At 38.3% G+C, this 72,089-nt stretch overlaps 3 protein-coding genes across 3 annotated transcripts; 2 read left to right on the top strand and 1 right to left on the bottom strand.

Annotated features, from left to right (window-relative positions):
- The first annotated feature begins 21,639 nt into the window (after positions 1-21,639).
- On the top strand, positions 21,640-23,638 carry LOC110691578. Its single transcript, XM_021868560.1, has 2 exons — positions 21,640-22,243; positions 22,591-23,638. The coding sequence occupies exons 1-2, from the start codon at positions 22,165-22,167 to the stop codon at positions 23,415-23,417; spliced, it is 906 nt and encodes a 301-aa protein (XP_021724252.1). The 5' UTR covers positions 21,640-22,164; the 3' UTR covers positions 23,418-23,638.
- A 138-nt stretch (positions 23,639-23,776) lies between these two features.
- Positions 23,777-32,734, bottom strand: LOC110699843 (protein BREAST CANCER SUSCEPTIBILITY 1 homolog). The gene is made up of 14 exons (XM_021877382.1): positions 31,471-32,734; positions 31,300-31,353; positions 31,136-31,206; positions 30,359-30,472; positions 27,861-28,336; positions 27,508-27,615; positions 26,561-27,427; positions 26,373-26,470; positions 25,920-26,106; positions 25,733-25,824; positions 25,508-25,631; positions 25,261-25,426; positions 25,044-25,162; positions 23,777-24,338 (listed from the first exon to the last, which is right to left on the bottom strand). Exons 1-14 carry the CDS (start codon positions 31,524-31,526, stop codon positions 23,994-23,996), a joined length of 2,877 nt encoding a protein of 958 aa, XP_021733074.1. The 5' UTR covers positions 31,527-32,734; the 3' UTR covers positions 23,777-23,993.
- Positions 32,735-70,373: 37,639 nt separating this feature from the next.
- LOC110725206 lies at positions 70,374-70,763 on the top strand. Its single transcript, XM_021904693.1, has one exon. The coding sequence runs from the start codon at positions 70,374-70,376 to the stop codon at positions 70,761-70,763; it is 390 nt and encodes a 129-aa protein (XP_021760385.1).
- Positions 70,764-72,089: the final 1,326 nt, after the last annotated feature.

Raw genomic sequence — 72,089 nt, 5'->3', positions numbered from 1 at the left:
TTGTGTTCGTTGTTGTTGTTGTTGCTATTATTGTTGTTGGGTGGATGTGGTTGAGATGGTGGTGCGCTGTGGGTTAAGGAGATGGGGCAGGGGAGGTGAAGAGGAGTGTGTGGTGTAGGTTTAGGTGATGGTGGAGTGTAGGATAAGGGGATAGCAGCTAGGACAGCTTGGAGCATGTTGCTTGACTCAATTCTCGGACCTTGAACTCGATCGACCAAGGACCCGAAAATAACTACAACCAAAAACAACACGAAGGGATTATCAAAAGATAAAATAAAATAAAATAAAATAAGATAAATAAAGTAAAAAAAGTAAGATAAATAAAGTAAAATAAAATGCTAAAACTAAAGAAATAATGAAATTAAATGAAATAAAAAAATAATAAAACAAACTAGAAACTAAAAGAAAATAAATAAAACGAGAGAAGTGGGAAATTATTAACTAAAACTACAAAAATAAACTAAAAAATATTAAAAACTACAAAAATACTCAAAATAAAGATAAAAGACAAGAATAAGAAAATAAAAGAAATAAAGGACAAAATGAGCAAAATTGTTGGAAAATAAGCTGGAAAACGACTCAATAAACACCCTAAAAGTTACATAAAAGTCACTTATCAAACTCCCCCAAGCTAACCTTTTGCTCGTCCTCGAGCAAATTAACATGAAACACGGGAGAAGGAGAGTGAATTATTCACGCAAAGCTAAGACACTAAAGGAGATAAGAATGTACACTAAATCACTTTCGTAGGAATCACGGTCAATTTTAGCAACTAAAGACAAGCCCTTTATACCCCTAGATCGCCCTAGAGGACGAGTATGCTCTCGTGAGGGTTTCCTAAGAGCTTAACCCACAACTCTAGACAAAAATCAAGGCAAAACAAAAAGGAAAAGAAAAGCAAACACAAAAAACATACACAACCATGACCAACATAACATAGCAAGGTTTAGGAAAACCAATCAAGCTCAAAGGCGGAAAATACTCCATTTGGACTAAAAAAGAAGAGACATGCACCAAAGAATACTCACCTTTCTCAATACAATGAGGGAAAACACGTTCTAAGATGCTCATGGTTGAAAGATACAAAACTAATCTAAGCATAGAGAACTAGAGAATTCATTCTCTGCCCTAGCCCCATCTAAGACGGTCCACGTTCTCTCCACTAGCTTCAAATCACCCCCTAGTTAGCTCCTCGTGATTCCACGAAGGAACCGGAAAAAGATTCAATTTGTGGAATTAGTGGGTCATCCCAACATCTCAACTATGCATACTCTCTCCATAGGGTTGAAATCTATCTCCCTCCATTGGAATTTGACCTCACCCCTCTAAAGTCTAAGGGTCTTAACTAGGGTTGTAACGTAAGTCAAAGGGTTAAGGCGGGGTAAAAATTTGAAAATTTTGGTGATATTTCCTAAGTGAAGCAAAAGGGTGATCAAACCTATAAAACAAACTCAAGAAATCACCAAAAAAAATACCAATAAAGCCATCTCCCCCAAGCTTACTCAACACCAACATTTCATAAAAAAGAAAACGAAGTATTGCACCCCCCAAGCTTGAACGAAGCATTGTCCTCAATGCTTAACTTAGGGAAGAAAACAAAACCTAACCCTTTTTTTTGAAACTTTTATTTGATGTCCTTGCCTTTTTTAACTAAGGACGTCTTTTCTGGGATGCATTTGCTTTATTACACACAATATATACAATTTACTTTCTTGCTTGGTACAAAGAGCATGATACTTTCTCATTTTCATTACAACACAAAACAAAGTCTCAAACCGAAATGCTTCACAAACTAAGGGTTAGGGAAACAAAAGGTCATAAGGCTTGTAATGTGGATCATAATTAAGAAATGGAATAGGCTCAAAGGGTTGGCAAGAGGAGCAAATGCAAAATAAAAACAAAATATGTAACAAAACAAAAAGAAGATAAAGAAAAATGAAAAAAGGGTGCCCTTTTCCTCCCCTAGAGCTGCTTGGTCACGATCTTGGGAATTAGAGGACAACACAAGGATTAAGATATGCATAGTCAAGGATCCTAAACGCCGCTCAACAAAATTGATGGAGGCTTGAACAATTTAAACCTCACAAGGGATGGAAAGTAAGCAAATACTAACTAAAGAGCTTCATATCCACTATAGAGAGCAACACCATCTTACCACTATCCCGTGAACTAAGGGTTCAAATGTCCTCAATAGTTCTTAACCTTGCTACCTTAGCTTAAAATTTGTTTATCTCAACCACAAGCACTCTCAAACCATGTAGGCCATCAACAATTAGGAAGAAAAACATTCTTTGTCACATTATCAAAGCAATCAATTTCAAATGCATGAGCGAATTCCAAAATAAATTCATTTCATCTTGCCATAGCCATGTTTGCCACAAAAAAATGGAAAACAAAACAAAAGAAAGAGGAAGAAATCAAAAAGTTTTGCAAACGAGGCATATAATCCAAATAAGTCCCAAGCGTCAAACAATTGATTGTTCGATAACAACATCAACGATCCCAGTTTCCATAGAACTAATGCAAACAACCTCGAACCATTCAAATTCTTCCTAAACTAATCCTAATCTAAGCACTCAAATAAAAATTAAAAGAGTAAAAATAAGAAAGGTATCACCGGGAGGTAGGCTTAAGAGAATTAAGGAGCATAAAATAGAGTTCACCAAATGTCACTCCACTCCAAACTTCCAAAAATCAACCTACATGGCAAGACAAGACACAAAAGAAAACATTAAAAGAGATAAAAGAAATAAAAAAAAGAAAAAGAAAGGAGAGGGAGAAAAAGGGTTAGAAAACCTCCGGGTTGCCTCCCGGGAAGCGCTTGTTTATGGTCTCTAGCTTGACCCTTCACCTCATTCAAGGTGGATTAAAGAACATCACCCTCATCAAATTGAGGATTGAATCATAGATGCCCCCAAGATTGAGAACTAGAACTCCTTGAGGTCTCACATCACCACAAGGAAAAGGAGGGAATGAATCAAGAGCCAATGGTGGCTCATCTTTTCTCTTTCTCTTCTTCTTGTTGATTCTTCTTCTTTTTTCACTCTTCTTTATTTTCCTTTTAGAAGGGGGATCGAGCTTGGAATCCTCAATATTAGCAAGGGAAACCTCACCTTCCTTAAGAGAGCCTTCAAACAAAGCGGGAACTTCAAGGAAGTCATCATACCTCATTGTCACCTTATCATCACGTGGAGGTAAGCTCTCATTAGCCATCACATCATCGACCACATCAACTCTACATACGCTCACTTCCATAGGGCTCTTCAAAATGACATTCTCAACTAGCCTACAAGGAAAGGGAACCGGGCCTTCAAACTTGTTTGGTTCACTAAAATCAAACGGCTCCTCATTTTGTTCTTGAACCTTCTTCTCAACCACATCATCTACAACCTTGTCCTCCTTGCAAGTTTTGGGTTGATAAGTATGTGAAGGTTTAGTAGATGATTGTAAGGGGAGTTTTGTGGTTAAATGGAGAGAAGAATTTTTGGCTAGTTGGGAATCAACAACTTCATTGTAAGATTAGATTTCTCGGAATTGTTGAGTGATAATTTGACGTTGTTGAAGAATTTGGGTTTGTGTGTGGTTGGGTGGGGATTTTTCTTAATACGCTTGAGGATATAGGTCATGATTTTGATCTTGAGAGTTCTCTACTTGGTTAGAAAAGTAGGAAAAGTTTTGGGTTGGTGGATTGAAGAGAGGTCCATCTTGGTGGTAGGAGTTTTATTGCCTTGGAGGTTGTTGAAGTTGTTGGGATTGAACTTGGGTTACAGACTCTTCTTCCCTCAAAGCCAAAGCCTCACCTTGATTGGGATTGAACTCTCTACAATACGATGCATCATGATCCATCCCACCACAACAAGCACATGAGAAATCAATGATTTGTGAAGGTTTTGAACACAAACCAACACTTGAGTTCAACTTGGAAAGACCTTCATTCAAGAGCTCAACTATGTGCTTAAGTTGGCCGACTTTCTACAACTCATAAAGATCTCCTTGCTTCCCTTGGGACCTTCTTTGGCCTCCCCAAGAATAGCTAGTAGCTACTTCTTCAATTGTAGCTTCAACTTGGCTTTAAGGGATCTTAATCAATTGGCCACCGGCACCCGCATCTAGATTGGTCCTTGACATTAGCTCCAAGCCATCATAAAAGAATCTCATGAGCAAATTACAGTTGAATTCATGAAGAGGACATGCTCTAATCAAATTCTTAAACCTTTCCCATGCTTCCCCAAGAGTTTCATCCAGTTCTTGCTCAAAGGAAGCTATCTTCCTCCTCATTTTTGCGATTTGCTCATCGGAAATGAACCTCTTGGAAAGGCCTTCGCAACTTCCTTCCATGTGGTGAGATAGTTGGGCTTCAAAAATTTGAGCCATTTCTTTGCTCTTCCGGTGTGAGATTGCCGAAAGAGATGCATACGAATGTAATCTTGCCTCACTTCATTTGTTTGCATCATTGCACACAACTCAAGGAATCGTTCCAAATGCTCAATGGGGTCTTCACTTACGCCTCCGGAAAATTGCTCAATTTTCACCATCCTAGCATATTGTGGATGGATTATGAAATTAGTCTCGGTGGTCAGGAGAAGTATACCACTCGTGAGCTCATAGATTTCCGGATTTCAAAACTCCCTAAAAAGAAGGACATCATCTTGTCTTGCCATATCTCTCTTTGAATACAACAAAGCTAAGCACACGATTAGCAATGACAAGTAGAATTAAGCAAGCAAAATAAAAGAAAGGAAAGCAAATAAAATTAATCTAACAATAGAAAAAATAAATGTTAAACAAGCCGCTTCCCCGGCAACGGCGCCAAAATTTGATAGGGATAAGATATGTTGTTAAGCTACTACCCTAATCAAATTAATCATTTATAATACCTAAACTTACACCAAACTAGTTAGTGGCAAGTAAAGGGTCGAACCACTAAGGAATCACACTAATTCAACATCAATAATCACTAATGCGAGAGTAAAAAGAGGATTTTTTTTTTTTGGTTTTGTTGAGTAAGTACACTAAAACTACAAATAAGCAAGAAAATGATGATTTAAATCATCGGAAAAAGACGCTAGGGATACGGGGGTGTCAAATATGATTAGAAAGGGGGGAATAATAATGGTTATCATGAAACACATGCCAAAGAACACGAGATTCTACCTAAACAATTCATTCTCATGCAATAGTCTAGGCAAATCAATGAAAGAGGTCTACACTAATAAGGATCATTTTCATGCATCCTATTAGTTACAATCAAATCAAGACAATAAAGAAACACAATCCATAAAAACTCCACTTTAATAACTCATTTTCATGCAATCATTAAAATGGATATGATCTTAATCTAGTTCAAATCACTTTCATGCATTTAAACTAGAAAACATCAAATAGAGTGCAACAATAATCTCAAGCTATTAAAAATCATGTCTTTCATCAATTTATGGCATAAGTTCAATCCAACCATCATCATTCATCCAATATCAACTCATATCTTCCACCCCCTTCCCCTAGATAAAAGATTAGCCTAGAGAAGACAGATTAAACATAATATCAAAACTAGAAACAAACTCAAGAAACTCAAAACAAAACATGATTAAAAACAATGAAATCAATAACAACTAGATGAACTAATAAGATTAACAAAAATAAGCAATAATAAATGCAAATAAATATATCTAAAGGAAATGATTAGAGATTACTAAAGAAGGGATTAATGAAAGATGAAAACTTGGATTCTTGCTTGATTGAAGATTACACTTGAGCAAAGTTGAATACTTGGAAGAAAATTGAGAAAAAAACTACTTTCTCTCTCTAAAAATTATCTAATCTAACCCTAAGAGAGAGAATCTCTCCTAAACTAATCTAAAAATGGTTGTTAAAAGTTAAGAGAGTATTAACCCCAAAAGGGGTATTTATAATACAAGGAAAATAAAAGAAAAATAAAAAGAAAACTAACTAAACTAATTAAATGACAAAACTAAGAATAAAAAGGAAGGAAAGGAAAAAGAAATTAAAAAGGGGAAAAACAAACAAATCCCACCAAAAACAATCAGACCCCCAATTCCCATTTCTCGTGGTTGCTCTGATTCGCATCATCCATTCCATCGCACGCATCTTCACCCTTCATTGACATCAATCAGCAAAATCCTTATCAAGCATAACTAAATCGCGGCCGTCCGATTTTCAATAAAATCACGTGAGAAGCTCGTGATTGAACCCACATTTGCGCGCCCGCAAAGACGTCGCGCAGAGGCTACTGCCTCGAATCTGAATTTGGACTCCATTTGTGCGCTTTCTGACAGGGATGCGAGGCCGCGAATAGCTTCAATTAAATTGGACCTTAATTGAGGTTCGATTGTTTGCAAATGGTGAAGAGTGCTGGCCGGAAATCGCTGCTGTGCGGGCAACTTTAATTGGTGGCTGGCGGTGGCTGTTAATTTGGTGGCTGCTCTGTTACAGGTTGTTGGTGAGTGTGTGACGGTGGATGGGACTCAAATTAGTGGCAAAATAGTGGTTGTAGAGCTACGGGGTGAAGCAGGGGGTTGTTGTGGAGTGTGTGGCGACGCTTCCGTTATTTGATCGGTGTTAATTATTGTTGTTTATTGGGGAATTGGGAGCAATTTGGCTGGTGTGCGTGGTGAATTCGGGGGCTAATGGTGGTTATTGGTGGTTTTGGCGGTGGCCTCAGGGGGAAGAAGGTGATAATTGGTGGTTGTAGATGTTGGGGTTTGGTTTTCGTGGGCAACGTTGCTGCTGGGAACGGCTTTAATTGGTGGCTGACGGTGGTTCTGGGTGTGGGGTTGCGTGAGAAGGAGAGTTGGAGCAGGGGAGTTGGCTGCGGTTGCTGTTGGTGTTGGTGTTGTTGGGCTGATGCGGTTGTGATTGCTGGTGGTTGTTGTGGGGTTGCGCGAGGTGGATGAAATGGGTGAGCTGATGGCGTTGTGTTTGTTGTTGTTGTTGTTAATTCTGTTGGGTGGATGTGGTTGAGATGGTGGTGCGCTGTGGGTTAAGGAGATGGAGCAGGGGAGGTGAAGAGGAGTATGTGGTGTAGGTTTAGGTGATGGTGGAGTGTAGGATAAGGGGATAGCAGCTAGGAAAGCTTAGAGCATGTTATTTGACTCAATTCTCAGACCTTGAACTCGATCGACCAAGGACCCGAAAATATCTACAACCAAAAACAACACGAGGGGATTATCAAAAGATAAAATAAAATAAAATAAGATCATTAAAGTAAAATAAAATAAGATAAATAAAGTAAAATAAAATGCTAAAACTAAAGAAATAATAAAATAAAATAAATAAAATAAAATAAAACAAACTAGAAACTAAAAGAAAATAAATAAAACGAGAGAAGTGGGAAATTATTAACTAAAACTACAAAAATAAACTAAAAACTTTTAAAAACTACAAAAATACTCAAAATAAAGATAAAAGACGAGAATAAGCAAATAAAAGAAATAAAGGACAAAATGAGCAAAATTATTGGAAAATAAGCCAAAAAAACGACTCAATAAACACCCTAAAAGTTACATAAAAGTCACTTATCATTGTCGCACCTTTGCACTAGCTTGGTTGCATCTTCCCTTAGGGTAGGCCAATAAAACCCTGACCTTAGTGCTTTGCCTGCTTGGTGTATTTTTTGTAGCACGTAATCTCTATCTTCTAGGGTTATGCACTTGAGGAGGGGATGAGTGTACGACTTCTTAATTGTTTCCGCCTCCTTAGGATCTTCTGGAAGTTTGTTGTCTTGTAGGTACTGCACTATTGGGTCCATCCAAGTATTAGACCCTGTCCAAGTAGTTAACTGCTAGTGCGTTGATGCTTGGCTGCTTGAGAACTTCCCATATTATAGAGCGGGGGCCGAGCCTCTGGGCGGAACTAGCCATTCGTGCAAGAGCGTCATCCTGTTGGTTATATGCCCTTGGAAGATGCTTGATCTGAAATTTTGACAAGGATGAAGCAGTTTTTTTACCTTTTTGAGATACATGCGCATGCTATCTTCCTTAGCTTCAAATTCCCCTTGGACCTAACTGACGATCAATTGGGAGTCCGAGAAGGCATGAACTGCCATGGCTCCAGCCACTTGGCACAACTCTAGTCCCAAGATGAAGGCTTCAAATTCCTCCTCATTGTTTGAGGCATTGAAGTCGAACTTGACTGCGTACTCAAACTTTTCGCTATTGGGTGACATGATCAAAATTCCGGCCCTGCTCCCTTCCTTGGAGAAGAAGCCGTCAACATAAAATTTCCATGGTTTGGATCCATCATCATCAGGGCGATGAGTGCATTCAGCGATGAAGTCTGCTAGGGCTTGTGTTTTAATTTCCCTTCTAGGCTCATATTTCAGACCAAAATCAGCAAGTTGGTCTACCAATCCGTGAATCTGCTCGAGTGGTTTCTCCCTTCGATGGCTTTCTTGATAGGATGGTTAGTCAAAACTTTAATGGGGTGATACTGAAAGTATGGCTTTAACTTCCGGCTTGCCATTACTAGGCGAACACCAACTTCACAATTTGGGAATACTTTGATTCTGCTCCTCTGTAGGCATGGCTGACGAAATATAACGGGTGTTGCATCCTATCTCTTTCAGCAACCAACACGGCATTGGAAGAGTATTCTGATATAGCCAAATATAAGAACAACGTCTCCCTTGGCCAAGGAGAAACCAACTTGGGAAGAGAGACCAAGTGCTCTTTTAACTGTTGGAAAGCGATCTCAGCTGGTGCATCCCATTGGAATACTTTTCTCTTGAGGGTGTTGAAAAAAGATAAACTCTTGTCTGCCGGCTTCGAAAGAAATCTGCCTAAGGCGGCTATGCACCCGCCGACTTCGAAAGAAATCTGCCTAAGGCGGCTATGCACCCGGTTAGCCTCTGTACCTCTTTTACACTTCTCGGGGACTGCATGTCTAGGATGGCTCAAATTTTGTCGGGGTTAGCTTCAATGCCCCTTTCATCGATAAGGAAGCCAAGGCATTTGCCGCCTTTGACTCCAAACACACACTTCTTGGGATTTAGCTTCATCCCATATTTTCTCAATGTCGCAAGCATTTCGACCAAGTCTGTGACATGGTTTATCTCGGACTCTTTACTATCATGTCATCAACCTAAGCTTCGACGTTTCTCCCTAATTGCCCTTCGAAGATTTTGTTGATGAAACTCTGATATGTGGCTCCTGTATTTTTTAGGTCGAAAGGCATAGCTTTGTAGCAGTATACTCTATTGGGGTTTGGTAAGTCCAACTTACCGCGGAAACAACCTCGACCCAAAGAACCACTCGCAATTAATAAAACCATAAAGCATAACAAATAAACATAAAAGGATAAAATCGGAATTAAACTTTGACACGTGCTTCGCCCTCAAAGTCGAGCTATTACTTGAAAGCTTTAGCCCCGCTCACACGAGAGCCTCCAACGAAAGTCCACCCGCAAAAACTACTAGCGACTTTAAGGTCCGTTACCTCGAGGTTAGCGAGGTCCGACCAAAACCCGAGTATTATGTGAGTTTAAGATTTTTTGCTAATGCAATGCTCTATTGAACTCCTACTCAAGCACTCTTCCCAAAAACCCAAGATGGGTATTTATAGGCAAGAGGGAGAGTGGGAATTTCTATCCCATCAATGTGGAAGTCATGAAATTCCACAATTTATTTTAAAGCTAAATTAAAATAAATAAGCAAACTAAAAATAAATCTACAAGTGGCACTATCATATGTAAAGGGTTGTGAGGACCACATGGAGAGTAGGGGACCATACTTACTCCCCACTCAATGCTCTCCTTGTGCCACATGTCCCTCACCCCACTTGCTTCCACTTGCTTTCTATATACTCCCACTTGCTCCCCTAGTACACGACCCTGTGGCCCAGCCACAGCCCGCCTACTGCCCAGCCCGTGCGTGCGCTGCTAGTTGCTGCTAACACGCACAACTTGCGGCTGCTAGCTGCTGCTAGCACGCGTGCTTGAGGCTGCTAGCTGCTGCTAGCACGCGATGCTTGCGGCTGTTAGCACGCTGCTAGCTGTGGTGCGCTAGCACGCACTAGCCAGCCATGCATGGCTCGTCTTGGTGAGCTTGCTAGCCACCTATGCTAGGACATTCTTTCCCCTAGCACTCGGATGCTCGGGGCACTCCGATGCTAGGGGTATTTTGGAAAATATTGGCGATTTATTATTATTTGCGCGTCTCGTCATTTATTATTTTTGACTCGACTTCCAACGCTCAGTTTCGATGCTCTAAGCTCGAATTTCCGACGTCTAAATATTTAATACTCGGGCGATGAATTAATTCGGTTAATTCGTCGAGTCGGTTCATTTACTGCTAAGGGTGTGACCCGAAGGGTTCAGTCAAGATTAAGCTGTAATATTAATTATGCATTAATATTACTGATCGAAAGTGGCCTCCACCTAGGAATTCCGATCACTTGACCTTACTGAATATATTAGCTTTCTAATAATTCTGAACCCCCTAACGGAATAGTACACTTGTTCGAAGGACACCATTCCTTTCATACTCCTTGATTAGTGATGAAGGCATTATGTGGCTGGGCCTCTTCCACCATGGGGATTTGATGGTATCCCGCATTTGCATCCATGAAGCTGAATAAAGCATGTCCAGCCGTTGAATCCACAAGCTTGTCAATTTTTGGGAGAGGGTGGTCATCTTTGGGGCACGCTTTGTTTAAGTCAGTGAATTCGATGCACATCCTCCATGCCCCAGAGGGTTTCTTGACCAACACCATATTTGCAAGCCAATCTGTATACTGGCACTCTTTAATGAACCCTGCTTCAAGTAGCCTTTTCACCTCCGCCGCGGCTCCGGTAGTGCGCTCCGGGACTTGATGCCTTAACTTTTGCTTAACAGGCTTGTGACCTGGCTTAATGTTCAAGCGATGAGTCATAATGGCGAGATCTATGCCCAACATTTCGTCTACTGTGTAGGCGAAGACGTCCCGATGTGCCTTTAGCACTTTGATTATCTGACTGCGTAATGCCGCGTCAATGTTCGTACCAACCCGCACCATTTCTTCTGCGGTACCAATGACTTCTTCCTTATTTCCTGCTATGGGTTAGGGTTTGTCCATTCCCCTTGATTATTCAGTGAATAAGACGGAAGGGTCGGTTATTTTGCTCTTCTTTAATGGTTCAGAAAGCGCTTCTGATGCTCGCTTCAAACTATTGACGTAGCATTCTCTAGCGGATCTTTGATCCCCATATACCATCCCAAATGTTCCATCTTCAAGCTTGAATTGCATGAGCAGCTGATAGACTGATATGGTCATCTTTACCTCGTTCAACAGCGGCCGCCCTGGTATGACATTGTAGGGCAAGGGTGTGTCCACCACTAAAAAGTGGGTGACCACCGATCTTCCTTTCCCTTTGGGACCAAGTCGAACCGGTAAACGGTTTGTCCTTTTGGGAAAGACAGATTGTCCCCCAAAGCCAATGAAGGGTTTGTCCACGGGTGCTAAATCTTCTTCGTTGTACTTCAAACACTTCAAGCAATCAAGGGTAATGATATCTGACGATGACCCACTATCAACGAGCACTCAACTTACTCTAAATTGGAAATCTTCATCTCAATGACCAAGGGGTCATCGTGAGGGACTTGCAATGGGCGCTCTGACTTCCCTCCAAATGTCATGATAGGCGAGGCAGGCGCCGAAGTTGGTGTGATTTTGAGTACTTGATGTTGTAAGGCGTGTAGGCTGTCTTTTTCTTTGCTTACCGATCCTCCAAGTGCTAATCCACCGGCAATGACAGCAACGTGTCCTCCGGTGTCGTCGCTGCGAGCCTCTCTTGCATTTCTGTTTAAACGGTCAGACCCCTTGAGGTACTTATTAAGTTTTCCTTCGTCAGCAAGTTGATCAAGGGCTTTCTTTAACTCCTTACAATTTTTTGTGGTATGCCCGCATTCGCGATGGTACTCGCACCAGAGTCTCTTATCCCTCTTTTCCTCAGGAGTCCGAACTACAGGAGGCCTTGACAACATGATTTTCTCCTTGATATCCAAGTAGATCTCACGATGATTACGGTGTACCGAGGGTTGTTACCATGATCTGTGATCAGGTTGGATCGTTTGGATGGTTGGCTTTTTGAAGGTTCATCCTCATGCTTTCATTTTTTCTCTGGTTGAGAATTCTCTTGGCTCGTGCCACAAACTTTTGAGGCTTGTATATTCTTGTGCGTTGCTCCATGGCTTCAGTAAGGGTTGAAACCCCTAACTCGATAAGCTTAAATTTGAAATCCGTGGAACTCAGCCCGGCCAAGAACGTTGTTAGTGCAGTCTCATCCGGTAAATTTTGGATTTTCAAAGATTCTTGGTTGAACCTTCATATATAGTTCTGAAAGGTCTCCGTCTTCCCTTGCTTCACAGTCATCAGATTGACACTTTTTTCTTCTATCTTGCTGCGTGCTTGAATCAGCTAACAAACACACGTTCCAGATCTTGGTATCTATGTATACATCCCTTTGGTACAAACTTTTGGAACCTCAACAAGGCTGGTCCCTTTAGTGTGGTAGGGAAATACTTGCACCAGGTGGCCTCGCAACTCGTTTTTACACTCATTTGTGCGGCGTAAGCGGCTAAGTGCTCATCTGGATTGGTGGTTCTAACGAAAGGTTCTATAGTTGGCATCTTAACCTTGTCCGCTTTTGGGGTATTCATCAACTCCTGACTCAATGGAGTTAATGGTGTAGATATATGTGATGGCAACCGTGGTGGCTGCTCATCTTGGTTTTGATTTCCTTCTTCACCCCGAGTTCTATGGCGTGATATGGGACCTTGATCAGACCTATCCTGCCTTGGTGGATCTTCCGAGTCCCCTACATCTTCCCTACGAGAAGGTGATCGATGATTAGGCAACCTAGGGCTTCGGCTTTGCCGACGATTCGCGCCCCATTCAGGTCGTTTTCACGGGCCTGGTGCTGCTCTATTACCCTACGCATGTTAATGAGCTCACGGGCATCCATCTCTCGCCGGTGTAGGCGCATCTCGTCAATGAGTTTCCTAGCATCCGGGTTTCTAGCATGATTAGCCGGATCATCGTCCCTTTGGTGTCGACTTGCAGTAGAGTGTTAACTAGACTCTATGCGAACAGGTGATATGACGGGCCGATCTTGGGGTGATCGACGACGATTTCCAAACCTACTATGGACGGATCTAGTTGTGCCCTACGACCATGTCCTCCACTTCGTCGTGGAACGTCGTGGGGTTGTGCCCTTTGATTGTTCCGTGACGCTTGGCGTCCTTGGTCTTGGAGCGGCCGACGAGAGGGACCTGCCTGGTTATTTTTCATAGCCTCGGTCCATTTTTTGACGGTGTCTTGGAGAGTGGTGTTGAACTGTTCGGTCAGCTTTTCCAGATTTTGTTTTGTCACATGCTGCTGACCTTCCTGATTAACGGGTTGTTCAACCTCCATGTTGTCATATTGATCTTCACAATTGGATAATTGGTTATTCCGCGGCTGACGAGGTGGGCGCAATTGCCCTTGGGTTTGATTTTGCCCACCAGCGTTTTGAAAAGGATCGGTTCGACGGGTGGTAACCATGACTTTTTGTTTGACGAGTCCCCACAAACGGCGCCAATTGTTTCCGCAAAAGAATTTCGGATATGAGTTGTATGGGACTGCTCATCAAGTCAAACCGAGTCCTGTAAAACAACGAAAATCAACTGCCTCGGGGTGTGTTCCCGAGAAAGCCCCTCCGACGGTCAAGTCAATAAACTATGTTTAGAGAGAGTATTTTTAGAGAGAGAGTGTGTGGAGAAAATTAATTACCTCCCTAATCTCTGAAGATTAGTATTTATAGGAGAGGATTAACTAACTTGATTAGGGTTAGGATTAGGGTTTCTAGTCGTTCTAGGCCATATTAGGCCTTGTAGAGCCACATTAGGGTTTCTAAGGTTGTGTGCTGTGTATGATGATTGAATTTTCCTGTTTAGGGTATACATAGGAGCATTTTGGTAATTTTCGTATTTAATGAACGTGGGCCCATAGGGGGTCCAAACAAATAGTTTTTTAGAGGAAGTGGAAATGGAGGAATGTTATGGTAGACACCTAAAAATGTCTCCCCAAAACCAAACCTAATGATGAACAAAGTTTCACCGCCATTATTGGTCGAGTTGAGTATTTAATCTTTGGAGTGATTAAATCCATGTTTCTATTCAATACATTTCATAAACCAATCCATTTACTAGCTCATTTCCCTAAACCATAACTTGTTTTTCACTTTTCGTGTCCACGTCGCAAAATCAAGAGAAACTTATTTTTTGGTCTTATAATTTTGATCCAATAATTATTTGGTTGGATAGGCCTTCAAATAAGCTTTGCAACAATATATCATAAGCCCAATTCCGATTTAAAACAAAGAAGATATGAGTTAAACAATAAACTCAGCCCAAAACCAACACCCTTTTACTAAAATGGCGATATCTTAAAATCTACAAATTTATTTTGACCTGATTCTAATTGAGTTGGAAAGAAGACTTGATAAGATTTCCAATGATATATTACATATCTTATTCCAAGTTACAGATCAAAATTCATCGTAGTTATAAAAACGCGTAAAAAAACTGAAATTACCGCAAATTAACTAAAACTGTCGCGTCACGGGAGATGATGACGTGGGACTGGGCATGGTACCGTGACACGGGATTTTTCACCGTGTCACGGTGCTTTCTAGTGTCTTTTCCGTGTTTCTTTCCGACACGCTTAAGAATTTAGACGCAAAAACTCCACCGTGACACGGGAAAAAGTGTCGCGCCACGAGAAGTATTGCCGCGTCACGGCATATTTTCCCGTGTCACGATGCACATCCCGTGACACAGGATTGCTCCGTGTTTTATCCACGTAATCCCTAAACGTGTTTTATCCTCTGTAGGTTTGTTTCTGTCCCGCGTCACACCAAATTACCCCGCGTCATACTAAAGTGTACCGTGTCCCGACAACCTTTTTAGGATTTTTTATCTTTTTAGGGTTCCGTGTGTTCCCCTTTCTCATTTTCCCTATAAATATCCCCCTCCTTTCTACAGTTCGGGGCATCAAATCATTCTCTCTTCCTCTCTTTTACACCAAAAATCATTCTATTTTCTCTCTCCCCCATATTCTAAGCCTTAAACCTATATTCCTATTTCCTATTTACACCCTTTTTCCCTTAAGTACTCCAAGGAGTCCATACTTGACCCGAGGTTCCGTCCTTAAACCAAGGTGTGAAAGGTATAAGTAAATAAGGGTTTGAAACAAATCAAATCTACATTTATTTAATTTAATTTTCATTTGATTTATATTGTTTATTGAAGTTACTAACAATTTATTCATGATGTAGCAATTTTAAGGAACGCGCGGAATGTGAATAATTAATTATTTTAATTACTCCTATTTTATTTTAATATTCACTAGGCGAAAATAAGAATTCGCGACCGGTTCAAAACCCCCAATGCCAACGGTTTTGAACCGGTGGTCATTTGGGGGGTGGCAATAATCTTCTAAAAAGCCACCAGTTCAAAACCGGTGCCAAAAACAAGTATTGCCACCGGTTAACCGGTGGCAATAATGTTTCCTGCTTTTTTTTTTGGATATTACATATAAATGCCACCGGTTAACCGGTGGCAATAACATACATGATTGAACTTTTTTTTTTTTTGCTACAATTATAATGATAATAGTAATATAAAAAATTGTAGTTAAAATATCAGGCAAATACAATAGGAGAGCAATGAAATATAATTTCATTATATTCAACAATAACAGTAATTGTACAATACAAAAAAAAAAAATTACAATGAATTATAATAACAATGAAATTCAACTCCAAATTATTATTGTACAATACAAAATAAAAAAAAATATATAATAATAATTACAACATCAAAAACATTATTCCAAAATCAAAGTCTTGAATCTTGTTGCATCAATTAACACCTGCATCAATTAAAACCCAAAAATTAATAAACTCACAAAAAAATGCCTAATCAAAGCCAGAAAATTCGCCTAACAAAACATAGAATATCAGTTAACAAAATAAAACCCAGAAAATTCGCCTAATAATAATCGCATAAAAAATTAATACGAAAAGGATGAAAATCCTTAAAAAAAAAATTGTTTGTAGATCCGAAAAAAAAAAGAACTCTAGATCCGAAAAAAGTAATATGAAAATTAAAGGATGAAAACTCCAATAAATCAACTAAAATTAGTTTTAAAAAAACCCAGAAAAAATCCACAAAAATAAAAACAAAAACCCCAAAATTGATTTTCATGAACTCAGAAAAAAAAAACCCAGAATTAAAATCGAATTAAACCTAAGATATCGAATTAAAATTGAATAAAAAACTCAGAAAATTCGATTAAAAAAACCCATAAAAAATCGATTTAAAAACCCAGATAAATTGGATTTAAAAACCCAGAAAAACAAAGAAGAAATCGAATAAAATAGATTAAAATTAAATCAAATAAAGTTCGAATTAAAATCGACTAAAACAGAATTAAAATCGAATTAAATTTTTTTAAAAAAATCGATTAAAATCAAACCCTAACCTCGATTAAAGTCGGTGTTGCTCATGCATGTGTTCGTGGTGTTATTGTAGCGGCGGTGGTGTTATTATTGCGGGGGTGGAAAAATTGGTGGTGGTGGTGGAGATCGAAGGAGAAGAGGTGGTGGTGAGATCGAGGGAGAAGAAATGGTGGTGGAGATCGAGGGAGAAGAGATAATGGTGGAGATAGAAGGAGAAGAGGTGGTGGTGGTGGTGCAGATCGAAGGAGAAGACCGATTGAAGGAGATGAGAAAGAGAGGGAAGAGGGGTTTATATGAAGAAGAAGGGCCGGGTTTTTTTTTTAATCAAATATTGCCACCGGTTCAAAACCGGTGGCCTTAAACATTTTTGCCACTGGTTCGGTTTGAACCAGTGGTAATAATATTTGCCTTATACCCGCCCATTTTTTAAAACACCGGTTTATAAAACCGGTGGCCTTTAAGCGGTGGCATTTTCAATTTTTCTACTAGTGATTGCTAGTATCATGATTAGGTTAATTTATATTTAATTTGACTAACGCTATTATTGTTAAATTGCTTTAAATATTAATGCTTATTCTATTGTTATTATGATCATCATATTGCATGTTTAAAGTGAATATGTAATTGAAAATTACGCCTAATAAGATAATTTGAACAACCGGTTTAGGATCTTTTTTAATCTTGTCATTAATTCAAAAGATCACTAATATTATAGAATTATATGTTGCATTAATATTCAACCAATTTATCATAATAATTGTTTGGAGCAAATTGAATATTTTGTTTGTATGCCTTTGAGATCGCAGGAATCACTTTTCACTATAAGAACCGAGTAGACGCCAATACGGGCGAATGTGACTCTATGACTCACTTCGTACCATCATCCCCGATCCTCCCTTCGAACCATATGGAGTTAGTAATCTCATGGATTATGAATAGGGTGTAACCTTCACGGGTCAATCGTTGTTACCTATCGTTGTCCCTTAATCGTGGTTGCCTTTTATGATCCGTGAACGGTTTACAAGTTCCTTAAAAACTTGTTGGCGGCTCCTTACTTATTTATCCCTAATCATATTATGTCAATTCCCACTTCCTATGAGTGCCAAGCATATTCACACATGCTTTAACGTAGGCACACTTTGAACTACGCCTACAGTTATGCATTTGTAAATAAATAACATAGATTAAAATATTTTAAAAACACATGGTAGAGAGAGAAAAGAGGAGAGAAATAGGAAGAGAGAGGTCTGTAGGTGGACCCCACCTATTTTTTGGTCGGATTGTATCACGTGATAGGGGACCACATGTTGATTGTTCCATTGAAAATTTATATGGTACCATTGAATCCTCAGTGGTACTATTTATGCATAAATTTTGTACAACTGAATGCATCACTATTTATTCAGTGGTACTATTTGATCATCCAATGATACCAGAATATGCATTCGTTTGTACATATGTATAATTTCATGAATATCCCTTGTTATGCATTTTTACACGCCTAAGGCCCTGTTCTTTTGAGCTTCTGAGCAGAGCAGAGCAGATTTCAGCAGAGCAAAGCAAAGCAGAGCAGAGTAGAGCAGATTTCAGCAGAGCAGAGCAGATTTCAGCAGAGCAGAGCAGATTTCAGCCGAGCCGAGCAGAGCATATTTTATTATCATCATCATCATCATCATCATCATCATCATCATCATCATCATCATCATCATCATCACTACTACTACTACTACTACTACTACTACTATTATTATTATTATTATTATTATTATTAAATATTAATTATTATTATTATTAAATATTAATTATTATTATTACTACTACTACTACTACTACTACTACTACTACTACTACTACTACTACTACTACTACTACTACTACTACTACTACTACTACTACTACTACTACTACTACTAATATTATCGCATTATTATTATAATCATTAAATTTTTAAAGTTAAATATTAATTATTATTATATTAATTATAATTATTATTAAATATTATTTAATTATTATTATTATTAAAAATTATTAATTAATATTATCTTTAAATATTATTTATTATCTTAATATTAATTGCTATTATAAAAATCAATTATTGTTATTATAATTAATATTATTAGTTATAAGTATTATTATTACTATTAGTATAATTACTATTATTATTACTATTATTATTATTATTAAATATTAATTATTATTGTTATTATTATTATTGTTATTAATAATTATTAATAATTTATTATTATTATTATTATTATTATTATTATTATTATTATTAAATATTAATAATTATTTATTATTATTTTTTTATTTTTTTATTAAATATCAATAATTAATTATTTTTATTATTATTATTAAGTATTAATTATTATTATAATTAAATATTAATTTTTTATTATTATTAAATATTAATTATATATTATTATTAAATATTAATTATATATTATTATTATTATTATAAAATATTAAATATTATTATTAAATATTAATTATTTATTATTATTATTAAATATTAATTATTATAATAATAATTTAATATTAAGTATTAATTTTAAGTAGAGTAGAGCAGGGCAGAGCAGAGCAGATTGAAGCAGAGCAGAGCAGATTTCAGCAAAGCAGAGCAGAGCAGAGCAGAGCAAAACAGATTTCAGCAGAGCGGAGAAGAGCAAAGCAGCTCTAAAGAATGGGGCCTAACATTCCTCCCTTTAAAATCCCTCAGTTTTTTCAGCATCAAATTTTATCATCTATTTGCATAAGCCTCTTACATGCAACACTTTGGACCCACCCTTTACTTTTCCCTCTTCATTTTCCTTAGCTTCTTTTCTCAATTTCCCCTTCTTTATTAATTTATCACACATTTGAGCAAAAACCTATAATCGAGAAGTGAATAATTAAATTAGGGTTTCAAAAATTATTCCTCTTTCTTCAATACTAAAATGAAATCCAAGAAAAAAGTATATATTGCTCTTTAATGCTAAAGGCAACTTATTTGGAAATGATACTCGAGTTTTGAATTCAAATTTGGGATTTGATTGTGTTGAAATATTCGTGGAATTAACTCAAAAAATTTGTCAATTTTACGTTGTGATGAGCACTATTATGGTTGTAATTGATGTTTGAATTAGCATAACCCATAATTTACCTTTTTTATTTGTTTAATTCGCGCTAAGTTTGAGAGCCACATGTCCCCAAAGTGTGGTCACCCTCTGCATTGAAATTAAAGTACATGTTCAAACAATGATTTGAAAAGGGGAGAGAGAGAGAGAGAGAGAGAGAGAGAGAGAATCAAATTTTTGGAGAAAAAATATGATGGGTGAGTAACAATAAAGGGAATTAAGGAAGAAAGACAATGGAAGTTAAAGACCGGAGAATGAAAAAAGAAGGCAATTAAAAGGATAAGTCTTAGAATAATGTCATGTCAGGGAATTTGGGAAAAGAGATGGTAATATTTGGTGTGAGCCCCAATAATATTATAGGTAGTAATAATTAAAAGAAAAAAATTAGAAAAATAATCCCAACTTTCATCAATTTTTGGATTATTTTGGAATAATCTCAACTTTTGAGGGGTCTTTTTTTCTTCAATCCCAAACCGGTCAACAAAAGTCAATGACATGTTGTAACAGGTTATGTGCCATGTGTCAAGCTGCAATTTGTCCAAAAAAAAGAAAATTAAAAAAAAATTAATCTAAAAAAAACCCAAAACCCTTAATCTCCTACTTAACAACCGTAACCCCCACCACCACCACCACCTGCCACCGCCGACCGTGCTAACCCCTCCCTTCCCCGTCCCAACAGTGCGCTGCTTTCCCCACAAACCCGCTCTGTCGGTGTTGCGACCCACCTATACCCCCAATCCCCTCCTTTTCCATTCAAAACACCCTCGAAACCCCTCCCCCACTCTCGAAAATCCCCAACAGCCAATTCCTCACCGTTGAAAACCCAAACCCTAGCGGATTGGGTTTTCGATGGTGGGGGAATGGTGTTTGATGGTTTTCGAGAGTTGGGGAAAGTTTCAAAGGGAGTTTTGAGTGGTGGTGGTGGCTGGAAAAGAGTTTCGAGTGGTGGTGGCCTGGCGGCTAGAAAAGGAGTTTAGAGTAATGGTGTTGGCGAAAAAGAAGGAGAGGAAGGTGAGTCGCATCACCGGCGTTGAGGGAGGGGGAAACCAACGTAGGGGGAGGGGGAGTAGCAGTAGCCGCCGAAGATAAGGTTGTGGGTGGACAGATTTGGGGTTTGGCTGATGTTTATTTTTTAATTTTGTTTGTTTCTTTTTGTGTTTATATTTTTAACCAATTAACGTGTGACATGTGTCACTTTTTAAAAAAATAAATAAATAAAAAGAAACTCATTCAACCAGTAACCGGTATTTGAGATTGAAGAAAAAGAAGACCCCCCAAAGTTCGGATTATTCTACCAAAATTGATGAATGTTGGGATTAATTTTTTTCTTATTTTATCTAATTAAAATGAGAAGAGCAGTATGTGCAAATTATTAAATTAATTATCCAATAAATTACAAATAACTATTTAAGAGTAAATCAATCTAGTTAAAAAAAAAAAGTGAAAGACTTGATTCATTTTCACCAAGCTAAGGATCTGTTCACATTTACTTAATTTCAGTTCAGTTCAGCTCCAATCAGTTCAGTAAATGTGAACAAACCCTAAGAGCATCAACACTCGTGGCATAATTTTATACCACGGTGTAAAAACTCATCAAAAACATGCAATTTTTTACTACATTGGTGGTATAAAATTATACCATTTGATGGTATGCACCATCCTATGGTAAACAATTGCTTTGGTCCTCGTGAAACATGAATCAACCAGGTCACGCCATGTGGCCTAGTTATCATGTATCTTTTTTTTTCAATTGCATTTTAAGAAAAAATTATAAAGTAAAAATTTATGTAAAAATTACCATACATTGTTCATAATTTTTCAAGACCTACACATAGACACCCATATTGATATAGTTTTATATATTTTTCGAATTCACTTTTTACTACATAAATTGCTTATTTATTTAATTAACTTTACAAATATTAATTAGTTATCTCCAATAATAAAATGAAATATAATTATAATTAAATTAAGTGTATTATTAATACAAATAGGAGAGAGAGAGTGTGGTGGTAAACTTTTTTTATACCATGGGTGGGATGATTTTTGGAGATGATGTATTGTGGTATATTGTATTGTGGTATAGATGATGTGGATGAGTGCGAAAGTGGTAGAAAGAGAGGGATGGTATAAATTTTTATAACATAAGTGATGATGGTCTAAGGAGGTGGATTATTTGGATTTGATTCTAATGCTCATTAATAATTTGCATCATATAAGACTACAAGAGTGATTGAATGATAGCAAAATCTATTCTTAGACATGTTAGGTAACCAAATAACTAATATTATCATTTATACATGTACACCTAAAAAGTTGCAAACAACTCTTATTTAACTCATTTTATCACCAACTTGACAAGAAATAGTCATAAATCCATCCTATTTTCACGGAACATTAACAAAACCAACCCAAACACAAACCCGTTTACAGAAAAACTCAGACATAATATTGCATATGACAACTTTTTTCATGCATTATTTTACCAGACATCAACCCATTTTTGTGCCTATATTTAATACTCATCAACTTTCTTAATGATCATCAAAAAATTATGAGTGGAGCTAGGGTATGTTCATCTCCTGATCTTTTCCCAATGTCAACTAGCAATAATGAAGATTTAAGCTTAGAAGGTAAACTTTCATTGCTAATTTCCCTATATTTTTTTCAATGAAGGGGTGTAATAAGAGCACGTCCATGTTTATCTTGGAGATTAATTTTAAAGGAACGTCTTTTGTGCCCTATTATAAAAATAACTTTTATTATTACTAGAAAAATAATAGAATGATTAAATTGTATCTTGTGATACATTTGCATCTTATCCTAGAGATAAATTTGTAATTCCGTGTTTAATAATTTGATTTAATTTATTTTGATTATGCAAAGGTAATCAAATAAATGATTTTGGACTTAAAAATATAAAAATAAATAAATAAAAAATAAGAAAAACATTATCTTAATTATTTGTGTTGTGAAATAGGTATTTCAGCAAATGTAAAGCTGCTGTTGAAGCTGATTCAAGATCATCAAGAAGCATCTATTAAAGGGAATTTGGATGAACGAAAAGAACAAAGATTTGCTGGAATAATGACCATCTTAGACGACGTGAAAACAAGGCTGCAAAAATCTCAAACAAGTTCCAAGAAAAGTAAGGCAGAACTTAGACGTTGTTACACCGATTTACGAGTGAATCCTCCTAAGGATGTACAAAAAAAGGATGAAACGTTGATCTTAGACGAAAAGGAAAGGCTGCGAAGGGATCTAAACACGAGTTGTGCAGCACAAAAGAGGCTAGGAGTTATGTGTGCAAGTTTAGGGAGGGAAAAAGAGATCATTTCAAGGGAGTTGACTCGAAAAGTACAAGAATTGAATGAAATGGAAGAGCATATTAATGATCTCAGGGCGCAAAATGAGAAGTTATCAGCTAAAATACAGGCATGTGTAGCAGAGCAGAATGACATCAAAAGAAGCGCGAAAGGGTCAGAAAATAACATCAGTTATGCAGTATCTCAACAAAGGAATAAGGAGCTTTCAGAGCAACTTCTGAAGTCGTTGGAAGGCTATAAAGCGATGAAAAGGAAGCACATAGAGGTGAAAGAAGAGAGGGATGGAATGCAATCTGCAATGGAAGAACTTGGAGATGAGGTTAAACATAGTATTGATATAGTCCATAGCCTCAGGCAACATGTCGCTGCTTGTGGTTTGGGTGAGCAGGGTTGGGAGATTGAAGAGAACATCACTTCGTTAGAGCATGTTTTTACAAGACTTAATGTGAAGACTTCGAGGATTAGGCAGGAAAGGAAGTGAAGTATTTGAGACTTAGGAAAGGAATATCCAGACTTCAATTTGCATAGTCTGGATTTTACAAGTTCTGTTTTTGTGAATGAAAAATTGTCCTGTTCTGTTTCTTTTTTGAGAAAAAGTTTTCCACAAACTTATATGTTCGATATTTTGTACCAAATAATATGAATATGTATATATATGTCATAAAGCTTTGTATGAAACTGATTTTATAACATCAATGAAGAAAGAAAAACACTTCTTGTTTTAGAATCAATTAGTATAAGCAACTCTATTCTCCTGGCTAACAACTAAATTTTCAGATATTACAAACACTTTAGTTAGAAAAATAACACATCAAATAATTTATGATTAAATATGGGCATAATCACACACAGAATTAATGATTTTGAGCAATAACTTTCAAACATGTTTATACAGAAGGAAATTTAAAGATGCTGCAACATTATAATTTGACAGATAAACTAGTGTTCCTGATAGACGATTAGATATCCTCAAAGTTAACTTAATACAGTGCCAATGATTTAACTTATTGACTACCTAAACTTCAAAATGCTCCAGAATACTAAGCAACTGTGCCATTCACAGATCTTGCAGTTTGTGTCCAGCTATGCAATTCAAAACCCATGAATTGCTCGCCAATTTCGCTCCACTTGAATTGGCAAGAGCTTCTGCATCTGATCTCCTGCTTTCAAGAATTATATTCTTCTTGCGAAGATCACAGTTGGCAGGCAGTTCAATGCTGTAGGCTATGATAGTTGATGATGCTGGAGAAGGGGATGCACCAATTTGATAAGTTTCTGCAATAGGCCTCCTGTGTAGCACAGTTCCTCCTGCTGCAGTAACAAGGTCTTGTAGATACCCCTTGTATGAAGGTTCAAAATCTACAGTAAAATAGAAATTGATCCCAGAAAAGAGCTTGGCTTGCTGCAATTTATAAAATTTTACATGAATATATAGATGGAAACAAACAGTAAGATTTTCATATAATTGCATTAAAGTTGTAAGCAATATAATGGCAAGTGGTAAAAACAACTGGAGGTAAAGTTGATAACATTGAGACTTTATAACTTAGAATGCATTCAGGGTAACATAATTATAAAAAATTTGGTCTACCTATGGTGTTCACATTTACATTAGATATTCAGTTTGATGATCGAAAAACTAGCTCCACAGAGTCACAGACTCACAGACATGAAGGAATTGCCAGAAAATAGGGGTACTCACACAAAACAGACAATTCATGACGCTGTTTTAACGAATTATTTGACTGGCTAATGGTAACTTATTGTCAACACAATCTATGATGATAAAAAGGATTTCACCGAATATAAACACTTCAAGAGTCAAGCTTAAAGATATAAAAACAATACAAAAAACTAAAAGCAACGATAATACATTGTGGAATAAACCATTATCAATTTGAAGCAAGTGTTCTACATATCAAGTAGGTCAAACTAGGAAAATGAAGCAGGTTGTCAGGTTGCTAATGTACCTCTACTCAGCACTCAATATGCTTAAACATAGGAAGATGAATTTCTTTTTTAAAACATTTACATCATTAGTGTAGATTAAACAAATAGTAATAGTTGAATGCTAAGTATTGAAACAGGACTTCTGATTGAAACATACTTTGTTTAGAAGCCTTAATCTACCCAAACGAGGGCCATCCTGGACTCCATGAATGTCAGAAGTGATTTCATAAGGAACCTCCTCAATTAGTCTCTTGGCCTCTAAACAAGCTTGAACCCCTGCAAACTCGAAAAGGTTAAATTTAAGTATAGCAAAGGCAAGACATTAAAAAGATTTTTAAAATTCACGACACTCTTAATAAAAGGAATGCGCTGACATTTGATGCTTAATATCCATTTTCCTTCTAGGATCCCCATCATAACTTTGAGTGTTCTTTTACATGCTCCATTCTCATTCGTTGATGCAACAACATGGGTGACACTTGGATTCCAGTGACCCAATACCTCAGCTCCAGATGACTTTGCTAACTCAGAAACAGCTTCCTGCAGATCCCGCTCACATTAAGGATATCTATAACAATTGTTGCCATATTGGCATACTTATGAAAAATATTATTACCCTACCTTATCTACAGTAGCAAGAGCCGAACAACAAAGGACCACTTTCTCAGCTGGCCGACCAGAGTCCCACCTGTTTATGCTAGTAACATGTCTAACTGCAGCCTGAGGTCTTTGGCAAGGAGGTTTCCTGCATAATAAAAGAATAGATTTCAAAATTTTGCATTTTATAATGCTTGTCTAAAATAGCTAATCAGAAATCCTATAGAAATTGGTTAGAGATTAGCATACCCCTTTTGATTGCGTTTTCTGACTTGCGTTAGAGGCAATTCACAAGGCAACTTTGAGGAGGCATGAAGAGGACATAATATAACAAAGTGATCCTGATGAAAAAGTGGTAAATGCAGATGAAAAATGTGGTTAGTTCTACAAGAAAAGAGTCAGTAAGCTTGATATACTACAACTAGTAAACACTTACAGCATCCCAACGACACTCTTGAAGCTTTTTGGCACAGGGGACATGAAAGCTTTTGCGACAACTCTTCTCATAACAGCCCAAAGCGGCTCCCTTCACTCCACATAAAGAGCACTTAATCCTACGGCTTCGTGTCAATTCTTCTTCAAGATTGACCGCAATATTATCGTTAAAATAAACATTAGGGGCCCTACACAAGAGTAAAATATAATGTTTTATTTATCACAATACCAATTGTCCAAAATGCAACTTCATAAACATTAGTCACTAATAGGCCTTACACATTGAGACTCAATAATATCAGCAAAATTTACAGCAGGTACATAGCTGGTCTGATTTTAGGTAAAATTGTCCAGTAATTTGTTTGCAACTAATATTAAGGATGCTTCCTATGTAGAAGTCGCGAAAATATATAAGCAACAGATTGGAATTCTTTTGGTTTGTTACGAAACATACCACTCAGTGCAGATTTTGTGCGAGTGGATGACAGAACCTTCAGAGTGATTGGCTAAAACTGGTCTACCTTCAGAATAGTGAGCCATTTCACCAGAAGCCTGCATTATTAACCATCAGTTAGTATATCTACTTGAATGTACTCAAGAGGAAATTATGAACTGACTGCTTGCAATAGAGTAATACAGTACCTCTGTCTCTTTGGATGAATGACAGAAAGCACATTTGATGGAAACCCTGTCACATTTGCGCAAAGCTGGTATGTCTTTTTGGCAATAGATCTTTCCCTTCTTTAGTGGATTTCCTGAACTATCATTGTTAGATTTTCTTAGAACACACCCTTCAGCTTGAGCCTTTAATTGAACACTTCCACCTCCATCAGCAGCATTTCCTATCAAATTAACGTTTGCAGAAATCTCTTGTTCAGGAACAGATGTCAATTTACGCATCTTCGTAGGATTGTCATTGGACACAATGGATTTTCCTCTAATGACATCAGACTGGGCAAGATTTTCCTTCTGCTTCTTTCTTTTTACTGAGTCAGCATCATAGATGTGCTCAATGCTGTCATATTTCCTCTTTAACTTTCCCAATTTCATAGTACCTCTTTTATGTCCAGAAGCGTCAGGAAACTTGGCAGGAGCATTGCCATTAATTTCCTTCAATATAGTATCAAATGATTTAATTTGTCTTATTTTAGAAGTACCAGAAGCTTTTGCACTCTCTAAAACATTTTCAGTACCAACTCCTTGACATTGCATCAATTCAGCGGGTGTTTTTGAACCATTAAGGGCCTCTCGAACCTCCATTTTGTTCTTTTGGCAGTCTTTGCTTACTTTTCTACCTCTCTTGTAGGAAGGTTTACACCCATTTTGGCTATCTTCAAATTTTGTTCTAGGATAGGCATTACTAGGTAGCTCCTGGTCCATCATAGTATTCTCTTCTTGCCGGCTAACATTAGCTAGGTGTTCTGTAATCAATTTAGTGCCAGAAGATGCATCTCTCGAGGCTGCTTCCACCTTCTTTCCAAGCATTGTATTACTATTTGTCTCTTCAACCTGCATTTAACTCAAATTAATACCAGAGACTGGAAGATACCTCAACAGTATAGCTTGTGATGTATAAGAATGTCAGTTACCTGCTTCTTAATGGGGCTTGAACAAAGTTCAGGTGAGCATTCTCTTTGTGTCCATTCAAACATCTCACTGTCATAAATATCTCTATTGCACTTGCTGAGTGGCTCTTCCTACAAGAATGGATCAGATAATAAAAAAGCTAACATACCCAATTATTAAATAAAATAAATAAAGAGCTAGAAAAATTAGCAAGAGGCCAAGAGTAAAAATCAATTAGATAGACAAAGTAGGTTGAGCTGCATCAAAGCCTAACTAAAAGGCAGAAAGGTCAGCACATCTTCTGAGCTTCAAGATAAACACAAAATTCAACATAATATTGTTTAACTTGGTGTGAATATAGAAATTGCAAACTTACTTCCACAGATTTTTCTGCGGGCACATCATCATCTGAATCCTTCAGATCACTAAAAGAAGGGGCTTTCATTGGGGTACATGTCAATGTCTGATCCTCATCAGTCTGAGGACTTGACCTTTCTACTTCTTCTCGTAACCAGAAGAAAGGTGACATGTGTGACCGTTCTTTCTCAGTTGAAAGTTGATGTTCACTAGGAAATGTTGAGCACTTATTTATATGATTGTTGATTACTTTGTTTTGAACAAGCCTGTCTTTTTCTTGTCTTGCTGGACTTTCAGTAGTGGGAGAATGGGGCACTTGAACCCTTTTATTCGTTGCAAATGAAGATTTCCCTCTGTTGCGCCCTGAACGTTTTGAGTTCACTTGTGGTGATACAGACTTTACTCTGCCTGTTCTTTGACACTTCACAGTCTTAGGAGTTTCTTCACCAGTATCCCTCATAGCATCCAAATCACCATTAGCCTGAACTTTTGCATCTGCAAAATGAAAAGTATAACTTAATAGATGAACAAAAGATGTGTGTGTGTGTGTATTGTATATAGGGAAGAGTCGAAGAGATCTCATGAGAAGTTTCGTAAAACGAGAAATAACTACACATACTTTTTAGTTGAATGTGCATATTTTGATCACATTTGAGCTAAAAAGAAAAGGTTGCACATATAGTTTTAAGAAAAAATGCATTCAATTCAAAAATAATGCACGCTATTTCCTTCATTTGCTACTATGACTTTAATTGTGGTACTGATATTGTTGTAACTTTTTCTTTTATTTCAAATCTTTGCACATTCTGTTTATCTTTGTAGCATGAGATATTGAGATCCAAACTAAACAGCTTATGAGCTGCAAAATCAAACTGGCGGCAATTCTTTAACAACAAGATAAAGTTTTTTTTCTGTACCACAAAATATCCTGAGTGTCAAATTCTTATACTAGAACAAGAAAACACAGGAACCCTTACAGTTTCTCTTTTAAGGTACCCACTGAAATTACAACCATGAGTCTCTCTGAGCATATGTTTACATGAATCAGGATTTAGGAATCAATGTATAAGAAAAACTAAGGGATCTTGAGACATGGTGCCAAGACTGTGGAACAATCATGAAGTGGCTTTTGCAAACTAGGGTCCATTATGATATCACTCTGGATAGAAAACTAATCATACTCTCACACTTGATAATTTGATCTGGGTTTTAACTTTTAAGTTCCTCAAATTACTCCAAATCTAAGCAATCAAGCAATAATCCTAATTCGATCTTGAATACAAAATCTAAGGTTTGAATGCCTACTCCAAAATATATTACTAAAATAACAACCACTAACATCAACCTTTTTTAAATTGTATACATGTCAAGTTGTGGTAGAAAATTTTTCCGCCTAAATTAGTTACAGACATCATATTCTAATCCTTTTTTTTACCTTGAATTATTATAATACTTCGTTTTTTATTTTTTTTACAACAAATACTTCGTTTTATTGAAGACAATTATTATATTATATTAATACTCCATATTTTAAATTATGAATTTATGAGTGACTATTTGGCTTTCATATATAATTACTCCCGGTTAAAGAGTACTCATATTGTATTCTCCCTCTGTTTTCTTTTATTTGCATCAATCTAACCAATACATTTGCCGAGACGAAACTTTGACCATTAATATCTTTAAAAATTATGACAAAATTATATTATAAAACTAGACATTATAAAAAATCTAATGATATATTATATAATAAATTTATTTATTTTATAGAGGTGAAAAAATCAAATTAACCATAGTATGTAAATAGTGCAAAAATCAAAAGTGATGCATTTAAAAAAATGGAGGGAGTAATTAATTTGGTTAAATTTTTACTTTCTTCAAAATTAATTAGATTTTAAAATAGCATTGCAATTAATAGTATTGTTTCTATAATTTATCATATGATGTACATATATAAAATATATTTATTTTAAAGAAATTTTTTATGTCATGCATCGCATGAGACAAATCTAGTATATGAAGTAAATCACAAACCTTTTTTTTTTTAACTATGTAGCCCTTGAATGAGTGATAAAGTACCTAAACCAAATCATGGGCTTATTAACTAGCGAAACAATTAAAAAAAAAAAAAAAAAAAAAAAAAAAAAAAACCAAGAATGCAACACAAGGTTACTCAGGTTGTCAAGAATCAAGTGACAACTTCAATTCATGCCTTAAATTCTACATCATATTATCACTACTAGGAGAAAAAATACAACGTCCATATGACACAACAGCCACCGGATGATAATGCCACTCGTGTAAAGAGTATGAGCAGGTCGATTTAGGGATCAGTAATTCATTTAAGTCATGCAAGTAATAAAAATGGATTAAAAATGATAAGCTAAAGTCTTCAAACAAATTCAGTCACAACAATAACCGAGGTTTAAAAACTAAGGCCTGAGTGGGCAATGTTTACAGAACTGCTTACTAGAACCCTATATATATCTGGACAAAGTCACAAAGATGTTTCATTACCTGCTAATTTGGTCGAGGGTCCACTTTGAGAGACAAAGAGAGTAAACCCTGATGCAACTTCCATATTCTTGTATATGTTTACCAGGTTGTCCATGTGAGGAGCAGGACGAATTTCTGCAGCACAAGACAAAAGAGCTCGTTTAGAGAGAAAGTCATTGATTTACTGAAGAAACATGAATTTGTCAATAAGGATCCAACCTTTCTTAAGTACTCTTTCTTATAAAAGAACTAACTCTTCTATGATATCAGAACGGACAGAACCTCAATCACCTTAGTGCGCCTTTAGCATTTTTATACAAAGGACAACAGAAACACATAGATATAGATATCAGCAACTAATTCCCTAATCCCTCAGCCAACAAAATCTTTTTCGACATTCTTCATTTCCCTTTCATTTCATTAGTACAAATTTCTAGCTTCAATTTCTGTACAAATTTCAAGGTGTTATGACATAAACTACTGTATAGTATTAAGCAGGTAAATACTACTGCGATATATTTGTGTAATAATAGCATTTTATGAACACATTACAATGAGAAATTCCTTAAATTGTCATCAATATTAATTCCTCAATCTCCAAGAGTTCTTCCGGTTTTTACTTTTTTGTGAGATAATCACCGTCAAACATAAAGAACTTTCAGAGACGGAAGAAATAGCAGGCAAACAATGGACAATTTGGACAACTTGATGTCAATGTTATTATACTCGTAATAAATAAAATGAACTAACACCAAAAACCCAATGAATTTAGAGAGGAATTGAGGAGTGTAAATGGACCTCGGCGCTGATAAGGCACTTTGCAAACCGGGCAATTGGAGCCTGATTTCATCGATTTATAAATACATGAACTGAAATTATTCAAAAACCAATCAATATAACATTCAAAAACTATGATAAACCATGAAATAAAGAAAAAGGAAAACAAAATGATAGTCACTTACTTGCAAAAAACATGGTTGCAGGTAAGAGAAACAGCAGAATTAAACAAACTCAAGCTGCAAAATAACCCAATTCAGATTAAAGTATATTCGAAACAACCCAGAATTTTCTTTGGAGAAATTAGAGGATAAATTCAAATAAAAAAGAGAAAATGGGTAGAAGGGGGAATATACCAAATAGGGCATTTGAGCTCTCGGCCCATTCTTTCGAGATGCGACGAATCCGCCATTATTGTGAAGTCGTCAGAGTTAAGTTATACTGAGGAAGAATTTGAAGAATTGGGTTTTAGGTTTTGAGATTGATTGACAGAATTCGAAAAAATGAAAGTAAAAATGTGAAGGAAAGAGGAAGAAATGGTGGAAAGGGGATGAATTAAAAGGATGGGGGGAAGAAGATTGCGAAGGAAGGAAGTTTGGTGGGAAATGTCAAAAGTTTTTCAAACTTTTTAAACCCCGCCAAACTTTTTAGCGGAAACTTCTTCATTTGCTAACTCCTTCAGTACGGAGTACTGTTTAAAGGCGTAAATCGAGAATAACACGTGTTATTTTCTAATTGAGACATGTCCATTCATTTTTTATTATTTTTTATTTATTTCAAATATTCATGGTCATATAACTTACAACTAGTCTTTTGACCCGTTCGATGCACGAGTTGTTATTTAGGTTATTTTTCTTGAAAAGTGTTAGTGTTGTTGTGGAATTTTATTAGATATATATATATATATAGATATTGTAGGGCATGAAATGACACATTAGTTTAAGTTATATTTAAGTTTAGGAGATGAAAAAACTATTTTATTATTAATGTAATGAACAAAAATTAGTATAACTTAGACTCAAACATTATTTATATATTTTTTTATATTAAAATGAAAATTTAAAAAGAAAGGATTGAGAGAGGTGACATGTGGCTTAGTATAGATTTGTGGTTTTTGTTTTTAAATACTAAATATAGACTAAGTATAGATGTCTCTTCGTTACAATTTTTTTTTTCTTTTTTGACTAAGATTGAATAAATTACATATTAATAGAAAAGCAAATTAAATGTTGTCCTGCTTTAGCCGCAATTTCGTGAGCTCAATAAACTTGCCAGTCCTGTCAAAAGCTGACCCGACTCGAAATACCGACTCAAACCCGATTATTAACCGACCCATCTGAACCCCAAAAAATCTGGACCTGACCCGACCTAAAACCAACCCTAGACCCTAGTTGACCCGAGTATTTGAGACCCAAACCCGAATATGAACCGACTCGGAGATGACTTGACCTAAATGTAACCCGTAAATTATTGGTCTAAACTGAACTCAACCTGAACCAAAATTGACCCAAAACCCGTGTTAACCCATCAAAACCCGAATTTAACCCGACCTGAATTCTACCCGACCCGTTCCTAACCCGACCCGAATTTTACCTGACCTGTTACTAGCACGACTCAAAATTCAACCCGACCTGTAACAAACCCGACCCAAAATCAACCTGACTTGTTATTAACTCGACCGAAATTCAACCCGAATTGTTATTGACTCGACTCGAATTTACCTGACTTATTACTAACCCGACCTTAAATTCAACCCAACTTGTTACTAACCCGACCCAAAATCAACATGACTTGTAATAGACCCGACCTAAATCAACCCAAATTATATTGTTCCTGACCCGGTTTGAAATCACCTTAAATTAATTTAGACCATCTTATTATTATTGATCAAAGCATTTTGTTTAGGGAGAGCAAATTGGTCTAGGCCAGCAAAAGAAAGAAGCATCATTCCCAAATTTAAGAGTTAAATATAGTATATATTTGTTGTATAGTCAAAGGAGACAATTATCTTCCTAAATTATAGGCTATAGTTCCCTAGTATTTTGCCATATACTAAAATGTGCCCGTGCTAATGCACGGGTTATAATTAAGGATAGGATTAAAAAAAATACAAAGTATATAGATGCAAATGGTATTTAATAAAACCAAATATAATAACAACAAAAATGAAAAAAATGAAAAAACAAAAAACAAATTGATTACAAATTACAATAAATAAATAAATAAATAAATAAAAAGAAACCAAGTGTTGAATTCATATAAAAAAAATAAAATTAAAGTCTTGAAATTATGCTAAATGAATCTAAGTCTTCAATTAGATTGTCCACCCATCTCTCGTTTCAGATAATAGAATTTTTCCTCCCATCTTACTTGTAAAACAGATGCAACTATGATATCATCATTTCCTATCTCACGAACATGTAGTATGAAAGTAAATGTATTCATCAATTGTTCACTCAAATACTCCTCTAGAAAGTAGTCTCCAAATTCCTGTTCATAAATAACAAATGTAGCCATTATGCCTGTGAGTAAGTCCTTAATGTATATGATTAAAGGATATACTTACATTATCTGTCATCGCTTGAATACTTGATATTGGACAACCAATAATCATCTCAACATATTGGCCAAATACTGTAACAGACACTGTATTTGTAGCGTCACCAATTTTTACATTGATTCTATATCTGTTATTATTTATATGATATAATTAGGTATAGTGATATGTGAAGTAGGTTATAATTATATTTTTTAAATAAAATAAAAAAAAGTGAAAATACCTTGGCCTACTAAAAGAGGGATCACACTCCACGCACATATTAGCTCTCCTTAAGTGTCGAGCACATGATTCATACCAAATAGGCATAGAAGAATCAATAGATAACACCTTTTCTAGTACTCGAAAGTATTTTACCTGGAAACACACATCAAATATTAAATACCTCATGTATAAGAAAATGAAATCAATAATTGTTGATATACATACATTATGAGCCGCTGAAAACTAATTTAACTTGATCCTTTTTGCATTAAACACCATTTCCATTTCAGAGATACTATTGGCTAATATCTGACTCCAGCTAATATGTTTTTGGACATATCCATCATCCGCATACCTATATGAATTATATAAGTACATAAGTATGCAATATAAACTTACATTATATATTATGATGTTTTTAGGCTTACCAGCCATGTAGATCATTAGTTTCATCAATATCGGGATAAATAAAAAGTTTGGTACGTCCAACAGTCGAAAGACATGCACTTATTTGAAGGTTAGTAAAAGTATTCAAAGCAATGGTAATAATGAAAATGACACCATAGTCTTTCCATGGTTATCTAATTTTTAAAAACTTATTTTACCATAATAGGAGCCAACTGATACCATGGATGCACCCAACATATGATCCTGATTAAGCTCATTGAATAAGAAACGACCTTGATCATGAGCAAACCCTTCCCATAAAGTTAGCCTCATTTTTTCCATGTTGTAAATCAAAATATATCATTAGAATTTTTTAAAAAACAAAAAGAAAAAAAAAACTTAACATTGCATAAGTTGTTATAATTACATAAACAATTTATAACTTTTGTAATATGCTCTTACTCTATGTTGCAGAGTAACACATATCTTTTGAATTGTTGTCTCCCATCCGAGACTCCATATGATTCAGACACATATATAGCCAATCCAATAACATCCGTGTACATTCATCATCAAGAAAAAAAGATTGGATATGACCTTCAGAACTCAAAAAATAATTTTAAAAATACAATAAATATTAGTACTATTTATTTTAATTACTAAAAGACAAATACCGATGAGAGGACTATTGCGCATTAAAAGGTACTGTGGAATGTGGCAAAATTCAATAAACCTGAAATTGTACCTTGGGATATCATCAAAATCATCAAGAATTTCTGTTATCATGGTCTTGTTGCCAAATTTCAACCTCATTTGGCTATTGGAATATTTGTAAGATGTATCTAGAGGCATAAGATCTAGTTGAGCAATTGAATAAACCTTTACTTGTTTCAAGATCTCTTTATATTTATCAATGTCAGCATTAAATAGTGTGATTTGAACTTCGTCCCCCTAGAAATTGAAATTTCATACATACATAAGTGTCAAATAAATGAATATATATTGAAAAAAAAGAGTAAGCACTAAGTAAAAATATAGTTCAAACCTCTGAGTCAATGAATACCATACTCCACGAACGATGGACGTAATTTGTACCTCTAGCTCTACTTTGTTTATTGACCATCCATAATAAACACACTCTCATATTCACATTTAATGTCGTAAGGGTAATACAACGACACGGTGTGTATCTTGTGTTCATTTCCTGCATTTTAACATCATTGAAGTGGGCATAAAAAAATAATTTACATAATATATCATTATTGATCCAACCTCACACATGTATAAAGGTTACATAAATAGTATAGATAATGAAATAAATCTTTAATAAAGTAAAATAGAAGCATTAACATGACAAAGAAAATCTAATATATATAAAAAAAATAGTATAGCTTTGAAATTACACTAAAACAAACATTGCTAAGAGTTACTAAATAAATGTTATAACAAAACTACATACATAGCTAATTTACATTGTTTAATACTTCCTTATACACAATATTTTTAGTCAAACTGTGTGAAACATCCTTCTTATTTTGTACTAAGATTTTTAGCCCGGAAGGAGATGTAACTCGTGACATTGCAACATATAATTGGCCATGACTAAACACGGGCCTACGGAGAAAAATGCCAACTTTGCTCAACGTCTGTCCTTGTCTCTTATTTATTGTCATGGCAAAAGCTAATTATAATGGAAATTGCCTTCTTTTAAGAAGGAGATCTATCTTCTTGTTGGAAGGTGTTAAATCAATTCGCGAAATTAGAACTGATTATGTAGCTCTTGGACCTGTGATCACTTGTGCCTCAATCACTATGTAAACCAATTTCTTGATTATAAGGCGTGTTCCATTGCACAACCATATGGATTGGTTCATATTTCGCATCAACATTACCGGGGCACCAACTTTCAACTCTAAGCAATGATTAGGAAGACCTGGAAAATTTAATGAGTTTAATAATTCCATAGGCTCCATGTTATCAAGGATACCACCATCTCCTGTATGACCCAAAGTATCCGAACTATAGTAGCTATGCACATTCCCTGGTATCATTGATAAAATTTTCGAATTTAACTCATCTACATCATTGTTCGTTGGTGCTAGAATTCCGCGATCCTTGAGGTACTTCCAATCCGTGTAATTTGAAGGCAAGTTGGGGTAGACAAAGTTAATGAGATTTTGCAAACCATGTTCATCATTGGTTATAAAAAAAAATCACGTGGTATTTAAATCCAATTTGGTTCACCTTTCTCTGCAATGGGCACTCCTTCTATAACTCCTTCTCCAACTTTAATTATCCAATCAGCAAATTCTTGAATTTGTTCAAGGGTATCGGAGGGAACGTCACTTCGACATAAACGCATGTTTATCCTTAGACACATAACTTGGCAGTCTCTCCAAAAGGACGCTCGATGCAAGGTAGCTGCAACAATAGATTCTCATCCTTCATCTGGCACCACGGGAAGTATCTGTCTGAATTCTCCACCAAGAACAACCAATTTACCTCAGAAAACTCTATTGTCACTACAAATATCCTTGAAATGTCGATCTACCGCCTCAAATGCTAATTGATGGGTCATTGGAGCCTCCTCCCATATAATTATTGATGTTTCCGAAAGGAGGCATGAGGTTTTTATTTTATTGATGTTCCAAATGGAGCATGGGTTGGACAACCTTTTCTATTGTGTAATCCAATGAATAAAAATAATGATTTACCTAGTATTAATAATGGAGTCTTAGTAATATAAATAGTTGAGTCATGTGTCGAGTCTATAAACTAATGATGCGTAATGGTTGATTATTAGTAGCTTGTTAGAGATTTCTTTTATGTTTTGCAGCTTGTATGTACTCAGCTTTGCTGATTGCGTGCTTTGTGTGTCTTTCTTTGGTCATGGCCTTCGCCTTTCAATGACCCTGTGACGATCCAATTTTTACACTTGTAATATTAGGGAGCAGATTAACCATAGGTTCTTACACATGCAACATTCGCATCAGAGTTGTGGGATTTTGAGTGGAGAGTTGGTTATTATTCGCAGTTTATTTCTTTCATAAGTTTGAATTTATTTACACTCTGGTTTTATTTATTTACTACTTTTGTTGGGTTTTGAATAAGGGCCTTAATGGTTCCAGCTTGTATCATTTAATTTGGTTTTGGTTATTGGTTTTGAAACTTATTTATAACTGAGTTAGTTTTTCCGCTGTTATTTTCTGATAAAGCCTTAACGTTTGAACACATGGCGGTAGCACGCTAGTAATTCTCTAGAATATTGTTCAGGGTCCTCACAGGTTTAAAGAGAGAATTATTAGGGTGTTACAGATGAGTCTTTTTTGAAGTTACAAACGAAATGTTGACCAGGATCAAAAGGAATCTTGAAAGTCGAATATGCGGTTTTACCCCCGGGCAATAATAAAGCAGCAATCCCCGATGAAGCCACAGAGATCACGATATTTCTTTTAAATCTGAATTTTGCAATCAGAGTGTTCCACAAGTATGTCTTTCCTATCCCACCACTACCGTAGATAAAAAAATAAGCCACCTACATCTCGAGAATGAGCATCGAGTATTGCAGCATATACTCTATATTGATCCGTGTTTAACCCTCTAACTAAGGTATCAAATCTATTGGTGTAGGCGTCGCTCGAAGTGCGCCTACGTTAAAAGCATGTGGTGAATATGCTTGGCACTCATAGGAAGTGGGAATTGACATAATACAATTAGGGACAAGGAAAGTAGGGAGCCGTCAACAAGTTTGTTAAGGAACTTGTAAACCGTTCACGGATCATAAAAGGCAACCACGAATAAGGGACAACGATAGGCAACAACGATTGACCCGTGAAGGTTACACCCCATTCATAATCCATGAGATTACTAACTCCATATGGTTCGGAACCACGAAAGGAGGATCGGGGATGATGGTACGAAGTGAGTCATGGAGTCACATTCGCCCGTATTGGCCTCTACTCGATTCGTATAGTGAAAAACATTCCTGCAATCTCAAAGGCATACAAACAAAATATTCAATTTGCTCCAAACTATTATTAAGCTAAATTGGTTTAATATTAATGCAACACATAATTCTAAAATATTGTGATCACTTCAATTAACAACAAGATTAAAAAGGAACCTAAACCGGTTGTCCAAATTATCTTATTAGGCGTGATTCTCAATTACATATTCCCTTTAAACATGCAATATGGTGATCATAATAAATATAAGAATAAACATTAATATAAGAAGCAATTTAGCCATAATTCCAACAATATAAAATCGTTAGAACAATAATAGAAATAAAAGGAACATAATTCTTACTTTGATTCTGTTTGTTTGCAACTACAAAATAATAAACGAGTTAGTAACTTCAAGGAAATAACAATAAAACAACAATTAAATTAAATTAAATAAAGTAGAGTTGATTTGGGGCCAAACCCTCAAACAGCTCTACCTTTCACGCCTTGGCTTAAGGACAGAACCACGAGTAAAGTATGGACTCCTTGGAGTACTTGAAGAAGGAATTTTGAAATAAGAAGGGTAGGCTAGTGTTTAGGCTAAAGCATAGAAGAGAGAAAAATCAACAAGAGAATTAATTGATGCCCCGTACGTCAGAAATGAGGGGGTATTTATAGAGAAAATGTGCTGAGGGAGCACACGGAACCCTAAAATGATAAAAACCCTAAAAAAGTATCCCGCGACACGACAAACTGTACCGTGACACGGGAAATTCCACCGTCAGACGGAAACATTCCCGTGACACGGTGCATTTTTAGTGTGACGCAAGAAATTTTTAGTAAACGATGAAGAAAACGCGTTAAGGGTTTACGCGGAAAAGACACGGAAATTCCCGTGTCACGGCAGATTTCCCGTGTCACGGGAAATCCCACCGTCAGACGGAAATGATTCCCGTGACACGGTGGGTACCTTCCGTGGCGCGGGAATTCTCAGCCCGCTTTTCCGTCTAAATACATTTTTAACCCTAATTTCGTTCAGCATTTTAAGTGCCGATTGTTAATTTCGGGCCTTTTTCTGATTTATTATAAGAAAATAATTAAATTAAATAAATAAAAGGTTTGGGCCAAAAATAAATAATAAAACAATAAATAAAAAAGGTTTGGGCTAAAATTAAAAAATAAAACAATAAATAAATAAGGATTGGGCTAAAATTAAATAATAAATCTGGGCTGAAATTAAAACTATGCTTTTACCAAACATCAAGACTAATCCATGGACTGTTCAAAAATATGAATTTAATCAAATACGATTTTTTAAGCACTCTCGGGATTAAATATTGAACCCGACCAATAGTGGCGGTGAAAGGTTGTTCATCATCGGGTTTGGTTTTGGGGAGAAATTTTTAGGTGTCTATAGAAGCCCCCACTTTGACTGAGTTTGTAGAAACGTCATTTTCGAAAACGATAGTCAAAGTAGTCGATAGGGACGGAGAATGATTTAAGACATTCTGCGATCCTAAATCACTTTATATACGCCGTTACCTGCAGAAAAATGTTAATTCCACAGATAAAAGAGTAAAAGGATAGAATACGTATCTGGCACCAGTGTATCGGTGACAAACAAATTTGGCAGCTTCCTATGCTTGAAGGAATCCACTGGATGACATTTGTTGAAATGCTTTCCATGCCTGAGGAAAGCCGACTAAGGAGTTTGGTAGTTTTCTAAGCCTGAAGAAACCTACCGAATGATACTTTCCATGCATGAGGAAATTCGACATATGAATTTGGTGTCATTCTATGCTTGAAGAAGTCCACCGACGATGCCTTCCATGCTTGAGGAAAGCCGACAAAGGAATTTGGCGGTTTTCTATACTTGAAGAAAAAATCCACCGATAACGCTTTCCATGCTTGAGGAAAGCCGACTTGGCGGTTTTCTATACTTGAAGAAAATCCACCGATAACGCTTTCCATGCTTGAGGAAAGCCGACCTGGCGGTTTTCTATACATGAAGAAAAATCCACTGATAACGCTTTCCAAGATTGAGGAAAGCCGACCTGGCGGTTTTCTATACTTGAAGAAAAATCCACCGATAACGCTTTCCAAGCTTGAGGAAAACCGACGACTACTGTAATCGCTGAAATTTGCAAGTGTATGATGGTTCGATTATCCCCGAACGTGGGCCGCAGATGATTCACACCTTCAATTTGATTATCCGACCATATTAGGTGCTTAAAATATCGACAAAATGACTTTAATGCTTCTAGGGCAAAATAGCAATTTTGGTACCCTCCAACCGTCAGTTAGAATTTTCAGCGTAATTTTACCGAAAAATTAACTGTCCAATTTGCGCGGAAAATCGTGCAACTTTGGTCAAAATGCCAGGAATATTCGCAAATAGCTATGCAGGGCAGGCGCAGGACCACCGTGTCACAAAAAGAATTCCCGTGACACGGCAAGGGTCCCCGTCACGCGGAGCAGATTCCCGTGACGCGGGAATTGTGTTGGCTGAAAACCAGTCAATTGGCATCTTTGACCAGTCAAACCACGTGTGCAACGCCAATATATTATCGTTACATGGTAACGGGATCCGTTGCACGGGAAACGGGATGTAACGGGATGCTTTTTTGGCTTTAAATTCTAGCTGCTTCTGCCATTTTTTTGCCATTTCTGCACTCCCCTTCTCCATTTTCTTTTTTTCTTCAGCTCAAACTACCGAGCCGCGGCAAAGTTTTACCGGCGCTCGGAGTTGTTCCCCGTCAGACAGAGATTCCCCCCGTGTCGCGGCGGTTCTGCACTTTCTTCTTCCTTCTTTTTTTTTTGTTATTTTTTTTCTGAAACTTGCTGCTGCTCGCTGCTATTACTGCCGGGTTGCTGTTTATCGGAGCTCCGGCGTCCTCTGAATTTTCCGTGACACGGGATTTCATCCCCGTGACACGTTTTCTGCTCACCGTGTCGCGACGTCACCTGACCGTGTCGCGGCGGCTGTTCTGATCTTCGCGGTTTTTAGAGCTCAAATCTTCATCAATTCTGCTCTAATTTTTTGCTACTTTCCTCATTTTCGATTCTCTACAAGGATTTATGTAAGTTTCCCTTGATTTTGCCTCGAATTTGCTTCAAACGAGTAATTTCATGAAAAACCCTTAAAAATCAATTTGGGGATTTTTTTGATTTTGTGGTTTATGTTGAAATTCTTGCTATGAATTTACTTGTATATGTATGTATGCGCGTTTGTGAGCGATTTGAAACAAAAATTGCATGATTTGGTGAAGAATTGAGCAAAATCACTATTTTTGGTACTACTTGTGGTAAATGGTGTTCCTTGTTGTTCATGTTGTTCTTTTACACTTGGATTGATGACATGTTGGTTGTAGATCTTGTAAAATATGCTATGATGCATCGATCTATTGTTTTTGTGCAACTTTGAGACATGTTTTGTATTGTGTATGTACTACATTGTCATGGAGAACATAGTATCATGCAATTAGGAGAACATAGTATTAGTTCATCATGGAGAAACTAAATACTATAAATAATTCCATTATTTTGCCAATTTTTAGCCTTGAGGTAAAAATTTAGCGTATAATGCGATAAATAACTAAATAACTTAGGAAGTGATGCTAAGCATTTATAGTTTTTTATTAAAATGCAACTCGAACTAAATGTCTTAGGAAATGATGCTAAGCATTTAGATTTTTCCCTTATAATAGCATGCCTAGGCGACGGGATCGCGATCTTTCTACCCATGGCCGGCGTCAGACTTTTCGGGAGGAAACTCCCACGATTCCCGAGGGTATGGACAACAACTTTTAGAGGTAGGTGGGTTCCACCTCCGTGGACTCCAGACCAGTTGGTTTTCTGTTGTGAGAACCACGTTTCTCACCGCCCACTTGCCGGCATAGTTGACGGCACGCTTCGCCACCACGGTTCTAGAGCCGGAGATTTGATTCCTCGACTTCACCAGATTATCACGAGGGATCCTGCTACGAACGCCTTATGGGAATCAGCTGGTTTAGTGGATTTTTATTCATCGGTCGTAGGATTTTGCAGCCCCCGGGGTTGCGGTGCGACAGTCGTTCGCGCATTGTTGGAGTATTTTTGGGATACTACCAACACCTTTCACTTTGCTTGGGGAGAGATGACAGTGACCCCTCTGGACTTTAGCATGATTAGTAGTCTGCGCTTCACTGACCGGGCCGTAGCACAGATGTCTGATCTTTCTTGGGGAGCGGCTGAGGCAGCCAATTTGTTAGGTCTGATCGTTCAGCATATCAGGACCCAGCCAGTGTCTTGAGGTGGTCCTAGGAGCGGGTGATCGGAGCTGGCTTCAGTTCCAGCTCGTGGTTTTGACATGGAGGAGACGTCGACTGAGCAGCGAGTGCGGATCTTCATTCTAATTCTGATCTCTATGACTCTTTCTCCTGATAGGAGTTCACGTGCACTCCTTTGCTATCTCCCTTCTTTAGTCAGGATAAGTGAGATAGGATCCTTTAGCTGGGCCAGCCTCGGATACGCCGACCTTCTCTTGTCGTTGCGTCATGGCTGTAGGCAGCTGAACAAATGGTCTCTCGTCACTGTCTACGGTCTATGGAGAGTCGTAGAGGTGATGATCCTTTCCTCTTCTTGTTTTATTTTAATTTGTTCGACTCATGTGCTCAAAGATTACTTTTCTTTGCAGCTGTGGTTCTACGAGTACTTCCCAGGATTGGCTCCTCGACGGCGTCATGGAGCGGTTCATGACTTCCCTGTCGAGGCCAGCTGGCGTGACCGAGGAGAGTCACGGGTGGAGTCTGTCTCTGCGCTGCGCGGGCTTCTACGCCGAGGCACCTCTTCTTTTGGCGTAAGAATTAGTTTTGTTGCCTGTTATTTTCTCTCTGACTTTATTTCCTGTGTTTCATGCCAACTTTTTATGGTTTTTAGGTTGCCATTGATGTCCAGTATCGTCCTTGGGCCGGGATGACTAATCTTCCCGAGGCCTTACATCTTTCAGCGCACCGCACCATTTTGGTTGGTATCGGACGCTCTGTCTGGTATTTGGGGGAGCGTGTCGTTCGTCAGCATAGTGGTGATCGCTTTGTTGTGCCCTCATCTCCACCGGAGTCGATGCTGGACTCGCGCTTGCTTAAGGAGTTGATAAACAGGGGAGAGCACTACATTTTTCCTTGGCAGGAGCTTGTGCACATGGAGGGTGATTACGCGCAGGACTTACTTCCCTCTCTGGCTCCTCCACCCCGCCTTCCCGAGGTATGATTTCTTTTGAGGATTTTTGTCACTAGTCTCTGTTTAAATAGTCGAATAACTTGATTATTCGATCGTATTTTCAGACGACTGTTCGCCCTATGGGGAGGATCGAGATTCTCTCTCAGTCTGTCCGCTACCCAGGGCCGATTGGTATTACCGAGGACCATATTAATGATGCGCCAGAGGGTTTCGGACAGGCGCAGGAGTCTTTGCCCGAGGTTTTTGAGCCGGTAAGTTTTTGATGCATTATTCATCCTTTTAACACCACTTGTTACTGATTTTTCTTTGTTTTGTTCTCAGCCTAACCGCTTGGAGATGATGGGATTCATGAAGCTGGTTGACGCTCTGAAGTACTGCATCATCAAGCTTCGGCGTGGTGCGAGTTGTTGGAGCATTTCTAGCGATGTTCTTGAGGTATGCTCATTTTTTCTACTTCTACCATTTGTTTTATTTTGCATTGTTGACTCCTTTTGATTTTGTATCTTTCAGGAGCAGCGGAGGTCCCGCTCCCGCTCGAGGCATAGAGGCTCGGACGAGGAGGAGCTTGGTCGTGGTAGACGATCTCCTGTGGTTCATGGGCATTCTCAGTCTCAGCGGGAGCCTCAGATTACTCAGCCGTTTCAGGAGGCTCAGTGGCAGCAGCCTCAGTCTTCCCAGCGCTTTCAGGGTCAGGTCAGGGGCAGCGGCAGTCGTTTTCGCAGCCTTCACAGCTTGAGTTTAGGCCTGTTTTGACTCCCGTGGATCCTGGTTTATTTTCAGCTCCATCGTCTGGGATTCCTCCACCGGTGTCGGGCTTGTTCTCAGTTCTGATGTATGGGACGATGCCTCCACCAAAGATTCCCGTGTCTTTGAGTCAGTCTACACCGTTTTCCAGTTGGACGGGTCCTGCTTTGAGTTTGACTGATGCCGGAGTCACAGGGACTAGTAGGGACACTACTCCCTGTACTCGGATGATGGTGGGACTCTTTGGTTCGCCATTCCCCCCGTATTCACAGGCTGTAGATGATACTGATCCTAACTCTTCTAGTTCTGCAGACTTTTGACCGAGGGTCTTTATTTGTACATACTGTGATGACACTTGACGCTATTTATTTATTATGACTCATTTTGTACATTATTCACAGTTTATGTATTTATTAGTGTGTGTTAGTGTGTGCTTGAGACTCGTTGTGTGTGATCTTGTATTTATTAGTGACGCGACAAAAAACGTAAGTGGAGTAAGTGGAGGGTACCGACCTTCCCCCAAAGAAAAAGAAATAAAAAGACAAGAATAGAATGAATAAGTAAATATATAAATGATAAAGAAAAAATAGAAATAAAAAGAATAAAATACTAAAGTAATGAATAAATAAATAAAATAAATAAAAATGAAATGATAAAAATAATAATAATAATAAAAAAAATAAAAAATAAAAATAAAAAAGTTGAGAATTTTATTAGGAATGAAACTCTCAGAAAACTGAAAAATAAACGGTGAAGATAAAATACTAAAAAAAATCCGGATAGATACGGGAAAAGATAAAAAAAAGAAAACGCGTGGGGTGCCGCGACTCGGCACTGTACACCGTGTCACGGCAAAATCTGCCGTGTCGCGGCAAAAATTCCGGTGACACGGTGGGACCTCCCGTGTCACAGTGCGCGTATTCTACAACGTTGTGGTTTACACGTATGGAAAGATAATTTCCGAGTTGTTCCAAGCGCTTTTGCTATAAAATAGGACCAGTATATTCGTGATATGCATAATTACGAAACACAAAATAATTAGAGTTTCATATTTCAATAATAATGTCTTAGAATTTTGATTATACATTGCGCGACTGGTCTTATTCTTTGACCAATGCTGACAAAAGAGAGTTAGAATTGTTTCATGTCAAGGCTTTACTAGCCCTAAGGCATGTAGCGATTGAACATGATTTTCTTAGGGCAGCATTAGACTATTGGAGTCCAGAAACACATTGTTTTAAATTTGATTACGATGAAATATGTCCCCTGCCGGAGGAATTCGGTGCAATCTTTGGATTTCCTGCTAGAAATCTTATTGCCATGCCTACCCTACGTGAATATTATTACCAAGATTTTGAACGCCATCTGAATCTAGCAGATCTAGATTTAAACAGAATTGTGTTTGGTAATGAGGTAGACTTAGAAAAACTTGCAAATTTATATTTTAATCGCCGTATCTCTGAGTCTTATCATGTATATCGTAGAAGGGTATATATTTTTTGCATGTTTAGCAAGCTTTTATTTGCAAACGGTAGGGTAGGACATGCTTGTTTAGCGTCTGTGCTTGAACATGTTGAATCTGGGAGATCTCCTATGCCTACGTGCCTTGGAGAAACGTTTCGTAGCCTTGACGAAGCAAAAGCTGACCGGAAAGCCATCAAGAAGGGCTCTCTGGTACTGCTGCAGGTAAAAATACGCTCCGAGTAGCCCCCGTGACACAAAACAGGCACCGTGTCACGGTGGCTCTCTGCCGTGACACGGCGAAGTCTGCCGTGTCACGGGAATCTGCATTTTTTTTTATTTTTTATTTTAATCAACGACTGTTTTTTTTTTTTTTTTTTTTTTTTTTTTTTTTTTTTTTTTTGCAGATTTGGTTGATGGAGAGTTTAGAACTATTCGAAGCCCCCAACGATATTGAAAAATATGGCCCTAACGATCTAGGCCGCAGGAAAAAGAATTACTCTGTGAACATGTCGTATGAAGACTGGAAAAATTTCTTTGCAAAGAGGGAATTACTCTGTGAACATGGAGGCTTACTAGGATGATTGGCACGAATGATACTCCATATTGCCGTGTTCCTAGTATCTCAAAACTGACTTTTTATTGTCCTTCTCGACTGATGCGACAGTATGGACTTGAACAAGTAGTTCCACGCTATAACGATAGTCCTCGTGAAGTATCGTTGCATGAAAGTAACGTTCACAAATACGAGACTTATTGGATTGGAAGACCTTTGTGGACCGTGTCTGCAAGTAACCAAGCTCCTCCTCCTTTATCTAGTGCATACAACGCATGGTTGAACCCTAGAAGTAGGAGGGAACGATTCGGATCACGCAAATCTGATGTGAAGAGTCGTCTAGGCAATAAGAAAGCACCTCCTAAAGATCGTCTAGGTCCAAGAACACAAGGGATTGAGTTTAAGACTCCTATAATGCCGAAAAGGAAGAATTATGTGAAAGGGAAGGGTAAAGAGAAGATGGTCTATAGAGAGAAACAACCGAAGAATTTTAAGAAAGGTCAAAGGGGTGAAAGTTCGACTAGGGGTGTGAAGATTCGGGCTACAAAAGACACATTAATGGTGAAGGCCGACCTAATTGAAAAAGAGAATGAGGTTCCGAAAGTGAAGAGGGATTAGATCAGTATTGCTTTGCTTTTATGATTTATTATTTTTTATTTAAAATAAGGCGAATGATGCCAATAATTGTAGTCACATTTATTTCAATAATAATAGCATATTTATTTTAGCCTTAAATAAAAAATTACAATGACTTTTTATTTATTTATTTATCCGAGTCAAGGAGTCGGACGCAATGGAAGAATGAAAATAATAAAAAAGACATCGAACAAATAATGAATTCGCAAAGACTGAAACCGGAAATCTGAAATTCCACCGTGCCACGGTGAAAATTTCCGTGACACGTTGGAAATTCCCGTGTCACGACATTTTTTTTTTTTTTTGCTCAAGTCCACCGTGCCACGGTGGACTGTACCGTGACACGGTAGAATGTCCCGTGACGCGGCAGAAATTCCCTTTTTTTTTGCACTGGTCCACCGTGCCACGGTGGACTGTACCGTGACACGGTGGAATGTCCCGTGTCGCGACAGAAATCCTTTTTTTTTTTTTTTTTTTGTCGTGACGCAATGCTAAACTGACGCGTATACTTGATCGACGAAGGGAGGATTTTTATTTATTAAAGTGGCCGGGCCCCCTTGAGGGGGTGCCTACGTATCCTTAAAAAGGAATCAGGCTGAACGTAGCTCTATTGGGTCATGAACCCATGCGACTAGGCATAGAATTTCTTGAGTTGATCCAAGTTGGTTAAATTGTGGAAACCGTTACCGTCCATGTCTACCAATTGTGCCGCTCCACCAGACAAGATGGCTTTAACAATGTACGAGCCTGACCAATTCGGTCTGAATTTTCCTCTTGGATCTAACACATTTTTACGAAGTGCCTTAAGCACCAGGTCACCCTCTTTGATGTTCCTAGTCTTGACTTTTTTATTAAAATGTCGCGCCATACGCTGTTGGTAGGTTTGGACATGATGCAAAGCTGCCAAGCGTTTTTCATCAAGTAAGACTAGTTCATCATATCTTGCTCTAATCCAGTCGACTTCATCTAGTTGGCTTTCCAATGCGAATCGAAGAGAAGGGATTTCGAGTTCTATTGGTTGTACAGCTTCAACTCCATAGACCAGAGAGAAAGGGGTAGCCCCCGTTGATGTACGAACAGAGGTTCGATAACCCCAAAGGGCGAAATGTAGCTTACTTGGCCAATCCTTGTAATTTTCTGCCATCTTTTCGATGATAATTTTCACATTCTTGTTGGCCAATTCGACCGCACCATTTGTTTGTGGTCTGTAAGGTGATGATCTGGGATGCTTGATATGATATTTTTGTAATAATTCCGCGCATTCGGCTTGGAAATGCGTTCCATTATCGCTGATTATCTCATGTGGTGCCCCATAGTGGCATATGATATTTTTCTCAATGAATTGAGCTACGTGTTTCGCCGTCAGCTTAGCATATGAGGCAGCTTCGACCCATTTGGTGAAATAGTCGATCGCTACGAGGATGAATTCATGGCCCCCTTGTCCTGGTGGTGTTATTTTTCCAATGATGTCGATGCCCCAAGTGGAGAAAGGCCATGGAGAAGTATATGTGTAGAGAAGCGAAGGTGGAACATGCTGTAAATTTGCATAGACTTGACACTTCATACATTTCTTGACGTATTCGTGACAATCTCTCTCCATAGTAGTCCAATAATAACCTTGTCGTTGAATCTTTTGGACTAACATCTTTGCATTCTAGTGCGTTCCACATATACCGGCATGAAGGTTTTCCATGGTTCTGTGTGCTTCTTTCTTGGCTATGCATAAGAGATTTCTCCCCATTGCAGTTCTCTTGTGGAGTTCTCCCCCGATGAGCACATACTGTGAGGCCAGGAGCCTCAAAGCACGGCGTGCCCTTTTATCAATATTAGGAGGGTATTCTCCTCTTGTCACATAGTTAAGGATATCTGTATACCATGGCTCTTCATCTTCTTCTTGTGGTTCTTGTTCATCGTCGAGTGCGTGAACATAAGCCGGTTCATATCTTCTTTCTATGGTCAGCGGCATTCTGATTGTATCCGTTGGAATTCGCACCATTGATGCTAATTTAGCTAGTGCGTCGGCAAATTGGTTTTCTTCTCTCGGCAAATACGTATATTCCACTTCATCTAGTTGTTCCGTGAGAGTTTCTTAATGAGCTTGATACGTAGCGAGACTTTCACTTCTCACTTTCCATCTCTTGGAGATTTGGTTAATGATTAGTGAAGAATCACCGTAGATTCTGAGCTTCTTAATTCCTAAGGTGACAGCTGTTTCTAACCCCAAAATACATGCTTCATATTCTGCGGCATTGTAAGTGACATCAAAGTCGAGCTTCATGGAAATTGGGATGTGCTCTTCATTGGGTGATACAAGAAAGACTCCTACACCACATCCTTTTTGGTTTGAAGCTCCATCAAAATAGAGCGTCCAACTATCATCTTCGGTCATGAGTAAATCTTCGTCAGGGAAATCGTACTCATCTTCTTCTTTCTCAACTTCTTCTAGCGGAAAATGTGCTAAGAAGTCAGAAACCGCAGAACCTTTGATGACTTTTTGTGGTACAAATTTCAAGTCAAACTGAGCAAGATTGACTATCCACCTTGATAATCTTCCATTGAGCGTTGCTTTTTCGAACAAGTATTTGAGAGGATCCATCTTGGATACGACATGCACTGTATGAGTGAGCATATAATGTCTTAGTTTCTGTGCGGCCCACAGAAGTGCGAGACACAACTTTTCAAGTGGTGTGTATCGTGTCTCATATCCTTGAAGCTTCTTACTCAAGTAGTAGATTACGTTCTCCTTGCTTTCAATCTCTTGTGCTAGCATTTCCCCCATCGTTTCTCTTGTGACCGTAAGGTAGAGTTGAAGAGGAAAGTCAGGTATTGCTGGTGCTAGCACGGGTGGGTTTGCTAGGTACTTTTTGATTTTATCGAAAGCTTTTTGGCAATCGTCATCTCATGTGACTGGGACGTTTTTCTTAAGCTTCTTGAATATAGGTTCACATATCGCTGTGAGCTTTGATATGAACCTACTTATGTACTGAAGCCTTCCAATGAAACCTCGAATCTCCTTCTCATTCTTGGGCGGTGTCATAGCCATGATCGCTTTTACTTTTGTGGGATCTACTTCAATCCCTCGAGAACTGATCACATATCCGAGTAATTTTCCTGACGTGACTCCGAATGCACACTTTGCTGGATTTAATCTCATGTTGTACTTGCAGAGTCTTTCAAAGAACTTGCAGAGTGCAACGATGTGGCCTGGGCGATCTTTAGACTTAACGATCATATCATCGACATAGACCTCCACCTCTTTGTGCATCATGTCATGTAATAATGCTGTAGCTGCTCTTTGGTAGGTGGCACCCGCGTTTTTTAACCCGAATGGCATTACCGTATAGCAATATGTACCCCATTGTGTGATGAATGTGGTTTTCTCCATATCTTCTTCGGCCATTAATACTTGATTATATCCGGCGCAACCGTCCATGAATGATAGGAGTGCATGGTTTGATGTGTTATCGACCAGAATGTCAATGTGAGGTAGAGGGAACCTATTTTTCGGGCTTGCTTTATTGAGGTCCATGTAATCAACACAAATTCTGACCCTTCCATCCTTCTTTGGAACTGGAACCACATTTGCTATCCATTCTGGATACTTGGATACTTTGATGAAACCTGCAGCCAACTTCTTTCTGATTTCTTCTTTAATTTTGAGAGCCACATCCGGTTTCATACGGCGCAGCTTTTGCTTGACAAGCTTCATACCTGGAATGAGTGGTATCGTATGCTGAGCTATATCCCTGTCAATTCCCGGCATATCTTGGTATGACCAAGAAAATACATCAACAAATTCACTAAGCAAGTTAATTAGCTCTTTGCGTTCATCTTGACTTAGTGTTAATCCAATTTTTACTTCTTTAACAGTCGTATCATTGGAAATGTTAACTGTTTCTGTATCTTCGATAACTGCTGTTTTATTTTCGTGTTCGTCCATTGCTTTTATTATTTCTTTGTCATTTTTATCATTAGCAAAACAATATTGATCAAGTTTAGGGGAATGATACGCATCGTAAGCAAAGGTACTCATTTTATTGAATTCATTGGCTAATACATCAAGAGGGGCAAGGTAAGCTGCGACCTCACCGGAAAGAGAAGGCTAAAAAAAAGACTTAGGATTGGGCTCTATAACAGAAAGAGGGTCGGCCTCAGACTCTAAGGACTCGTCTACAGACTTAGACTCAGACTCGGACTCGAACCCAGACGACTCAGACTCATCAAACATAGGACCTTCGCCAGCGGTTATTTCCAACTTCTCCCCGCTTGGTGTAGTAATCCTTAATGTCTTGCGCCACCCCTTTGAAATATTATCAGCTCGGATGATTAACTCAGAGGGGTCAAAATCCTTGTTTGCTATGACAACTTGAACGAGCTCGGAGTTATCATTGTAGACGGGCTTAGACTCATTCTTCTCCATTCCAAAAAGCAGGTTGATGCCTAGATCATCAGAGTTTGGGCTAGCTGGTTTCTTAGTTGCAAAGAGCTCTTCGTCTTCATCAACAAATTCACAATCGAGGAACATCTCGAATCCTGGTTCACGCTTCCCATCGTGGACGAATGGCTCAGGGAATTCATAACATGGGAAGTCTTCCCCCTCTTTGATGTACTGGCCATTGAGGGTGAATGGATATGGATCCATGGCCATTTCCGTCTTCGTGATTCGAGCATTATTGCGAGCCTTCATCTTCAAGAGGGCTTGTCTCACATCTTCTTTTGTCGGCTTGAATCCTAAGCTAAAAGTATCCTTTTTGAGTGCACCAGGATGGCCCCAAAATTCAGCAATTTTCTTTTTGAGTTCGAGGGTCATTCCAGGGAAATGCCCTTGTTTCTTCAGAATGGCATTAATATTGGTGTTTGAATAGGGATCAAAGTCCAGATGGCACTTTTCCTCCTCTTCAATCACGAGAACATCATCGAGTGAAAACCCTCAAAGATCTTCGTCTTCTTCGTCATGTTCGACATGGACGATAGGAGTGTCGATAACTTGAATGCGCATAGGAGCGGCATCAATGGTAATTGGAACCCCTCCAACTATGGCTTTCACTTTCAGGTGCAGCGATGATGGAATCGCCTTTAGCTCATGAAGCCAAGGGCATCCTAACAATTGATTGAAGGAGGCCTTAATGTCTACCACCTGAAACTTGGTGCGATGTTCAATGGCCCCAGTGGTTATGTTTAGTGTGATAGTACCCACGGCTTGATGGCGAGTATTATCATAAGCGTGAATCCCTTGAGTAGAGGGAGTCAGTTCTTCATTCTTTTATGCCCAACTTCTTTGCAGTGTGGAGTGGGCATACATTGATTGCAGAGCTGTTATCAACCAGGCTCATAGGAACATTCATCTGCCTACACACCACAGTGAGGTGTAAGGCCTTATTATGTTGATCCCCTTCCGGGGGCAGATCCTTGTCAGAAAACGAAATCAGATTGCTAGTACTTGGCAATTCAGTAGTGAGAAAGTTGACCAGTCCTTGAGGAGTCATGTCATCATCAACTCCTATTTTCACTAGAGCATTCATCACAGCCTTTCGATGCTCGTGGGAGGTGGACAAAAGCTTCCATACATTCATCTCCACCTTGGTCTTTTGCAATTGTTTGACCACATCGCTGTTCACAGGGTCGATGGGATCAACTATCAGATGTGAATGTGGTGGAGGTGGACTAGGTTTTTTAACCGTCCACTTCTGGTGAGAACCTTGACCTCAAAGTCTCCCAAAACATCTTCACTTGTGCCAAGAGATGAACAGGCTATGTCCTTGAGATAGACGTCTTCATCGTCACTATCCCAAATTCCATTCACTTCTTCAGAACTCGAGACAAATACAACTTCCGGCAGAGGTTCATTCACAGGTTGAATGAGTATTGACGGATCAAAGGAGACTTCATCTCCCATGATAGCCAAAGCATCAGAAAGAGGACATGTTTGAATGTTAGGCTTCTTGCCCCCTGGAGGGACAGGAAGTTGATTAGCATCAATTAGGTCTTAGATTGCATCCTTCAACCTCCAACACTTCTCAATATTATGAACCTTGCCTTGATGAAACTTGCAATAAGCATTGGGGTCATAACTAGCGGTCCTATTCTCTGGTCGAGGTTCTGGAAATGGTCCAATTGGCATAATCAGTCCTTGACCATGCAAACGATCATAAGCAGCATCATAAGTCATTCCCAAAGGCGTGTAAACCCTCCTTTGCCTTTGGAATCTTTGAGGAGGAGCATTAAGGGCCAGCACATCATTGATATTGATATTGTTGGCAGCATTATTGGGCTTGGAAGACGAAGAAGAAGGAGTGTCGTTCTTCTTGTTTTTCCAAGTGCTGTTATTATTGTTGCTACCAGCAATCTTCATTAGTTCGTCCTCAATATTGATTCCAATATCGTATACAGCTTCAAAGGTACCCAGAGGCAGAAACTTCAAGTGTTGTTTGTACTTATAAGTCAGATTGGCAATGAACAAGTGAACCATCACTTTTTCTTTGGGGGGATCCACCAAGAGCGCGACTATTTCTCTCCACCTGCTTAAGTAAGTGGTGAAGCCTTCAATCTCTTTCTGTTTGAGAATGGAGAGTTCACGTTCAGAAGTCTTGGCCTGAATGTTACACTTGTAACGATTCATAAAGCTTTCAGCAACATCCTTCTAGGTCGCGACATGTTTGGATTCCAAAGAGTAGAACCACTGTTGACAGGCATGCTCCAAGGAAAGAGGGAACACTGTAGGGAAGAGTGTTACATCTATTCCCTTAAGATCCATGGTTGCAGAAAAAGCCTTCAAATGGAAAAGCGGATTATCAATGGGCTTGAATTTGGGAATGTCAGCAGTGGAAAACTTTTCAGGAAGCTTGTCCCTTATGGACGAAGAGGTGACAGGCTGTTCCACATAAGTGAATTCTTCAGAAATCTTGCTCATCTATTCCTTAATCTTGTCCATTGCAGCGGTAGTGACATTGTTTTGATTGTCTTGCTCTACCGTGTTGACTCTAGTGGTGAGAGTCTGCATCATGTTAGACAACATTTCAATTGTCTTGTTGATGTTCTCGATGTCTTCCTTAGTAGCCATTAGTTGAAAGTAAACTGGAGATGGATCTTATGGAGATGATTGTGGTGGTTTCCTTATACGCCTCTTTGGTATAATAGGTTGTTGAGGTATTGACTCGAACCGTAACAATCTACCCCTGCTTCTTGACCAAGTGCTGTCAAACCGAAACAAACACACCTTTAATGACCAAACTTAACCTTAACCCATACGGAAAAATAATAAATAAAAAAAATTAAATTTTAAAGATCTATAACTTTGAAATTCTATTTATTTATTTATTTAAAAAAAATATGGGAGGATACTATCTGACTTACTCCGAAAAAAAAAACGACACAAAAAAAAAGACTACCTAAAATACGGTAAAAAAGTGTTGCACGACTAAAGAAAAAAGTGTGTGAACACGATATGTGAGTGATTAATTGAGGTTATGGACGCGTGTTTTGACCGTACAACTAGACATGACACCAAACTGGACACATCAACCACATATGTACGCACAAAAACCGAAAAATACTGATAGGACACTTTTCCAGGGCACCGTGTCACGGTGCTGACTATCGTGACACGGTGCAGTCTATCGTCAGATGGTAAAAAGCCCCATGTCACGGCACTGTTCACCGTGGCGCGGTAGAACATGCCTTCACACGGTGCACAGTTCCAGGTCAGTTTTGTGATTTTTCTAGATTTTAATCAATTTTAGGTCGTACTAATTACTATATGAGAATAAAAACCCTCGGTCATGGGTTAAACAAAAGAGTAAACACATGAAGGTTAGCACCAAACAACTACATAGCATTTAGGCACGATGATGTAAAAAAGTTCGCAACCTAGAGTCAAGATCTATGTTCAACTATTGGTCAAGCTTTGGGTGTCAAAAGGGTACCATGGTTAAGAGTTTGGACGCGTTAGCAAGGCAGCCTCCCTTGAGGGTGTATGATAACGGGCGGCTCCGCGAGTTTGTGATGAAATCGAACTCGACTCCATGGTTTGGGTGGATTTAATAACTCGGATGAACCCTTATTGCCATGAGCGTTTTTGGGTTGTGATCCGAGCCATTTATGGCACCTTTAGGCTATGTTTTCTTTATATTTCTATGCTCCTTTGTAATCGTTTATGTCGTGTTTTTAGAGAATAATGCTCGATTCGCGTGTTTTTGTGTTAGTTTAGAGAAATGCATGCTTTTAATGGCTTTCTTATCATTTTATTCATTTCTCGGCTATTTCTCTTGCTTCTCCGTTTCTTTGTCTTTTTTTGTAGGTACGTCGCGGGCTATATGAATGGGAATTGACATTAGCACCCACTAGGATCAATATGCACTTTTCGGAATTGAATTTGAGTTTGAAACAGAGGAAAACGAAGGATTGCAAAGTATCAAATAGGACCTTTGTGCATTGTTTTAGTCAAATCTCAAGTTCTACAGATCGGATTAGGGTGATTCAAGTTGGGTTAGAAACTATACTTGAAGAGCTTTCCAATGATAGGTCGCACGCCTTCATACAATTCTTAGATCGGAAGTTACAAGCTTTTGAAGTTGGCCCTGGAAAACTGCCGCGGGCGCGGGCTACAGTCTCCGCGGGCGCGGGGTTGCTGCAGCTCCAAAACTTCCGTATTTGGGCAGTAAGCACCCGCGGTTGTCCCGAGGGATCCCCGAGGGCGCGGGCGCGGGCCGCGGGCGCGGCTATCGGGGTGTCCGTTCCCCTCCGGATAACTGGGTCTTTTACGATTTTAAGCTTCTTTTCTCCTTTTGTTTATATAGTTTTTGGTTTCCTTTATTCCTTATTCATGTAATTCTTTAGTTTTAGAGTAGTTTTCTCTCTCTTAGGTTGAGATCTTCTCTCTCTAGATTAGGCTAGATTAGGAGTAGTTTTAGAGAGAGAAAGTGAGGAATTTCAATGGTGATTGAGAGATTGAAGATGCAAGTGTGACAATTGTGTTGGAGATCTTCTTAATTATCAATGAGCATTTCTAAACTATATCTCATTCAATTGCTTTGTTTAATTTGATGTTTATTTGGTTTGATTTTGATATTTGATGTTTGATTAGAGTAATTGTTCTTGATATTTTGTTGATTCTTGTTCTCTATAGTTGATAGTTGATTTGATGATGTTGTTTGAGTAGTTGTTGGCTAGGAATTGGGTGAAACTTGTATGATTGATTAATTGTGATTAATTTTGGAATTGTGTTGATTAATTGTTGAGATTAAAGTGATGGTGAAGGTTTGCATGTGTGTAATTCAATTTGGCCTTGAGAATTATGCTAGATTGCATTGTAATTGCTAATGACATGAACAATTGATTTAGGAATTGCAATTATCAATTGGTTTTGATTGTGATTCGATTAGTTTGTTATTCATAGTGAACCCTAGCTTAACAATTAGGAGATATCTCTTTGATTCATATTGATTGCTCTTATCATTTAGTCCTCACAACCTTTGATTGGCATGCTCTTCCCAAGTTGCAATTGACATGATTACTTGTTGATCCCCATTCCTAGTGTTTTATTTCCTTGGTTACTTGTTTTGTTAGTTGTTAGTGTTCTCTCTTACCTTCGTCTTCGACCTAGCTTAGGCGCATAATTGAAAGTGCTTGAACATTACCGTTCCTTTGGGTTCGACCCTTTACTTGCCTCTATACTCGTATTTAGGTTTGTTAAGTGTGTATAAATTTAGTTTGACCGAGGGAAGATTAGATAACGACCTAGTTTTTCCCACGTCAAAATGGCGCTGTTGCCGGGGAATGGTGTCTTTGTTTGAGTGTTTTTGATTGCTTGAGTCTAGGTCTTTGTGTATATTTTTACTTTTATTTGATTTTTGTTTGTTTTGTGAAAAAAAAATAAAAAAAATGGCATGTCTATCATTTCCTCAATATAGCAATGAGCCTTTTTGTGAATATTTCATTAGACTTGAGGGATTTTTGGACTATAATTGTTGTAATATTTGGGAGGCTTGTGAGATTTGTTATTTTGGTTTGAATGAGCAAACTAGGGATGAAGTTGAATGTATGCATAATGGTGAATTTAGAGCATTGTCAATTGATGATGCTTGGGATTTTTATGTTTGGTTTGCTAGGGATGTTTATGATAGGGGTAATCATGAGTCTAATATTGATATGCAATGTCTTGATTCTTCTAATATTAGCATGAATTCCCATGATTTGTCACATGAGCCCTTAAGTGAACCTAGAACACATGATTTCAACTTTATTTCTCCTTTTGTTCATGATAATGAAGTGCAAGCTCAAGTTGATGCTAATGGTGTGTTTCAATATTCTTCATTATTTACCATGCCTTCTTGTGATGTGCTTCATTCCCTTAATGACGAATCTCATGTTATAAATTGTGCCCCCACTCCCCAATGTGATGTATATGCTCATGATCTTAATGTTGTTTCTTCCAATATTGGTTGTACTTCTTCTTCTCTTGTTGAGCCTCAACCTTCTACATCTTTTGAATCTCTTGTTGATACATTTGAGTCTCAAATTAGGCGCATTGAGCTTGATAATGAGTTTGGGCCTAGTAAGGAGATGATTCTTAATTCTATGAGAGGACAATTAGAGATAATGAAAAAGAATGAGGAGCGTATTGAGGAGGAAAAGAGAAGAGGAGAAGAGTTAGAAAGCCAATTGTCATCCTTGATGCTTGTTTGTGATAAATCCCAATTTAATGTGTGTGTTGAGGATGATGATGATGATTTTGAGCAACCAAGAGAGTGTGAGGATCCTATTGGTGAGCATTTGAGTGATGGTGAAGGAGTTGAGAATGAAGAGAGTGTTGATATTGAAATTTCTAACCCTCTTTCCCATCTTGATGAGTCTCATGTACATGTTTGTGACTCTTCTATCCATGAGTATTTCGACTCAATTGAGGTTATGACCAATGCATTCTTTGAGAGTCAAAAGAAAACCCATAGCCTTTTAAATGAGTTCATTGAGGATGCTTCATGGGAGAGAGATGAGTTTGAAATGAATTTGCATCCATTCATGCATGGTTTTGAGACCTTGGGCTTTAAAGTTGTTGAGGGAGTTGTTGTTCATAGTTGTTATGGAGGGGATTATGTTGTTCCTCTAGGAGGTTGGATGTTTGAGGGAGATGGATATCATGAGTGTTCTTCTTTTGAGGACTCTATGATTGATTTCCATGCTCTTATTGGTGATTTGAGGCGTGTTGGTGATGCATCCATTTATTGCAAGAAATATGTACAAGCGGTGAAACAAGAAAAAGAGCTGAGAGAGGTAGAGACGGTACCTTTGGATTTTTATATCTGAAGACAGACAGGTCCGGCTGGGTTGATGGAGTACGAGCTTCCTTGCTTGCGCCTGACTCAAACGGATGAATTCTTCTCTCTCAAAGTTCTTTCTCTTGAAATTTTTTGTAAAACGTACAAAATTATGAGGGTAAACGGCTATATATAGAGGGTAAATACGGGGGCATTTCCGTAATTTACTCGGAAGGTGAACGGTTACTCTTTGATAGTAAAATTACCACCAATCGGAGAGGGACACGTGTCACAAATGCCACGTGGCGTGCCACGTCACATCTGTGAGGGGCAAATGTTTAGGGTAATTTTACCCCGCCACGTGGTCCAATAAGAGGATGACACGTGTCAGCCTCAAGATGGCAAAAAATGGACCAATCCCTGCTTGACACGTGTCACTCCAGAAATTAGGGGGAAAAATGGCGGCCTTCAGGCCCAAATCCCAAGAAAGCCGCAATGCGACGCATCCCACCAATGATTAGGGATCAATGACCTAATCAGGGGCACAAATCCTGAGGACCCTATAAATAGGGAGATTTCCCTCTTTTTGAGGGCACGTTTTACCATTTATTACATTCAGTGCCTGTGATAGAGACATCTGAGCTTGGAATCCGAGCAGATACCCACCTAAATTTCCGCACCTTTTTCTCTCCCTTCAAGTTACTAACTTGTTCGTCGGAGGCGGAGCACCAACCAACCGGTGTCTCCGTTTGTTTTACAGGTACAACTCACGACGGATCAGTCTTCGTGTTGTAACTCTCCCGAGGGACAAAAACACCCAAAACAATAGGGACGTTCATTCTCTTGCAAACCACTGTGAGGTTTAATGCCTTATAATGCTTGTCACTTTCTGAAGGTAAATCCTTGTTGGAAAAGGTGATCAAGTTGATAAGACTAGGGAGATCACTCATAAGGAAGTTAGCCAACCCCTCAGGAGTGGTGTCAGAATCTATCCTTGTCTTATCCAAGGCATTCATTACAACCAACCTATGTTCTCGAGATGTTGCTAGAAGCTTCCATACGGTCATTTCAACCTTAATTTTCTTGAACTGTTTGACAATGTCATTGTCTTCTATGATAGGTATGGGAACTTGTTGTGTGGTTGGCTAAGGTTGTGTCGAAACAGGAGGTTGCATTCTCTCGGATCTTGTGAGGACTTCTATTGATGAATCTTCTTCAACCTAAAAGTCATCCATGGCATATGACACCGAAGGTGGAGGTCCTACCACCTCTTTCAAGTAAACGTCTTCTTCGTCGCCGTCCCAAACTCTATTAATATTTACGTCTTCTTCTTATGGAACTTGGACTAGCCTCTTATCATCAATCATTTTCAGAATTAAATTCTTGAATTTAAAACAGTTTTCAATAGTGTGACCCTCGATTGATGATATTGACAATAAAATCTATCTGTCCTTTTTAACGATTCCAATGGTCTTGGTTCGAGAGGTTTGACCTCGCCACTCCCGGAGAGCATTTTGAACAGTTGTGCGTATGGAATCCCAATTGGAGTGTAGAGTCTATTAATATTATTGGGTTTATTGATTACTTGCAAAGGAAAGTGTTTCGCATCGTAGGTCATTCCCTTGGGTGCGAACTCTTTCCTAGGTTTATTTTTTGAGGGTGGAACCTCGTCATACTTTTTCTGAAGTTCCTTTACAACTTTGAGGGCTTTACGTTGCAAGTTTGATCCTTCCAACATGGACAACGTAAGCAATTGTATGTCCTCTTTACTTGCTAATTATGGAAGGTTATCCAAGGCGTCGAAAAAGATCTCCTCCTCTTCTTCGATAGCATGGATTTCTTCGACGGGTTTGATGAGAGATGAGGGATCAATCCCGTTTTCCTCATCAGAGATGGCCAAGGAGTGAGCGAGAGGCGCATTATCAATACTTGGCTTCTTACTGGCAGGGGGCAATGGTATTTTGTTATTGTCGATTAAGTCTAAGATAGCTTCTTTAAGCTTCCAACAGTTCTCAGTAAGATGGCCCCTTCCTTGGTGATACTTGCAATGTGCATTGGGGTTCCAATTAGCCGTCCTCTTCTCAACTGGTGGGTCCCTAAATGGTCCAATAGGAGTTATAAGACCTTTTGCATTTAATCGCTCAAATGCGGTGTCACAACTCGTGCCAATAGGAGTAAAGTTCCTCCTAAATGGTTTCTTTTGTCCTTGATTATTCATAGCGAGGACTTCACTTAAGTTAAAAGTTTCAACATTGTTTGAGTGGATGATTTTGGAAGAAGAAGGATTGTCGTTCTTCTTACCTTTCCAGCCACTGTTGGAGTTATTGTTAGCAGCTTTCAACTTAGCCAAGTCGTCTTCAATATTAATTCCGATGTCATAGACGGCCTTGAAGGTATGGAGATTATTCTAGTATTTGAGATGCTTGGAGTACTTCTCTTGAAGGTTTTTGATGAATAACCTTACAGAATCTTTTTCGCTTGGCACCTCAATAATCTTAGTAGAGGTTTCTCTCCATTTATTAAAGAAAGAAGTGAAACCTTCATTCTCTTTCTGCTTGAGGATTTCAAGTTCTCTATAGTCGGTCTCAACTTGAATATTGCATTTGTATCTATCAATGAAAGCGTTTACTATGGACTCCCAAGTAGAGGTTCTTTCTTTCTCAAGAGAAAAGAACCATTGTTGGCAAACGGTTTTGAGAGATAGTGAGAACAGAGAGGGAAACACCTTCTTGTTGATACCCTTAATACTCATTATTGTTTCAAAGGATCTTAAGTGAAAGTAAAGGTTATTAGTTGCTTTGAATTTTGGGTTGTCGTTGGCATTGAACTTCTGCGGAAGAAGATCCTTGTCCACCGAGACCCCTTGTGAGCTAATCCCTTGATACTTGTACTTACTAGACAGTTTGCTCAGACTCTCTTGCATGAGGTCCATCTGTTGTTGTTTCACAGGATCATCAATCTTGAGGGTTAGAACCTTTAACGCCTCAGTCATGGTAATCAGTTGGTTCCTGAGCTCATTGACTTCTTCTTGAGTTTCTATTACTGTCTTAGCTTTCCTTTTACGAGCAATGGGTTTGTCAAAAAGTTGGACTTGGATAAAAAGATTGCCTTTGATTAAACGCCTTTCCTTTCTTGACCACGCGCTGTAAATTAAACCATTTTTATTTTATTTATTTTACTCAAATTGACCTTAACTTTACGGTTTGGAAGAGAATAATCAAAAATAGGTGCATATCTTTGGCAAAAATAAGGTATATATTTTTGGGAGTTAAGTATAGGGTTTTAACAAGTTAATTTATTTGAAGGATTAATATCCTACTTACCCCCCTTAAAAAAATGACGGAAAAAACGCGCATACAAGACTCCCTTTGGCATGGTCAAAGTGTGTACCAGTGTGTGCTTTATATAGTGAGTGTAAGTGACATGATTTGACTCTTGTGTAAGACCATGGGACTTAGTGCTTAGACTCAATTAATGACTTAACAAGGTATAATTACTAGTAAAAATTAACTGAATCGACTGGAAAACTGCTCAATTAGACATAAAGTGATGACTCGAGCAATAAACCGAACTGTCGCCAAAACGACAGGACTAGCGCCTCTCTTTGTAGTGTAGTGGCAGACGACAGGACTGTCGCCAGGCACTACTCTCCACAGAGTGGCGCTACAGTTTAGATTTTGGCGCCATTGCAGGAGCGTCGATCTGAAACTATTTTCGGTATTATTACTCTACAAGGTATGCCTAAAGTCGTACTAAGTCAACTCTGATTAAATATTAAACTTTATTTACTCAAATTAATTAATTAATAAATTAGGAAAAGTTCTTTTAGTCATAAATCAATTTATTTAATCTTAGCACAAGTCAAACAAACGATTAGGAAAAAACACATAGAGTATGCACAACCAATAATGCATAATTAGTCAAGTAGGAAAAATATGATGCAATGAGTTTGCAACCTAACCATGGATTTAGCTCTCTAAAGTTTGGTATATGGGTTAGTCAATAGAGGGTCCATGGTTAATTGTCCGGATGCACCGCGCGGAAGCCTAACCGTGAAGGGTTGGCGCGAGTGGATGGGACACCTAGAGGGTTATGTCCATATGTAGAACACATATGGGTTTCAGAAAAGTGAGATAATCCGGAAGTAGGATCGAGCAAACAGTGCTAAAAACTGGTCAAAATTAGAACACATATGGTCTTTCCAATGAGATCTTTTTTATGCATATGACAATAATGTTAATCAAAATTACGCACATGAAATACTTAGAACTTTTTGAGTCTCATCCACTCATTCTAAATCATTGCCGAAATAAATTTCAGGAATTAAAATAGAAATCCTCCCCACTAGAGTCGCCAAAAACTGTAGGGAATATTTCAAGCATTACCCCTAGATTGAACCCCACTATGGTCATACAAAAAAGTACGGTGGCGTCCAAAGGGAAAAAGATAGAGCAAAAGAGTCGCCAACAAGTTTTAGGAACTTGTAAACCGTTCACAGGGTGAAGGTTACACCCCTTAACGATCCAAGAGATTGTTAACTCCAATAGGTCTTGAACCATGACTGGTAGTTCGGGGATGAAGGTACAAATCCAACCTTAAAGAGATTGAACCTGCCCTAATAATAGGCCTCTACTTTATTCTGATCGTATTCATGTGTGCTTCCTGAATAACATGCAATCAATAGGTTTAACCCTAAACCTGTTTATCTATGTTTGTTGAATATTAATGCACAAACAAACTATTATTGGAGATCACTTGAATTATAATCAAATTAACCCTAAACAAGATTAATAAATCATCTTATTAGACGTGATTACAAGTACCTATTCCTTTAAACATGTATAAAAGGTGTGATTAAGAAATAAATAATATATATCAAGTAATATAATAATCATAACAATTATATATAATTATAAATCAATAAAGCATAATATTAATAGCAAGATCCTAGGAATGATACTAACAAGATTAATAACAAACCCTAACATGTCACTAAACAATAAAGTTCAAATCTTTAACCCTAACATGATACTATTATGAATATTAGGAAAGAAAATAGGAAGCATCGCAGGAATCACAATTGTCATATTTGGTATTAGAAATTGCAGTTGTTACCCTAAACATGATACAAGGAATCAATAAAACATCCTAACATGATACCAGGAATCAAAATAACAATCTAAACATGATTTCTATATCATAACAACAATACACGCGTTAGTAACTTCAAGGAAAATAATAATATCAAACAATTAAATTAAATAATTGAAAGAGAGATTTGGGACCAAACCCTCAGAAATTAAAACCTTTCAGGTCTAGGGCGAAGGCAAATTCGAATTATGCTAGGTGTATCTAGGTCTTGTGAATGCGGAATTTTGTATGAAGGTTGGTTTAGAAAAGAGAGAGAAAGAAAGCTTTAGCTTTAAGAGAGAAGAGAATTAGAGAGTTGATGATTGTAGATTGTAGATTATAGATGAGAATTGATGATTGTGGACGGAGTTTTTAGGAGGCTATTTATAGAGAAAATCAGCCAAAAAGATAGAAAAATAAACCAAAATTCTGACTGATGAGTGGCATTTATGCCATTATTTTATCCTTTTTCTCTAAGGATTCTCCCCTCATTTGCACTTGTTTGGCCCTTTTTCTAAGCATTTTTACTTAGTTTTCCTCCCTCTTTTCTTTTCTCCTTTATCTTCCCTTTTCTTAGTCTTCTCGCTTTATTTTTATTTTGATTTCCATGCTTTTGTTTTGTAGGTTTTATGTGCCGAAAGAAAGAGGATATCAAGAAGCCAAGCAAACTGTTGTGCGCGGGCTGCTGTGCGGGCGCGCAGCCCTGTTAGAACCCGCGCAGCCATGCTGAAGAAACAGAGCCTAACCAAAGAGTTTATGTGACTTGTTGTGCGGCTTCTGTGCAGGCGCGCGACCTGACGCGCGAGCATGCCTACTGTGCAGGCGCGCTTGATTTCCCGTACCCTCAAAGTTGCAGCCGCGCACTATGATGAGAGGGCGCACACACCTACTGTGCGGGCGCGCATATGTCGTGTGCGGGGGCGCACGGCTGGGTTTCTGATTTCTTTATGTCTTGTTGTCCAAGTCTCTTTCTTTTGGGGGAGCCACATATATATAGACGAGACTCTTTGTAATAGAGGAGATTTAGTATTAATTCCATAGAACATTATCCTAATCTAGAGAGAGAAAATAGATTGTTATTCAAGCATCCTTTATTTATTTAACTTTGCTCAAGTTTTAATCTTCCATCAATCAAGCAAGAATCCAAGTTTTCATCTTTCATTAATCCTTTCTTTAGTGATCTATTCTCCTTTCCTTTAGTATTATTTTTTTGTTTTTTTGTTACTTATTCTTGTCAATCTTATTAGCTTATCTAGTTGTTATTGATTTCATTGATTTTAATCATGTTTTCTTTTGAGTTTCTCAAGTTTATTTCTAGTTTTGATATTATGTTTAATCTCCCTTATCTAGGCTAAACTTTTAGCTAGGGGAAGGGGGTGGAAGATATGATTTGAAATTAGATGAATGATGATGGTTGGATTGAACTTATGCCATATATTGATGAAAGACATGATTTTTATTATCTTGGGATTATTGTTGCACTCTATTTGATGTTTTCAAGTTTAAATGCATGAAAGTGATTTGAACGAGATTAGGATCATCTCTATTTTAATGATTGCATGAGAATGAGTTGTTTAGGTAGAATCTTGTGTTCTTTGGCATATGTTTCATGATAATCACCATTATTCTCCTCTTTCTAATCATATTGGACACCCCCGTATCCCTAGCGTCATTTTCTATTGATTTTATTCATCATTTTCTTGCTTATTTGTAGTTTTAGTGTTCTTACTCAACAAAACCAACAAAAACAATCCCCTTTTCACTCTTGCATTAGTGATACTTGATGTTTAATTAGCGTGCTTCCCTAGTGGTTCGACCCTTTACTTGCCACTAACTAGTTTAGTGTAGGTTTAGGTATTATAAATTATTAATTTGGTTAGGGTAGTAGCTTAACGACCTATCTAACCCGTGATCAAATTTTGGCGCCGTTGCCGGGGAGGCGGCTTGTTTAGCGTCTATTATTGCTTTTGTTGGAGTCATTTTACTTTCTTTTCTTTTTGTTTTTTGTTTTATCATCCTTGTAATTGCTAATTGTTTGCTTAGCTTTGGTGAATGCTTAGGAGGTCTCAAGGAGCACCCTCACATCAAATTGACTTTGAAATCAACCGAACCTTGAGACAAGTCCGTAGGCTTTATCAAGACGAGGGAAGAGGTTTTGGTGATATAGTTGATAGTGAGAGTGATACTTACTCTTCAAGTTCACCACGCGGATCAATGGCGGGACAAGAGAATGATGTTTTGTTTCGTAAGTTTGGAAATCCGGAGGATTATGAGCTCACGAGAGGGATTTTGCTGCCCGTCACGAAAACCAACTTCTCAATCCATCCACAATATACTCGAATGGTCCAATCGGAGCAATTTTCCGGAAGTGCAAGTGAGGACCTTATTGAACATTTGGACTGATTCCTTGAATTGTGCGCAATGATGCAAACCAATGAAGTGATTCAAGACTACATTCGTATGCACTTTTTCCGGTAATCTCTCACCAGACGAGAAAAGAAATGGCTAAAAAAAGTAAAGCCTAACACTCTCACAACATGGAGGGAGGTGGTAAAGGCGTTCTTGAAGCGCTTTATCTCGGAGGAGAAGACCGCCGAAATGAGAAGGAAAATTGCATCATTTGAGCAAGATGCCGATGAAAGTCTTGGTGAAGCATGGGAGAGATTCAAGGAGTTGGTACAAGCATGTCCCCACCATGAGTACAATCAAGGGTTGCTCATGCGGTTTTTCTACGACGGATTATAGCGCATGTCAAGAGCCAATTTGGATGCGGGGGTGGGTGGTCAATTAATCAAGATCCCTCAAAATCAAGTTGAAGCCACAATAAAAGAGGTAGCAAAGAATTACTCTTGGGGGGGGGGGGTCGAAGAAGAAACGCTCCAAAGAGAGGTGATATTTACGAATTGGAGAAAGTTGATCAATTACAACATCAAATTGATCAACTAACAAAAGGGCTTTCCAAGTTGAACACGAATGTGAATGCAAGTTCAAGTGGTGGAGCAAGCTCTTCTCAAGTTAACTCTTTCTTTTGTCAAAATTATGGAGGAACGAACCATGGTACATCCTATTGTGGAGGTTTAAGCCCCAAATATGTAGCGGCATACAACACAAGGCAAGAGGGATTTAGAGGAAGCGGCGGCGGAGTAGCTTAGAGACAACCACCACCCAGGTTTGTACCTCAACCTCAACAATGGAACCAACCAGCTGAACCTTCCTATAACTCCAACCCTCAATTCCAAAATCCACCTCCATCTCAACACCAAAACCCAAGAGGAAGCTATCCAAGGAACAACCAATACAACAATCAAACCCAAGCACCTCAAAGAAATCATCAAGAACAAGCACCTCAATCGGAGCTAACTCAAACTCAACTCCTCCAAGACATGCATGCGCAAATGCAATCTTTTGGGAAACAAATGCAAGAGATAAAAGCTCACAACAAGATGGTTGATTCACAACTAGCTCAATTGGCCGAGAGAACTCCTTTCAATTCACCATCCACTCTACCCGGACAACCACAACCTAACCCATCTCACAATCCAAAACCCGATACATGAAAGGCGATCACATTGAGGTCGGGAACTTCCTATGAAGGGTCAAATGAAGGGGATAGTGAGGAAAATAAGGGAGGAGAGGAGAGTGTGAATGAAAACATGGGAGGTGAGAAAGAAAAGGGTGATGAGATAGAAGGAGGTTCGGAGAAGAAGAAGCTTAACAATGAGAAGACAACTTCAATTCCTAGTGAGGCTAGGAATCTTAATGGACCGGTTCCTTTTCCTGGTCGGCTTGCAGAGAGGAAGTTGAATGACAAGTTTACAAAATTTCTTAGTGTCATGAACAATTTGCATATCAACCTCCCTTTTCTTGAAGTTGTGACACAAATGCCATCTTACTCCAAGTTCCTCAAAGATATTATCACCAACAAGAGGAAGCTCAATGATGAGCTTATCACCCTTCCACATCAAGTGAGTGCTCTTGTCCAACATAAGATGCCCAAGAAGGAAAAAGACCCGGGAAGTTTCACTTTGTCGGGGAAAGTTGGGAACATGGAAGCTAGGGGCGCCTTAGCCGATCTTGAAGCAAGTGTTAGTTTAATCCCTCTATCCATTGTTCAAAAACTCAATATAGAGATGATCCCTACAAGGAAGACAATTCAATTGGCCGATCGGTCGGTGAAATTACCTTGTGGAGAGCTTGAGGATGTTCCAATTCAAGTGGGACACATCTACGTGCCTTGTGACTTTGTAGTGATGGATATGGAGGAAGATGTTAACACTCCTTTTATTTTGGGACTTGAAGCTCTTAAAACTTTGGGGGCTGTCATTAATTGCAAGAACAACACCATCACATGTGAGGTGGCCGATGAAAAGATTGTCTTTGAGTTTTCTAAGTTGCTGAAGACCCCCATGGTTGAAAAATTCTATAGAGTTGATGTCGTGAATGAGGAGCTAGATCGCTTGGGGAGGGTCGTGATGAGGCCTCAAGATCCAATGATAGAAGCCCTTACATGCAAAGAAGAGTTCCACTCTCAAGAGGCTAAAGAATTTGTCATGGCAATGGAGGAATCCTCAAAGGAGGAAGTTGAACAACAAGTTGAGATCGAGCTTGAGTCCAAGGAGGAGAAATTAGAGGAGAGTTCTAAGCCTCCTCCCAAGGTAGAACTCAAGCCCCTTCCCCCTTCTTTGAAATATGCTTTTCTTGATAAGGAGGGAAAATACCCTATTATGTCAATGCTACCCTAGATGGTCTTAATTTGGAAAAACTTGTTGATGTTTTACGAAAATATAGGGATGTGCTAGGGTATAGCATTGATGATATCAAAGGTATTATCCCTTCTTTATGCATGCATCGTATTCATCTTGAAGATGATCATTCCATCCCCCACTGAACCTCAAAGAATGTTGAACCCCAACCTTCAAGAGTTGTAAAGAAAGAAATTTTGAAACTACGTGAGGCGGGCATCATCTATGCTATTTCCGATAGCAAATGGGTTATCCCGGTTCATGTAGTTCCAAAGAAGGGTGGAATGACCATAATCAAGGATGAAAAGGGAGAGGAAATCTCCACCCGGACAGTGACCGGGCGGAGAATGTGCGTTGATTATAGGAGATTGAACAAAAACACCAAGAAAGATCATTGTCCTCTCCCTTTCATGGACCAAATGTTTGAAAGGCTTTCTAACCATGCTTTCTTTTGTTTCTTGGATGGGTATTCCGGATTTTTCCAAATCCCTATCCATCCAAGTGATCAAGAGAAAACTACTTTCACATGTCCATATGGGACATTTGCATACCGAAGAATGCCATTCGAATTATGCAATGCTCCCTTTACTTTTCAAAGATGCATGACTTCCATTTTCTCTGAGATGCTTGAAAAAGAGATTGAAGTTTTCATGGATGATTATAGTGTTGGTGGCTCATCTTTTGACACTTGTCTTTTTAACCTTGAAAAAGTTTTGAAAAGGTGTCAAGAGACGAGTTTGGTTTTAAATTGGGAAAAGTGCCATTTTATGGTCAAGGAGGGCATTGTCCTCGGTCATAAGGTTTCAAAAAATGGCATTGAGGTTGATCCGTCCAAGGTTTTGGTGATTGAAAAGTTGCCCCCTCCTACTTCCATCATGGGGGTACGGGCTTTTCTTGGGCATGCTGGTTTTTACCGGAGGTTTATCAAAGATTTTTCTTCAATCGCCAAACATTTGACCAAATTACTCAAAAAAGAGGTTGTTTTTAGCTGCAATGAGGCTTGCCTTGAGGCGTTTCGTAAGCTCAAGGAAGCTCTCATTTCTTCTCCCGTTGTGCAAGCTCCGGATTGGAGCTTGCCTTTTGAGCTAATGTGCGATGCTAGTGACTTTGCAGTAGGTTCCGTTCTTGGTCAAAATAAACAATGAAAATCATGTGTCATCTACTATGCAAGTAGGACTCTAGATGAGGCTCAAAAGAATTACACAACAACAGAGAAAGAGATGTTAGCAGTAGTATTTGCATTCGATAAGTTTCGGTCCTAACTTATATGCTCAAAAGTTATTGTGTACACGGATCACATCGCGGTGCGATATCTCATGACCAATAAAGAAGCAAAGCCTCGCTTGATCCGTTGGGTTCTCTCTCTCCAAGACTTTCACATGGAAATGAGGGTCAAAAAGGGAGCGGAGAACTATATAGCGTATCATTTGTCTAGGCTACCTTTTGAGAACAAGGAGGATGTACCGATTAATGATGAGATAGGATTCGAGGCTCTCATGGCTTTGGTGTCAACTTCTACCCCTTGGTACGCGGATATAGCCAACTATCTTGTGTGTGGAGTCGTTCCCCCGGAGTATTCTTCTCAACAAAAGAAGAAGTTTTTCAAGGAAGTAAGAAGGTACTTTTGGAATGACCCATATCTATTCAAGAAATGTGGAGATGGCCTTTATTGGAAGTGTATTCCAGATCATGAAATTCAAGGAGTTCTTGAGCATTGCCACTCACTACCATGTGGAGGACATGGTGGTGTTGACAAAACAGTGGCAAAAATCTCTCAATCTTTATTGTGGTGGCCGACAATGCATAGAGACACCCACCAATTTGTTTCGCAATGTGATAGATGTCAAAGGAGCGGAGGCATTACCAAGAGGGACGAAATGCCCCAACAAAGTGTTTTAGAAGTTGAACTCTTCGATGTTTGGGGGGTGGATTTTATGGGGCCTTTCGTTTCTTCTTGTGGGAATCTATATATCTTGGTAGCGGTCGATTATGTGACAAAATGGATTGAAGCCATACCCTCACCTACCAATGATCACAAGGTTGTGCTTAAGCTTCTAAAGAAGATTATTTTTCCTAGGTTTGGAGTTCCGAGGGTGCTAATTAGTGATGGAGGCTCCCATTTCGCCAAAAAGCAATTTGAAGGTCTTCTCAAGAGGTATGACGTTCATCACAAGGTTGGATTACCTTACCACCCTCAAACTCAAGGACAAGTGGAGGTCTCGAATCGTGAAATCAAAAATCTTCTTGAAAGGATGCTGAACAAATCAAGGAAACATTGGTCTCTCAAATTTGATGACACACTATGGGCTCTTAGGACGGCGTACAAGACTCCAATCGGCACAACCCCCTATAGGTTGGTCTATGGAAAGGCTTGTCACTTGCCGGTTGAGTTAGAATACAAGGCTTGGTAGGCCATCAAAGAGCTCAATATGGATTTATCGTTGGCCGGTGAGAAGAGATTGCTTAAGCTCAATGAACTTGAAGAGCTTAGAGATGATGCTTATGAGAGCTCAAGGTTATATAAGGAGAAGACTAAAAAGTGGCATGACCAACATATTCGAAACAAGAACTTTAAGGTTGGAGACAAGGTTTTGCTTTTCAACTCAAGGCTTTGTTTGTTTCCAAGTAAACTCAAATCAAAGTGGTCGGGTCCTTTTGTGATATCAAAGACTACTCCTTATGGCTCCTTTGAGTTAGATGCAGATGGTAACAAGTTTATGGTTAATGGTCATCGTTTAAAGCATTACTTTTGCAAGGAAGAAGTTGGTATCATCGAATGTATAATGCTTGATCCTTTGGATCCCAAGCCTCCCACTTGAAGAATTTTTCTCATGGTCAAGCTAGTGACCTCATAAAGAAGCGCTTCTCTGGAAGCAACCCGAGTTTCTAACTCCTTTCTATATTTTTTTAAAATATTCCGATTTCACTTTCTCTTTTTTGAATTTGAATTTGATTTTTCCCCCTTTTGGTTGATAGGTGTTTGGATGATGAAGGAACAAGGATTTTCTACTTCGAAGATGTGAGGAAAAATAAATCGAATTTTACTCTGCGCGACCCTGTGCGCGACATTTGTGCGGGCGCGCAGTGTGAAGTGCGGGCACGCAGGCACTGTCAGAACCCGCACAGATTTATTCACAAATTGGAGTTCAAGGCAGAAGGTTTGCGCGACCCAGTGCGCGACCTCTGTGCGGGCGCGCACTCATTGTCAGAACCCGCACAGCTTAATTCAAAATTGGTGATTCGAGACAGAGAGTCTGCGCGACTTCTGTGCGGGCGCGTAGCATGCCTGTGTGGGCGCGCAGCATTCCTGTGCGGGCGCGCAGAACTGGGAAAATCGGGTTTTAACCCTTTCTTCCCCATTTCGTCCTCATAATTTCGAAACCCATATTTCATGCTCTCTTCTCTCTCCTCACAAACTTAAACCCAAACCTTCAAATTTCACCCATTTCTCACAAATTCCATTGATTTTCCTTTAAATCCATCAAAAAATTTCACTCTACTCACAAATTCACCCACTTTCTCTCTCCAAAATACCCAAAAATCCTCCATTTTCATGGTTTACAAGCTTAATTGAAGGTGGTGCTCTTGGAGGTTCTTAGTGGTGTTCAAGCTTCTACTAAGTGGTATAACTCTAAATTTTTCCATTTTATTACTTAATTTCACTTGTTTATGCATAATTTTTAGTTATTAAGCATGAATTAGCTTGAGTGAATTTCATGTGATTTTGATTTTCTTTGTTAAGGATTTGTTGGTTATTAGTGTGAAATTTAGTGATTTTGGGACATTATTGTTAATATTATTGTTTTGGAAGCCATTTCATGAAATTAAGTTGAGAAATTTGGTGTTAGTATTGATGATAATGCAACTACTTTCATGAGAATTGCTTACTATCATAATGTATTTTGATTGACTGCTTTGTTGTTAATTCTAGTTGTTTTGGGAGCTGTATTTGTGTGGTTAGTTGTTAGTACTAAACCTTTTGCAAATTGTTAAGACTTGAGTTGTTGTTGTTGTGTTCCAATTATTGGTTGAGTTCGAAGTGAGTTCTCCTTTTGGTTGGGTTGTTTGTATTGCTTGAGAACATAATGAGCAAAAGGAAGAGCAGAAAGGAGCCCAGGTTAAGGGTTGAGGAACCGAGTACTCAA

Source organism: Chenopodium quinoa, unplaced genomic scaffold (genome assembly GCF_001683475.1).
Source record: "Chenopodium quinoa cultivar QQ74 unplaced genomic scaffold, ASM168347v1, whole genome shotgun sequence".
In the NCBI taxonomy this organism is placed as follows: Eukaryota; Viridiplantae; Streptophyta; class Magnoliopsida; order Caryophyllales; family Amaranthaceae; genus Chenopodium; species Chenopodium quinoa.
The sequence above is the reverse complement of the archived record's forward strand: the minus strand, read 5'-3'. Positions and strand labels throughout refer to the sequence as shown.

What these genes read in the sequence shown, in the direction of transcription:
- LOC110691578 (XM_021868560.1), top strand. Translation starts at nt 22,165, where the DNA reads ATGAGTGGAGCTAGGGTATGTTCATCTCCTGATCTTTTCCCAATGTCA. An exon ending in TGAAGATTTAAGCTTAGAAG is followed by an intron (nt 22,244 to 22,590) that starts GTAAACTTTCAT and finishes GTTGTGAAATAG; the next exon opens with GTATTTCAGCAAATGTAAAG.
- LOC110699843 (XM_021877382.1), bottom strand. Translation starts at nt 31,526, where the DNA reads ATGGCGGATTCGTCGCATCTCGAAAGAATGGGCCGAGAGCTCAAATGC. An exon ending in CAAGCCCCATTAAGAAGCAG is followed by an intron (nt 27,428 to 27,507) that starts GTAACTGACATT and finishes AGTTAAATGCAG; the next exon opens with GTTGAAGAGACAAATAGTAA. An exon ending in AAGAGTGTCGTTGGGATGCT is followed by an intron (nt 25,825 to 25,919) that starts GTAAGTGTTTAC and finishes CTTTTTCATCAG; the next exon opens with GATCACTTTGTTATATTATG.
- LOC110725206 (XM_021904693.1), top strand. Translation starts at nt 70,374, where the DNA reads ATGGATTTATCGTTGGCCGGTGAGAAGAGATTGCTTAAGCTCAATGAA.